The 72089-nt window shown below is 42.3% G+C and overlaps 2 protein-coding genes and 1 long non-coding RNA gene across 3 annotated transcripts; 2 read left to right on the top strand and 1 right to left on the bottom strand.

Moving 5' to 3' along the window:
- Window positions 1-23512: 23512 nt before the first annotated feature.
- LOC124652744 (protein C2-DOMAIN ABA-RELATED 11) lies at window positions 23513-26562 on the top strand. Its single transcript, XM_047191785.1, has 3 exons — window positions 23513-23674; window positions 24783-24878; window positions 26027-26562. Exons 1-3 carry the CDS (start codon window positions 23540-23542, stop codon window positions 26312-26314), a joined length of 519 nt encoding a protein of 172 aa, XP_047047741.1. The 5' UTR covers window positions 23513-23539; the 3' UTR covers window positions 26315-26562.
- Window positions 26563-41628: 15066 nt separating this feature from the next.
- LOC124652828 (acetyl-CoA acetyltransferase, cytosolic 1-like) lies at window positions 41629-47331 on the top strand. Its single transcript, XM_047191871.1, has 14 exons — window positions 41629-41730; window positions 41848-41900; window positions 42596-42694; window positions 42792-42965; window positions 43074-43179; window positions 43511-43649; window positions 44709-44786; window positions 44866-44931; window positions 45227-45312; window positions 45879-45978; window positions 46168-46278; window positions 46356-46397; window positions 46565-46651; window positions 47024-47331. Exons 2-14 carry the CDS (start codon window positions 41873-41875, stop codon window positions 47111-47113), a joined length of 1206 nt encoding a protein of 401 aa, XP_047047827.1. The 5' UTR covers window positions 41629-41730; window positions 41848-41872; the 3' UTR covers window positions 47114-47331.
- An 11657-nt stretch (window positions 47332-58988) lies between these two features.
- On the bottom strand, window positions 58989-60155 carry LOC124651787. Its single transcript, XR_006987503.1, has 3 exons — window positions 60071-60155; window positions 59304-59480; window positions 58989-59197 (listed from the first exon to the last, which is right to left on the bottom strand). It is a non-coding gene; the product is annotated as an uncharacterized LOC124651787 (long non-coding RNA).
- Window positions 60156-72089: the final 11934 nt, after the last annotated feature.

The following is a 72089-nucleotide window of genomic DNA, read 5'->3' as shown; positions in this document are numbered from 1 at the left end:
TATTGCAATGATCCGGTAGTCCAAGCTAATTAGGACAAGGTGCGGGCACTATTAGTATACTATGCATGAGGCTTGCAACTTGTAAGATATAATTTACATAACTCATATGCTTTATTACTACCGTTGACAAAATTGTTTCATGTTTTCAAAATAAAAGCTCTAGCACAAATATAGCAATCGATGCTTTCCTCTTTGAAGGACCATTCTTTTTACTTTTATGTTGAGTCAGTTCACCTATCTCTCTCCACCTCAAGAAGCAAACACTTGTGTGAACTGTGCATTGATTCCTACATACTTGCATATTGCACTTGTTATATTACTCTATGTTGACAATTATCCATGAGATACACATGTTATAAGTTGAAAGCAACCGCTGAAACTTAATCTTCCTTTGCTTCAATACCTTTACTTTGATTTATTGCTTTATGAGTTAACTCTTATGCAAGACTTATTGATGCTAGTCTTGAAGTACTATTCATGAAAAGTCTTTGCTTTATGATTCACTTGTTTACTCATGTCATTACCATTGTTTTGATCGCTGCATTCATTACATATGTTTACAAATAGTATGATCAAGGTTATGATGGCATGTCACTTCAGAAATTATCTTTGTTATCGTTTGACCCGCTCGGGACGAGCAGAACTAAGCTTGGGGATGCTGATACGTCTCCGACGTATCGATAATTTCTGATGTTCCATGCCACATTATTGATGATATCTACATGTTTTATGCACACTTTATGTCATATTCGTGCATTTTCCGGAACTAACCTATTAACAAGATGCCGAAGAGCCGGTTGTTGTTTTCTCGCTGTTTTTGGTTTCGAAATCCTAGTAACGAAATATTCTCGGAATTGGACGAAATCAACGCCCGGGGTCCTATTTTGCCACGAAGCTTCCGAAGACCGAGGGAGAGTCGAAGTGGGGCCACGAGGTGGCGACACACCAGTGGCGGCGCGGCCCGGGCTCCGGCCGCGCCGGCCTGTGGTGTGGGCCCCTCGTGCCGCCTCTTTACCTGCCCTTCCGCCTACTTAAAGCCTCCGTCGCGAAACCCCCGCATCGAGAGCCACGATACGGAAAACCTATGCGAGACGCCGCCGCCGCCAATCCCATCTCGGGGATTACGGAGATCTCCTCCGGCCCCCTGCCGGAGAGGGGATTCATCTCCCGGAGGACTCTTCACCGCCATGGTCGCCTCCGGAGTGATGAGTGAGTAGTTCACCCCTGGACTATGGGTCCATAGCAGTAGCTAGATGGTTGTCTTCTCCTCATTGTGCTTCATTGTTGGATCTTGTGAGCTGCCTAACATGATCAAGATCATCTATCCGTAATGCTATATGTTGTGTTTGTCGGGATCCGATGGATAGAGAATACTATGTTATGTTAATTATCAAGTTATTACCTATGTGTTGTTTAAGATCTTGCATGCTCTCCGTTATTAGTAGAGGCTCTGGCCAAGTTTTCTTTATTAACTCCAAGAGGGAGTATTTATGCTCGATAGTGGGTTCATGTCTCCGTGAATCTGGGGGAGTGACAGAAACCCCTAAGGTTATGGATGTGCTGTTGCCACTAGGGATAAAACATTGATGCTATGTCCGAGGATGTAGTTATTGATTACATTACGCACCATACTTAATGCAATTGTCCGTTGTTTTGCAACTTAATACCTGGAAGGGGTTCGGACGATAACTCGAAGGTGGACTTTTTAGGCATAGATGCATGCTGGATAGCGGTCTATGTACTTTGTCGTAATGACCAATTAAATCTCACTATATTTATCATGACATGTATATGCATTGTTATGCCCTCTCTATTTGTCAATTGCCCGACTGTAATTTGTTCACCCAACATGCTTTTATCTTATGGGAGAGACACCTCTAGTGAACTGTGGACCCCGATCTATTCTTTTATACTGAAATACAAATCTGCTGCAATACTTGTTCTTTACTGTTCTTGCAAACAATCATCTTCCACACAATACGGTTAACCCTTTGTTACAGCAAGCCGGTGAGATTGACAACCTCACTGTTTCGTTGGGGCAAAGTACTTTGGTTGTGTTGTGCAGGTTCCACGTTGGCGCCGGAATCTCTGGTGTTGGGCCGCACTACATCCCGCCGCCATCAACCTTCAACGTGCTTCTTGACTCCTACTGGTTCGATTAAACCTTGGTTTCTTACTGAGGGAAACTTGCCGCTGTGCGCATCACACCTTCCTCTTGGGGTTCCCAACGGACGTGTCAACTACACGCATCAGTGCACCAAAAGATGAAGATTCCTATTGAAGCCAAATGGATCAAGATGCAACAGGGTGTTTAGCGGGCATCCGTACGGGCGGGGCCGTACCATGTACCCGTACTGTGCGCCGCCGCCTTCCCAATATCAATACAAGCTCTTTTCGTAAAGACAACAACAAGAAAAAAACATAGACGCAGCCACCGTTCGCACTAGAACATAGGAGATCAGGTCTGAAGAAGGAGAAGACCATCATCAACTCTCGCAAAGATTTGCCCCCTCTAGATCATCCACTCATCCATCACATCCCACTTGTACTAAGAGAGAGAGATTTATACTTGTAAGATTAGGGATTAAAACATCTATACCATCTCGGTTTATATTTGATTTGATCTTCAACTATTGTGGCTTGCTACGGTAATAAGATTAGGGATTAAAACATCTATACCATCTCGGTTTATATTTGATTTGATCTTCAACAATTGTGGCTTGATACGGTAATATCGAGATGAAGTCCATTTACATTGTGATGATATCATTGTGCTTTTCTCCTCTCATGTGTGAGTAAACCTCATAGGCGTGGGAGATGTAGGGGATTGGTGAGATGTGTTGTGCATACTCTATTTCATCTATTTGTGAATTATGATTAAGATGATTATATATGAGAATGAATGTCTATGTGCACTTAATGTTGTTACGTAATTTAAGGGTCCAGATAACATGATCTAAGAACTTATATACATGAACTTGTTTGCTAGTGAATCGGCGATCCCCGAGTGACACGGCCGATATCAAAGAGGATCTAGCAATACTCGAGGATAAACAATTGGAACCACAAAGGTTAAAGCTTTGATCTGGTTTAACCACTTTAATTGATACGCTGACGATGGCTTTGGTAACAGGAAAAAGGATCATTGGTGAAAGATGAAATCTACCAAGAGGAGTCTTTCTCTCTTTTGGGTTGCTTGCCTACTCAAATATAAATAGAAAGAATCATATCCACTTATCACATTTATTTCACCAGGCACATTCACTATCACCATGAACTAAATCTACCCACGCCTCTATTTATATTTCCCAATGGTTGTTTACTTTTATGCATTTTTATTTTGTTACGCTTTCAATACTCAAAACTCATATATTCACATTCACCTTTTTCCATTTCATCCTTGCAGCCAATTCACCTAAGACTTGTGATATCTTGGGTGTGACAGAAAGACCGTAGATAAACATCCTACTAAGCTCCTCGTTGCGATACAATATAAAAACCAAAAATAATACTTCCACAAAAACATGCATGAATGACCCCGTGTTTTTGCATGCCATCAGTAGACATAGCCTTTGGAGGAGCAGGAGGCGGCGCGTACAGAGAAGTGGAGGGGGACGGGCGGTGGTGGTAGGAGGAACATGGTGGAAGCGGACAGGTTGGGGTCGAGGCTCAGGACGGGACTGCTAAATATTGTTCCAAAAACACGTCGAGCGGATCTTATCTCTTCCTCCCTCTCGGCTCTCACTGAATGTGGGTCCTGGTGTGTTAACATTCTTAGTTTGCTGTAAAATTCTCAATCTTTAATTCTGCATTTCAAACGTCTGATTATTTTTTGTTTTAAACTTTAATGTTTTGGTAGGAACATTTTGATCACTCTATTTTGATCTAGTTGCACTAATCGGGTAGAATGGGACTCATAAGTATTCTGGTAGGCTGAGAATTGCAATTTGCAAGAGAATAACAACATTGTCGAGATTTGGCATCTCACTAAAGCAGTCGTGAAAAAAAAGAACATCTCGCTAAATCAGAATATTTCTTGGAAAAATTGTATGAAAAGAGAAAGTGAGCGTCAAAAAGAAAGCTACCTTGCCTGACCTAGTCACGACCTTAGCTGTCTCGTCCTAAGCCTCGGCTGCTTCCCCCGTGTTCCTCCTCCCACCGCCTCCCGTCCCCCCTCTGCTCTTCCGGGCGCCAAGGTACTCTCGGTCTGTTTCTCCTGTTTCTTTGTGCCTAGCGAATCGAACAACGAATTCTGCGACGAACACCGATCTGGAGCGAGATGTGGGTTACACGACGGTGTGAATGAATTCCGTAGCTATGGTCAGCAATATGAACATGTACTTGTGGAGTGTAGTTTAGGTACATGTAAATTGCTAGAACAATGGGTTATTTCACATGATTCGGTACTAATGGATCTCCCTCAATATGAAGCTAAATGTTTTGACATTTATGTACCTGTCCTGACTGCAGATGAAAACAGCTACCGATGGTTGTGTTGTGTGCTTGTGTATGATTTGAAAAGAGGAAAGTGAGCAAAAAGGACCCAGGTCAAAGGCTCCTTTGATTCATATGATAGGAAAATTATAGGAATGGAAAAATGATAAGATTAGGATGTCATGTCTAGTTGAATTCTATTAGAAGATGACTTCTCTTTGATTGTGCCAAAGAAAATTTTCATGAGATATTACCTCATGTTTTTTTTCTTATAGGATATACACTACAAGATTCATATAGGTATACTCCTACGAATTAAACAACTAGTGTAGGAAAAAATTCTATAGAATCTAAATCCTACATAATTTCTATAGGAATCCTATAAATCAAGGAGCCCTTTGATTTATAAACAACATTGTCTTTATTTCTGTTGGCAACTTGGCATGTCCAAGAAAAACATACCGTCAGGCGAGCTTGGTTTCGAGGCAAAGCACATATCGTACCTCCTTGATGTATCTTTTAACATGTCTCTATGGGAAAAGCAGGACGAAAAGAAAATGAGATCTGCACCAGCGTGGTGCTTTGTTACCAAGCAGAAACGATGATAGTGCCTACCTCTCACTGTACTCGTCTACTGACAACATTACTTTGCTGGAGGATCCACATTTGCTCCGTTTACAAAAGCTGACTGGAATATTCTTTTCTGCTTTTGAAAATCCTGCATTTCAACCATGCCATAATCGAGCAATGATTTTGTTTTTGGAGAATTCCATCGATGCATTTCAAAATTTTATCTGCAACCAGCTTCTTGAAGGAATCGAGTTTGCCTATTGAGGCACCATGTTGTCAGCACGGCCGGCAATAACTTGCGCCAAAGAACTGCCCTGACTCTGCCTCCAGCACGCTCACGCGGATCTGCACCTACTAACAACAAATTTAGCTCCTACAATGTCACATATTCACATGAAAAGTCAAGAGTTGGCAGTAAAACAAAAAATGCAAAATACACTCGCGTCCTCACAGTAGAGATCAACTAGGACGCCCTCATCGCTGATCCCAAGGCACGGCCGGTAGGACGGTGGAACAAGGTCATGCCGTGAAGTTGGTTGTGCGTGATCACTCCAACTTACGTTTTCAGATAACAAAATTGATCGTGCTGACTCCGCCAACGAGCGTAGAGACTACGGAGTACCTTGATCGCACTGACTCCGCCGTTCAGGCGTACGGATCACCTTATTTTTCTTGACAGGGACTCTCTTTGGTACAAGAGGTGTCCTGTGTTTTGTGCTGTCTTTGCGCCGGCGTTGGCGATAGGTCTGCCAAGAACCATACGGATCTCTACCAGGAAGTTAGATCAACGGTTGATAGATGTGACGGTTTCTCTAACGTGCGTAATTAAGGTGCTCGCTAAGAGCACGGTAGACCATCACTAATACTAGTATAGATTGGGTCTATTAAGGAGGCATGGAAATATCTTTCCGTGTGTTCTGTGGCCGAACACTCACGTCACAAAACATGAATCAGAAACATGAAATCGTGTGTTTGGTCTCTAGGCAAGCCCATAAGTAGGTATAAAGCACACGGAAGTTATTTTCGGACCATCAGAAAAAATTCACAAACGGCCCATTTAGAAATAAGGGTTAGTGGTCTTCATCACACACGACTATGGTTAATATTATCGTGTGTGAACATTTTACGATGAGTTTTTAATATTGCCCGTATCTTCTTCTCTGCGGCACTCAAATGGTACACTATGTAAAAGTCGTGTGTCTAGCTTTCGGTCGACGCCTAGCCTCTATGCCTTCCTCAGGCATGCCACGCATCCCCGACAAGTCGGCTTCCTCGGTCGGGCTACAGAAACACCCCGCCGCTGCAATGTTGGGCACACCCCACCATTATGGTACACGCACAATTCACTTCATCATGGTTCACAGCAAGAAGATAGCTCGCCTCTCGTGCGTCGTGCAGTACCCGTAGGCGCAGCGTCTCCGTTTAGAGCCAGGCGCCTCCGGTGGCGAAGAAGGCCCCGCTGATGGCGGAGCGGGCCCCTCAGGTGGCGGAGTGATACGTCTCCAACGTATCTATAATTTCTGATGTTCCATGCTAGTTTTATGACAATACCTACATGTTTTGCTCACACTTTATAATGTTTTTATGCATTTTTCGGAACTAACCTATTAACAAGATGCCGAAGTGCCAGTTCCTGTTTTCTGCTGTTTTTGGTTCCGAGAAAGGCTGTTCGGGCAATATTCTCGGAATTCGACGAAACAAAAGCCAAACATCTTATTTTACCGAGACGGACCAGAACACCGAAGGGGAGACGGAGTGGAGGCCCAGGGCCCCCACACCATAGGCCGGCGCGGCCAAGAGGGGGGCGCGCCGCCCTATGGGGTGGGCCCCCAGGCACCTCCTTGCGCCGCCTCTTCGCCTATTTAACCCCTCGTGACCTAAAAACTCGATACCAATTTACGAAACTCCAGAAAGACTCCAGGGACGCCACCGCCATCGCGAAACTCCGTTTCGGGGGACAGAAGTCTCTGTTCCGGCACGCCGCCGGGACGGGGAATTTCCCCCGGAGTCATCTCCATCGACACCACCGCCATCTTCATCGCCATCGCTGTCTCCCATGATGAGGAGGGAGTAGTTCTCCCCCGAGGCTGAGGGCTCTACCGTAGCTATGTGGTTCATCTCTCTCTCCCATGTGATCTTTATGTGATCATGAGCTTTGTATCACTATTAATCTATGTGCTACTCTAGTGATGTTATTAAAGTAGTCTATTCCTCCTCCATGATGTAATGTTGACAAGTGTGTGCATCATGTAGTACTTGGCGTAGGTTATGATTGTAATCTCTTGTAGATTATGAAGTTAACTATTACTATGATAGTATCGATGCGATCTATTCCCCCTTTCATAGCTATTGTTGACAGTGTGTATGCTATGTTAATACTCGGTCTAAATTGCAATGGTCTATTATGCACTCTAGAGGTTACTTAAATATGAACTCCGGATGTTGTGGAGCTTGTTTACTCCAGCTTAAGGTGTGCTTTTATAGCCCTACACAATGAATGGTGTTTGTTATCCAACAAGAGAGTGTGAGAAAGTAGCACAAGTGAAGAGAAGTTATTTATTTATGTGATCAATGTTGAGAGTGTCCACTAGTGAAAGTATGATCCCTAGGCCTTGTTTCTAAGCATCGAAACTCCGTTTATTTACTGTTCTACTGCATGTTTACTCGCTGCCATATTTATTTTAGATTGTTATTACCGCTCATATACATCCATATCACTTGCATTTTACCATCTCTTCGCCGAACTAGTGCACCTATACATCTGACAAGTGTATTAGGTGTGTTGGGGACACAAGAGACTTCTTGTATCGTAATTGCAGGGTTGCTTGAGAGGGATATCTTTGACCTCTACCTCCCCGAGTTCGATAAACCTTGGGTGATTCACTTAAGGGAAACTTGCTGCTGTTCTACAAACCTCTGCTCTTGGAGGCCCAACACTGTCTACGAGGAATAGAAGCGTGCGTAGACATCAAGCTATTTTCACGGCGCCGTTGCCGGGGAGGTAAGGTAAAAGGTATTCACATCCTCCGACTACTAAGCTATTTCCTAGCACTGTTGCCGGTGTGTGAGTGCTCGAAGCTATTTCCTTTAGATCCTGCAATTGCATCTTTTTGTTTCTTGTTTTTTATTTTCACTAGTTAGGCATAATGGAAAACAACAGTGAGCTTTTTAATCTATTTCCTGAGTTAAGACATGAATTGTTTGATGCGAAAATTAAAAAACCTATGGAACCTTATTTGCATGATAGTAGCAATGTTATTAGTATGAACGCAATTACTTGCTAATGCTATGGAGAAGTCTAAGCTTGGGGAAGCTAGTTTTTGTGATCTTTTTAGCTTCCCATCTTTAGGGGAGAAAATTTGCTCTGATAATACTTTATCTCCCATATGCAATAACTCTAATGATGCTTGTGATATTTTAAATCCACCTACTAAAAGTTTTCCTTTCAAGATACCCATGAAAATTATTGAATTGTTGTGGATAACCGCTATGAAGGGGATGGAATTGTCCATCCTGGAGATCATTTACTGTTTCTACATGAATTATGCGGGTTATTCAAGTGTGCAGGTATTTCTATGGATGAAGTTAGGAAGAAATTATTCTCTATGTCGTTGTTTGGTAAAGCGGCGCATTGGTATAAATTGCTGAAGGATGGGCATTCTCTTGATTGGAAGGATATTGTGCCTCTATTTTATTCTAAATTCTATCCTCCAAGTGAAATTCACAAAGACCGAAACCGCATATATAATTTCTGGCCTCATGATGGAGAGAGTATTGCCCAAGCATGGGAGAGGTTGAAGTCTTTAATGCTCAAATGCCCCATTCATGAGCTTCCTGGTAATATCATCATTGATAATTTCTATGCAAGACTTTCTTTTCAAGATAAAACCTTGTTGGATACTGCTTGTTCTGGATCATTCACACACAACAAAGAAGAGTTTAAATGGGACCTTCTTGATCGGATTCAGGAGAATACTGAAGGATGGGAGAACGACAAAGGTAGAGAGTCAGGTATAAATTATGCTTATGAATGCATTGAAACTTTTATGGATACTGATAAATTTCGTAATATGAGTGCTACTTATGGTATTGACTCTCAAGTTGTTGCAATTTTTTATAAAGCTTTTGCCTCTCATTTTGAATTGTCTAGGAAGAATTTTGATAAGTATCATGAACCTTTCAAAGACACTTGCATGGAAAATGAAATTGTTGTTAATAATTGCAATAAACATGCCCAAATTTCTGAAAATACTATTTCTTATAAGCATGTTAATTTTTGTGGAATGCATAGACCTTGTGGAATTAATCAAATCGAAGATGAATATTGTGTCCATCATAGGAATGAAAGACTAGAAAGTGGTTCAGGGCTCTAGATGATCTTGGTAAAAAAGTTTGTGCCCTCTATCCTTTTATTTGTGAACTTTGCCACAGAGTGGGTCATTTTAATTTTCAATGCTCCTTCAATGATAATTCGAACCCCATGAGTGCTGCAAATTTGTATTGTGATGATGAAATCCTTCCTAATCAGCATGATGAACTTACTTTATTTTTGGGGTGTGAAGAGTTATCAAGAAAAATTTCTTTGTTACATATGAGTGATCTTGATATTGATAGTGTCCTGCACGGGTGTCTTTCTTATTGCATTAATAATTGCCATACAAATACTTACATACAGAATATTTTAGAAGATGACACTTTGCCAAAATATGATAGGACCGCTGTGTGTTTTGAACTTATTAATGAAAAGGAGGAATCCTCCCAAGTTTCTTCTATTGTTTCTGGAAATAAATCAGGTTATGTGGAGAAGCCTCCCCTCAAGCCTCTTCCTCCTAAAGAAGGGAGTGAGGAGAAGGAAAAGAAGAAGAAGAAGGGAAAGAAGAAGAAGAGGGGGAATAAAAAGAAAGATGTAACGGCATATTTCCGCGTGTATGAGGTAACGATAGGTATCCGTAAGTATGTTGCTCCTAATGATTATTATGATAATGAATCTGAGTATAATGATCTTCCTATGCCCTTTACCTATATTAGTGATTATGATTTAGAAGAGCACACTACTTTTGATATTGAAAATCTCTGGGAAACTAATTCTGAAAATGAGGATATTAATAACTGCCATAGTATTAATACTATCCATGTTTCTTCCCATGACGATATAGAAATCTCTAAGATTGGGGAAGCTTGTTTTGATGAGCATGATATTTTTAGTCCCCCAAGCATGGAGGAGAAAATTTACTTTGATGATATTTTACCTCCTATATATGATGATTACAATGATGACTATCATATTTTCAGTACACCTACTATTGAGGAGAAAATTAATTATGATTACAATATGCCTCCTATATATGATGATTATGGTGATGAGAATAATAACGATAGCTATTTTATTGAATTTGCTCCCACTACAATTAATAGTAATGACTATGCTTATGTGGAGAGTAATGATACTTTTATGCATGTGAATAAGAATGTTTCATGTGATAGTTATATTGTTGAGTTTGTTCATGATGCTACTGAAAATCTTTATGAGAGAGGAAAATATGGTTGTAAAAATTTTCATGGTACTAAAACACCTCTCTACATGCTGAAATTTTTTAAGTTACTCGTGTTTTATCTTCCTATGCTTGTCACTTTGATCTTCATGAATTTACTTGTGTACAAGATTCCTATGCATAGGAAGCGGGTTAGGCTTAAATTTGTTTCACACTTGCTTTTTGATGCTATCTTTTGCTCCAACTCTCATCCTTATGTGAGCATCATTAAAATTGTTGAGCCCATCTTAATGGCTATAAAGAAAGCACTTCTTGGGAGATAACCCAAGTTTTTATTTTGCTACTGTTTTGTTGTGTCTTGGAAGTTGTTACTACTGTAGCAACCTCTCCTTATCTTTATTTTATTGCATTGCTGTGCCAAGTAAAGTCTTTGATAGTAAGGTTGATACTAGATTTGGATTACTCGCGTGAAACAGATTTCTTGCTGTCACGAATTTGAGTAGACCTCTCTGTAGGTAACTCAGAAAAATCTGCCAATTTTCGTGTGTGATCCACAGATATGTACGCAACTTTCATTAAATTTGAGCTTTTTCATCTGAGCAAGTTAAGTGCCCCTGAAAAATTCGTCTTTACGGACTGTTCTGTTTTGACAGATTCTGCCTTTTATTTCGCATTGCTTCTTTTGCTATGTTGAATGGATTTCTTTGTTCCATTAACTTTCAGTAGCTTTGTGCAATGTCCAGAAGTGTTAAGAATGATTATGTCACCTCTGAATATGTGAATTTTTGATTATGCACTAACCCTCTAATGAGTTTGTTTTGAATTTGGTGTGGAGGAAGTTTTCAAGGGTCAAGAGAGGAGGATGATACAATATGATCAAGAAGAGTGGAAAGTCTAAGCTTGGGGATGCCCCCGTGGTTCATCCCTGCATATTTCAAGAAGACTCACACATCTAAGCTTGGGGATGCCCAAGGCATCCCCTTCTTCATCAACAACTTATCAGGTCACCTCTAGTGAAACTATATTTTTATTCCGTCACATCTTATGTGCTTTACTTGGAGCGTCTGTGTGCTTTTATTTTTGTTTGTGTTTGAATAAATTCGGATCCTAGCAATCCATGTGTGGGAGAGAGACACGCTCCGCTTTTTCATTTGAACACTTGTGTTCTTCGTTTTACTTTAATATTCATGGCTAAAGTTGAAAGCCGCCTCATTGCTATTTGGTTGGAAACAGAAAATGCTTCATGTGGTAATTGGTATATGGTCATGAATAATTTGATACTTGGCAATTGTTTTGAGCTCTCAATTAGATCATGTTTAAGCTCTTGCATCATGTAGATTGAACCTATTAGTGGAGAATTACTGTAGAGCTTGTTGAAATTTGGTTTGCATGATTGGTCTCTCTAAAAGTCTAGATATTTTCTGGTGAAGTGTTTGAACAACAAGGAGATAGTGTAGAGTCTTATAATGCTTGCAATATGTTCTTATGTAAGTTTTGCTGTACCGGTTCATACTTGTGTTTGCTTCAAACAACCTTGCTAGCCAAAGCCTTGTACTGAGAGGGAATACTTCTCGTGCATCCAAATTCTTGAGCCAAAAACTATGCCATTTGTGTCCACCATACCTACCTACTATGTGGTATTTCTCTGCCATTCCAAAGTAAATTACTTGAGTGCTACCTTTAAAATTTCATTCCTTGTCTTTGCAATATATAGCTCATGGGAAAATAGCCTTAAAAACTATTGTGGTATTGAATATGTTACTTATGTATCTTATTTCTTATAAGTTGCCTGTTGAGCGGTAACCATGTTTACGGGGACGCCATCAACTATTACACCTTTGTTGAATATCATGTGAGTTGCTATGCATGTTTGTCTTGTCTGAAGTAAGGGTGATATATCATGATCAAATGGTTTGAGTATGCATATTGTTAGAGAAGAACATTGGGCCGCTAACTAAAGCCATGTATCATGATGGAAGTTTCAGTTTGGACATTAATCCTCAATCTCTTATGAGAATATTATCTGTTGTTGAATGCTTAAGCATTAAAGAGGAGTCCATTATCTGTTTTCTATGTTGTCCCGGTATGGATGTCCTTAGTTGAGATCTATCAAAAACGAGAAATCAAATGCGATCTATCTCCTTGGACCTTTGTACAGACGGCATAGAGGTACCCCTTTGTGACACTTGGTTGAAACATATGTTATGCAATGATAATCCATGTAAATCCAAGCTAATTAGGACAAGGTGCGAGCACTATTGGTATTCTATGCATGAGGCTTGCAACTTATAGGATGTCTTATGCATAACACATATGAATTATTACTACCGTTGACAAAATTGTTTCTATGTTTTCAAAATAAAATCTCTAGCACAAAAATAGTAATCCATGCTTCCCTCTGCGAAGGGCCTTTCTTTTACTTTATGTTGAGTCAGTTTACCTACTTCCTTCTATCTTAGAAGCAAACACTTGTGTCTACTCTGTGCATTGATTCCTACATATTTGCTATTTGCATTCATCATATTACTTTGTGTTGACAATTATCCATGAGATATACATGTTGAAGTTGAAAGCAACTGCTGAAACTTATATCTTCCTTTGTGTTGCTTCAAAACCTTCTACTAAGAATTTATTGCTTTATGAGTTAACTCTTATGCAAGTCTTATTGATGCTTGTCTTGAAAGTACTATTCATGAAAAGTCTTTGCTATATGATTCAGTTGTTTAGTCATTATCTTTACCATTGCTTTGAATCACTTCATTCATCTCATATGCTTTACAATAGTATGATCAAGATTATGTTAGTAGCATGTCACTTCAGAAATTATTCTTGTTATCGTTTACCTACTCGAGGGCGAGTAGGAACTAAGCTTGGGGATGCTTGATACGTCTCCAACGTATCTATAATTTCTGATGTTCCATGCTAGTTTTATGACAATACCTACATGTTTTGCTCACACTTTATAATGTTTTTATGCATTTTCCGGAACTAACCTATTAACAAGATGCCGAAGTGCCAGTTCTCGTTTTACTGCTGTTTTTGGTTCCAGAAAGGCTGTTCGGGCAATATTCTTGGAATTCGACGAAACAAAAGCCAAACATCTTATTTTACCGAGACGGACCAGAACACCGAAGGGGAGACGGAGTGGAGGCCCAGGGCCCCCACACCATAGGCCGGCGCGGCCAAGAGGGGGGGGGGCGCCGCCCTATGGGGTGGGCCCCCCAGGCACCTCCTTGTGCCGCCTCTTCGCCTATTTAACCCCTCGTGACCTAAAAATTCGATACCAATTGACGAAACTCCAGAAAGACTCCAGGGACGCCGCTGCCATCGCGAAACTCCGTTTCGGGGGACAGAAGTCTCTGTTCCGGCACGCCGCCGGGACGGGGAATTGCCCCCGGAGTCATCTCCATCGACACCACCGCCATCTTCATCGCCATCGCTGTCTCCCATGATGAGGAGGGAGTAGCTCTCCCCCGAGGCTGAGGGCTCTACCGTAGCTATGTGGTTCATCTCTCTCTCCCATGTGATCTTTATGTGATCATGAGCTTTGTATCACTATTAATCTATGTGCTACTCTAGTGATGTTATCAAAGTAGTCTATTCCTCCTCCATGATGTAATGCTGACAGTGTGTGCATCATGTAGTACTTGGCGTAGGTTATGATTGTAATCTCTTGTAGATTATGAAGTTAACTATTACTATGATAGTATCGATGCGATCTATTCCCCCTTTCATAGCTATTGTTGACAGTGTGTATGCTATGTTAGTACTCGGTCTAAATTGCAATGGTCTATTATGCACTCTAGAGGTTACTTAAATATGAACTCCGGATGTTGTGGAGCTTGTTTACTCCGGCTTGAGGTGTGCTTTTATAGCCCTACACAATGAATGGTGTTTGTTATCCAACAAGAGAGTGTGAGAAAGTAGCACAAGTGAAGAGAAGTTATTTATTTATGTGATCAATGTTGAGAGTGTCCACTAGTGAAAGTATGATCCCTAGGCCTTGTTTCTAAGCATCGAAACTCCGTTTATTTACTGTTCTACTGCATGTTTACTCGCTGCCATATTTATTTCAGATTGTTATTACCGCTCATATACATCCATATCACTTGCATTTTACCATCTCTTCGCCGAACTAGTGCACCTATACATCTGACAAGTGTATTAGGTGTGTTGGGAACACAAGAGACTTCTTGTATCGTAATTGCAGGGTTGCTTGAGAGGGATATCTTTTACCTCTACCTCCCTGAGTTCGATAAACCTTGGGTGATTCACTTAAGGGAAACTTGCTGCTGTTATACAAACCTCTGCTCTTGGAGGCCCAACACTGTATACAGGAATAGAAGCGTGCGTAGACATCACGGAGCAGGCACCTCCGGTGGCCGATGAGGAGCAGGAGAAGTCCGTCCAACTGACTAACAACCAAGACAACGAAGAAGGCGAAACAAATTTGTAGGACATGGAAGAGTGCACGGAGATGGGCCGCAATGCTGCGGCTTCCAAATACGTGCACGACGGAATATCACAAACGGTTTGTTCAAAGAGAATCGTATGCGGATGAAGGTATCGCAAACGGTGTCAGCTATGATGTGCAAACGGATTTTGTCTGCGAAATATTTTGCGAATATTTTGGTCGTGAAATGTTCCTCCAAGTTCACCGATTTCATTCGAAATGTGAAATCAAAATCTTCGCGCAGTTTACCTCCTCGCCTAAAAAATGCATCGCTCACTCTTCCCTCCGATGGCCTACCCACTATGCACCACGCCTCCCTTCCAATCCACTCTAGGTTTGCATCGACCTTGCGTCGTTAGATGCGGAGGAGGAGCATTCCTCATAGCACAATGGTGCTGGGGGAAGCATCATCGAGCTCACGGGCTCTGACTCGGAGGAGGAGCACGCTCCAGAGCAAGAGGAGCCCACTGCAGAGTAGGATGATCTGGTCAGGATGGAGGAGGACTTGGAGGATAAAATGGTGTTGGAGCAGTCCATCGAGTCGGCGCAGCGGGAGGAAGAAGTTGTGCATCGCGTGGTGGAGGACTCCTTTGAGACTCTCCACGAGGACCGGATGCATGCCAAGAAGAAAGGTAAGAAGGCCGGCCGCGCAACGCGTGTTCCGCAATTTCCCGCCGACGAGCTTGCTGATCTGTGGATGACGACACTAGCAAAGCGCAGGGCCGCCTTTGAAGCAGAAGCATCAGGCACTAGCGGCGAGTGCGCCGATGATGCCAAGGCATCAAGCTCCGGAGAGGGCATAGCCATCAACGATGGAGATTCATCAGACACCGACGTCGTCTACGTCTCCTTATGTGACGAGGATGACAATTTGAACATGACATAGTTATTAGAAACTTTATTAGGCCCTATATATGTATGTAATTTGAAGCTAACGGCGGTCTTTTTGTAACAGGAAGGGCAATCATATTTGATTGGTGCTCTTCCGACATATGCCCAAATATTACTGATGGTCTTTTGTAAAAGAAAGGAAAACCATGTTTCATTAATTGGTCTCCCTCCGGTCTAAGCCTAAATATATTATGAACTCTTCTTAAAAGATCTTAAAAGATGAATTGTGTGTGATCTAAACTTAATTATGTAGGTGCAAACCTAGAGTAAACAACTCATTTTAAATAAATCATGTGTGAAGCATGTGAAGCTGCAGGTGTAAAGAAATCAGGTGCGAAGAACGCATATGACTTTGTGTAACATGGCTGTGTGCGAAGGTACATAGCGCACACGGCTTTCCTTGAGCAAACTGTGTGCGATTAGGGGCACATTTGGGCTCATCTAACACAACTCTAACATCTTTTTGATATATGTAAGGACCACCAGGGTCACCGTCCGGACTCACTCCACGACAGCTGCCAATCCAGATTTTGGAAAACGCAGGTTACCTTGCTCCCCTTGAGCATCTGATCTTGTGGCAAAAGCTGCTACCTAGTTTCTGCATTCCTGCCTCAGCGGAATGGATTTGACGTCGTCGGGGGCTTCTTCATCGATCACGCTGGCCGAACCTCGCTATCGATGTTCGATCCTGCTAGTCAAGATGTCTTGTCCTCGCCAGTTTCACCGTCTCCCAGAGGTATAGGTTCTTTCTCATGCTTTTTCTGTTTAAGTTGACCACATATCTGATGCGTAACACAGTTAGCAAGACCGAATCCATTAGAATATTATGTTAGGATCGGTGAATTTGGGTTTTTAATCACTACCACAGTTAGCAAGGTCGGTTTCATTAGAATATTGTTAAGCTTGGATGTTGTGTCATCTGATGAGTAAGGTACCATGTTCTATATGTTATGTTGTATGCAGTGCCGGATCTACTCTTAGCTTAGGGATGCACCATGTTCTAACTGGATTAAAATAGTTTATTAAATAGTAGCATTTTTTACCACTTATGTCATCGTGTATTGTTTGATCTATATGTTCGTGTGTATTGCATAGCTTCACCGGATCCATTGTGTAAGCACAATTAATTTCATGTGTTAGATCTAGACATTACTGTTTTTTCAATATGTTTCCTATAGCAGGGATTGTATTTTGGTGACACTACATAAAAAATGATTGGCTGATTAGGACCATTGGTGTCTCATGTTTCACTCCGAATCACTCAGATCCCAAATTATTTCTCCTTAACCAGTTTAAATCTAGCTATATGTGTTTGGTATGTTCATATTCTAACTGCAAAGATTTGTTTGTGGAATTTGTTTCGACTGAGATACCGACATCTTGTTATAAGGATTTGCAAACCGTCGCTATTGCGGTGTTTTGGTGCACTGCATAAGACACTTTTTAAATTGAGAGTGCCTTATGCAGTGTTGCCAGAATAACACAAAGGTGACGAGAAGATCACTGAAGGTTCTCAGTGAAGGTTGACCATTCGCAACATAACTTTCTATTGCATGACGACAACGACGTAACCAAGAACTATTATTGTAGAACTCTCGTTTCTATAACTAGCAGTTAATCTGTATCAAAATACATGTGTACACCTTGTGTGGTGTATAAAATGTACAATCAAGTATAAATGAGTTTTATTACTTTGCTGTGAATGCAATATTGAGTTATGGGCTTCTGGGGATAGTTGAGCATTGCTTGTTGCATATATGAAACATCAATGATGTTGGCGGAAACTAAATGGCTGGTTAACAAAAATTTGTGCCATATTTGTGGATGGATATGCCTAAATTAACAATAACGTTTGCGATCTTTCAGTCTGCTTACGGTAAAAAAGGGAGCACCGTGTGTGACGGAACAGCCTAGCGCACATGATTTCACGTAATAAACCGTGTGCGACATTGGATCCCACCGCACATAGTTTTGGTAACCGTGTGCTTTGTTTTGGCGTATCGCCCACCCTCCCCTTGCGACTGTTAGGTTTACCGTGTGCGACGGGTCATTTCAGTCCTCTGTGAAGGCCCGATCTGTACTAGTGCATATTGACGCTTCTGTTTCGTCTAGAGGGTGTCTTGGGGTATGCGATATTTCTGGTTTCTAGTTGATGGATGATTCGCGTCTTAAGTTCAGAAAGCCATATTGATATGATCTTCACTTATTGTTGGGTTTGTAGATGTTGCGTGATAATTTCAGATTTTCTAATATAAGATCTTTGCTAGACCTTTACTCCCTTCATTCCAATAAATAAGGCGTCCTCGTTTTTCGCATTTTTTCTTTGACCAAAAAATACGACAAATATATAAAGATTGATGATATAAAATTACCACCATTAGAAAGTATGCTTTAATACAAATCTAATAATACTAATTACGTACGTATAATATAATCAAGATTTTATTGCTCAATTTTTACGGTTAAAGTTCATCTTGAAATGTGTGTGCGTCTTATTCATTAAAACAAAGGTAGTATTAAATAATATAATAAAGAAACTGTCTATATGGATCGATGCAGATGATGGAGCATAGTCCTTTTCTAAAAAATAATGAAGTCCTCTCTTATTGACAGAGTTGGCTGTGCGGGATTCGCAGTAATTAACTTAGTTCTGTCGTAATGCCTAAACTAAATCTCTCTTCCGTTTCTAGAAAACAAAATCGTGCTGACACCGCGGCTGAACCTGTACACTCTACCGTACCTTTTTCTTTTTCTTTTTCTTGACAGAGACGCTTTGTGAAGGATTTGACTAATCTGGTTCCTCGATCATATCCCATCGTCCACGTACATAGTCACCATCACCACACCTTGTCACATAGTCCACGTTTCTTAACTATAGGCTGAACCCTTTCCCAAACTCCTCTTGGCCGGCATGGCGTCTCCCAAACCTCCTCCTAATTATCCCATCTGATCGGAAACTATAAAAGCATCGATCCATGCCTCGATTGAGCATCCCCGCTTACCAGGACATCACACTATCAAGCCATAAACCTCACTGACCGTACTAGCTAGTAGCTACGCAGCACAGAAATCCAGCAACAATGGCTCTAGCTGCTGCCTGGAGAAGGAAGAACATCACGATCGAAGCCGCTGTCCAGAGCGGCCGGTACTTCGTCCTCGCCGGAACTGGCGACGGCGGGAGGACCCCAAAGGGGTACGTTCCGATAGTGCTGGTCGGCGACGGCGACGGCGAGGTGGGACGCGTCGGCGAGGAGGAGAGGGTCCTGGTGCACGTCGCGACGCTCAAGGAGCCCTGCATGGAGGGGCTGCTGGAGATGGCCGCGCAGCAGTTCGGGTACGGCCAGCAGGGCGTGCTCAGGATCCCCTGCGACGCACGGCAGTTCCACCAGATGATGGTTAGCGTACACAGCAAATCCAGATAAACTTTGATCTGCTTAGTTGCACTTGCATCAGAAATTTGGAACGTTTCTCTCGGTTTCCTGGTTTTGTGTCCGGTGATATATATAGATAGATATGAATATATGTATGTGACTACTGGCTAGCCACTTCTGCTCCGGTGCTCCTCCCCTGGCAAAATTATATATGCGTCAACCACAACAACGGTGGAGATATTTTCATACCTGTTCATAAGTGGGGGCACGATCGTAATTTTAGTGTAGATCTACCGTCCCTACAGCCCTGTATAGGCCCGTATGGCCTGCATCGTGTTGTATCTCGTCTTTGTACGTATCTACGGTCACGTGCGTTTGCCGAAATAAAAATGTCCTATAAAAATCTTGCTCACGCGATCTCATTATTTTTTCTTACGCGACGTACATATATCTATTAATACAGACGGGCATACCTAGACTGGATATGGGTTTCAGAGAACCCAACACAGAAAAAAAAACCTATTCCAACTTATTTAGGGGGGCCCAGCTCAATTCGTTGGTGAAAATGAGTACTGAATGTTAAGGATTTACCCTTTGTGAGATATGAAAGCCTAGATGTTGTCGCTACAAGTGCTGGAACTCAGATTGACAAGTCGAACAATCTTTATTGATGATTGGTCTAGGTTTATCTACACTGTGAATGAATGCCTCCAAATAATGTTTGTGGAAGGGACGCTGCCGGGCAAGCCGCCGCTGCGACAATTCCACGTCGTTGGTTTGCCCGTGCAGGAAGTGCCTGGATCCAGAAACTCAATTCGACTCCCGGATGCGTATGATTTCTCTACCATAAAAATATATTTTGAAGTGTCAAAAAAATTTGAAATTTTTTTTTACATGTAAATCTCCATAATATATGTATGTTCGTTAAGTTTCACGAAAAACGATATTTTTTGTAGTCTATATGAAAAAGAGAAAATTTATCTTGTGATAAGCCTTTGTTTTAGCACCGAAATTTGTCTTTTTTACACACGTCACAAGAAAAGTCGATTTTTCATGAAATGACTTTGTGAGCGTGTAGCACATGAAGATGTACGTGCAAAAGTTTTGTTTCAATTTTTTTAACATTTCAAAATACGTCTAACATATATTTCAAAATAAAGGGAGCATACACTCTCACATGTGCCAAAACATCACTCCCTTGGATTATCCCCTAATTAACGTTATGTTAGTTATTCTTAACATTTCTTGGAGCCACCGTTTCATTTTATAAGGATCCATCATCTTCATAAGTCTCCCCCAAAAATCCATGTAGGAAAGACTGCGAGGACTATTGTAGAATATGATGTTAGAGCGGAAATTTAATTCGGCTCCCGGATGCATATGCTCCCTCTACCAAAAAATTATATTTAAAAATGTCAAAAAATTTTGACAAAAAATTCTGCATGTACATCTCCATAATATATGTGTGTTCGTCAAGTTTCACGGAAAACCATTATTTTTTATGGTCTATGTAAAAGAGAGAAAATTTATCTTGTGGAAAGCATTATTTTCTAGCACTGAATTTTGTCTTTTTTACACACGTCACATGACAAGTTGATTTTTTATGAAATGACTTTGTAAGCGCATAGCACATGAATATGTACATACGCATTTTTTGTTTCTAATTTTTTAACATTTTAAAATATGTCTAAGCTGCATTTTAAAATAAAGGGAGCATATAGTCCCATATGCCAAAACATGTTAAAGCTCCTTTAAACTTAGTGAGAAAATAAGAAGAAAATGATATACTACCTCTGATCACAATTAGTTGACGCGGAACTATAATTGTTGTTTCTTCTTTTTGTGCGCCAATTAAATATGATCAGAGGAAGTAACATATGATAATTATTGCCTCTATCAACTCAATATGAGGTAAATATGGGAATTGCTAAGTTTCAGCTAGGTGATACGTAGCTTATGTCTCAGTCACGTGCTTCATCGTTGGATTTTGTTTATGCTTGAAGATTCATGTTTGCTGCTCGTACTTTGTTTAACCCCGCATCGAAACACGCTGATATAATTCAACTGAGACATAAGTTAAGTCTAAGTCGACTAAGCATTAGACACACCGGGTAAATATATAGGTTAATAAATATGTCGTGTATATTTTCCTAAATACCCCGGCGGGAAAGGGATAATATAACATACTACCCCGTATGAGAATATAACGCCTTTCACAATAGGAAGTTTCTTAGCACATTTTCATAGATGCAATTCAACTTAAGAGAAACTACTTCTACCAGTCCAGTGTATCTGAAGTGTTGTTTCTTAGGAATGTTACATTAGCTAATTTTAGGCGTATCCATACATGCACTGTTCAAAAAATCGGCCGAGATACCGATTAATCGGCCGATTTATCGTGAATCGGGTGGTAACCGATAAGATTTCGGCATCTCGGCTAATTTATCGCTGCACCGATATTTCAGCCGATTTTCAGTCCGATGACCGATATTTTGGCCGACTTTCAGTGAAATTTTACTGAAATTCGGTCTGAAAGTTGATATTTTCGTTCTATAGTCTTGTAGAACCATGCATTAGCTCAAACAATTTCATTTTTGTTGATTCAAATGCAAGGAATCAAGTTAATGCTTCTATTCAATGTTTCAATATTATCTATACATAGCATATTATAGAAAATTTAGTGCCAAAAACTAAAATTTACAAAAAAAAAGCCGATAAATGGCCGACCGATATAATCGATTAATCGTCCGATAAGCGATTAATCTCCATTTTGAGGCGGACCGATAAGTTAGCGATTCACGATTTCTTGAACATTGCATACATGTGATTGGACTACCTAATTTGTTTGCAGATGACCGCGTGCAAGTGTTGTCTCTGAAATGCATGTTGTTTCATCTCTCAAAATGTCCCCTAGTTTCTCTCTCCCTCCTCACATGCATGTGGATTTTTTTGGTACATGCAAGAATTGACCTCCTTGGCCTTAGAAAATTAGTTCATTGGACTTATAATCCCATACAAAGGGAGTATAATCTTATATTGATATGAATTACCTCATTAAAATCCTTAATAAGAACCTGAAAAGTAAAGTCTTTTTTTATCTCCACTAGTTATACTCTTAGTCGACGAGACTAGCTACTTTGCTAACCATGCCATATCTTTAGAAAATTGCTCCACAACCATGGGATCTGGCCAAATCAGTGCATCTTTTGACCCCGCTTCAGTTCTAGCCATTGGATTTGGTCATTTTTTTCTCAGTTCGCTGCTGGATGAATCACTCCATGACGATTGGGACCAAGGACCATGTGTATGAGCCAGCGAGTCCTGCTCCTCCTCTACGTCACATGTTTTGGTGTGGGTGAAACCCTAGCAGTGAGATGGGTGAAAAGAATCCACGTCGTCTCTAGACTTCCTCTGCCTCCTCTCCTCTCCCTTCTGTCACCGCCTCCCTGCACCGAGTCGACATGATTCCCTCGTCTTTCTCTCCTTTGCTTGGCCATGTCGAGGAGGGCAATGATACATTCAATGGTTGTTGCCAGATGTCGGAGAATTTGTGCAGCTGAGGGTTTAGCTCCGCCTGGCGCAAACTCTCCTAGCTACAGGTCAGTCGAAGTAGAGGTGGCGTCGATCTTGGATGATTGTACGGCATCTAGGGGGAGGGGGTGGGGGTGTAGAATGGCAAGTCGATGATGTTCTTGCGGTATAGGTTTTGCTTCGTGTTGACTGTGATTTTTTTTGTAGGCTTAGGAACACGTTACTATAATTGCTAAGTTTTAGAAAGTAGATATCGATTCAAAAATCGTCTGCGCGTATCCGTAAACAAAGACCTTTGAATCATGGCGAGGTTGGGTATTGGAGGTGCAGGACTGGAGGAGAGAGCGTGGGCGCCGTTGCTCCCGATGGACTGGGTCTTGGGCCTGACCGGTGGTCGACCAGCCCCGCGGATTTGACCGGCTCTACGCTGGGCGAGACGACACACAATGACACAAGGCCGAAGGAGGGAGCCCGCCACGTACGTGAAACGGACGGGAGACCGACCCAGTCACTCCTACTCATACCCATTCCGCGCGGGCTCCACTTAAAATCCCCTTCCCTTCTCCCACAGGCACGCACAGGAGCATCGTCCTCGCTCGCCCACCCCACCTCACCTCACCACTCTCCTCCAAAGCACAAGCACAGAGACCACCGCCGAAGCAAGACAGAGTCGACACACAGAGCAACCAGACTCTCCAACCAAGGTAAGCTCTCTCTCTCCCTGGTGCTACCGGTTGCTGTAGAGGCAAAGCTGACCGATTTCCAGTGATTCAGCCAAAGATCTAGCTACCCGGAAGATGGAGGACGGGGCGCAGGGGAGGGGGATGACGAGGCTCGGCGTGCTCAAGGTGGTGGTCGCCAGCGGGACCAACCTCGCCATCAGGGACTTCACCTCCAGCGACCCCTACGTCGTCGTCCGCCTCGCAGACAAGGTCAGTAATTCCCTTGCGGACTTGCCCATCCACTACTCATTTGCTTGCGTCGAGTGCCTGTTACCACACCACACCCTGTCGGTTGCGTCGAGTGCCTGCTCTCTTCGATTCCGGTGGCTGCCTGCTGCTTGCTTGGTTCTGCTCTTTCACCAATAGGAAAGCCATGGTTTAGTTCAGGCACGTGGTTTGGTCCAACTTTTTGAACGTTAGCTTGGCCTGTAGCTCTAGGCATGTACTCTCATCAACTTAAAATTGTGCTAAACGATTCCAGATGTATCTTAAGCTCTTGGAAAACAATGGACCAATATTGTGCTCTCCTTCTTCCGTCACCCTAAGCTTAATTTAAACTTACACAGAAGGAGAAGCAAGTGCTCACCTACCTGAACATTCCGTCAACACAAGAAAGGAAGAGCAGGAATAATGGGGTTAACAACTTATTTCCCCCCTTTTTCACCAGCCAATTCAGCTTTTGGGTTTCTTCAAACTTGGTTGCCAATCCACCACCCGCCGCATTTGTTAATCATGACAGTCACGCGCGTGCTTCTTTGTCTTTGTGGCTGGCCGGTGGGAGCGCCTTTGGATTGTCTAATCCTTCCTGGAGGCGATTTTTCTTCATCCTTTCATCCATGATCAGTTGTTTATTCCTTCATCTCCAAAGCAATTTGACTTCAACTTGGGTCACTTTTTCTTTTTTACTTGCAAAATACATTTGTTTTGACCGAAGCTACATATATCGTATTTTCTAAGAAAAAGCAGAGTTCAGCAGGAAGAGCGTGGCATTGTAATTACGAAACTCATACTTCTGGCATTGCATACTCAATGATGTCATGAAACAAGAAAAGTTCTCGATTGCATCAGCCTAATCAAACGATCTTATCTGTGTGCTAGTACAACTAGTATTAACCGCTGCTGGTTGTGAAAGCTGACATCTCTAGATAGTACACTCGACAGTGTTATATGTATGTTAAATAAAAGTCTCACTTTGACCTAGTAATTTAGTTCTTTTACTTATGAGAACTGCCAAGCAATTGCGCATTTATTTATGGGTGGAGAAGTTCCTTGCGTGACATTGAACTCCGTTCGTCATTTGTTATTTTTGATCCCACAGCACGCAAAGACAAAAGTCATCAACAGTTGCCTCAACCCGGTTTGGAACGAAGAGATGGTCTTCTCCATCGAGGAACCTGTAGGGATCATCAAATTTGTAAGTTACCGTGTTTCTTGGAGCAACCGATTTCTTTCTTGAATAAAAGAACATGACAGTTTAATATGATTGTGTTTGACATGCCATCAGTTTTCTTGAAATATTCATCATCTTTGAATAAGGCTTACACTTTTCGGGATATTTTTGACAGCAATTAAAGATCATATGGATTTTCTTGTCTGTTAATAAGTCTTCATCTTTTGTGGGTATCTTCATAAAGACAAAAAGGTCTTGAAAAAAAAGACAAAAGGTCTACTATATATTGTTTGTATAAGACATGTCTCACATGAAGTGTGAACGGACCAGTGCTTATCAGTAGCTAGTCCACCACCACCAGATGCAGAATGGCGCTAGTCCCATAAGTTAGTCCAGTATGGCCTTAAGAAAATTGGAGCTCCAGTCAAACAATATATACGGAGTAGCATCTGGCCTTGTGCCCAGTTCCACTTGTAACTTGTAAGTGAGACTTTACGGACATACGTTTTGACCCTAGTTTTGAGCTATGAAGTTTTTCTTTGCCCTTGTACCTATTACAGTAAAATTGGTTGAACTGCATGTGTTTTTGTCAAATGCCACAAGATTAAAGTTGGAAGAAAAATTAAACTATGCAGTCTTGTCCAGACCTATCGCAAAACTATGGTTGACGTATTCCTAGTATATTAATCCTAACCAACTGGGTGCACCTAGAGGTGAAATGTGGTAATTTCTGCCCTTACGCATATGCGATGCAGCGCAATTTCCAAAGAGACAGGCAAGTAAAACCCTGTTGTACTGATAATGTACCTCCCAGGTTAACTGAAAGCCGCGTTGTCTTTGATACTGTAGGAACGAGGGTGACCAAAGGCCATGGGCACCTTCAGAATGTCTGCATGTAGGAGGAAGTTGGATCAACCGGTCACCGAGTTTTTATCAGCATCTGCTACTCCGCATTAGTTGTGTCCTTCCAAAAATATCGTTTCGGGTAGTGCCATTCCAGTCTCATCAGGCAATCCCTGCGGAATAAAAACATAGGACAATTTACAGTGAAATTTACTCGGAATTACTTACCTAACCAGGTCCTTACTTTTACTACTCAGCAAGGTGTGCCTTTCTTTGGCCTGATCAACTGAACAACCCTGCCTGATTTGCGTTGCTATTGCCATTGCCAGGAGGTGTTCGACCGGGACCGGTTCAAATCTGACGACAAGATGGGCCATGCCTTCCTCGACCTGCAGCCGGTGGCTGGGGCGGCGAAGCTGCGGCGCGCGCTCAAGCTCACGGCGGGGGAGACCAAGCTCCGGAAGGTGGCCCCCAGCGCCGACAACTGTCTGCTCTCCGACAGCTTCGTCACATACGCCGACGGGGAGATCGTGCTAGACTCCCGGCTGCGGCTGCGCGACGTCGAGTCTGGGGAGCTGTTTGTGATCATCAAGTGGATCGAAGCTGACGCCAAATGATGCGGTTCTTGCAGAGTCAGGTAGATGATATAACCATGGTGTATTGGTGTAGGGAGCTGTTGCATGTGTGAGCGTGTACTTGTGACTGTCTGTCTGTCTGATATGTATCTAAAGCTTTCAGGCAGCTCTTAACAGAACAAATAGTGTATGCAATGTCATTGATGCTTTGTGGCTTTTTGGTTTTGTTCGGTAATTATGGGAAACCCCGGTGCTGTAAATGTCATTCCTCGCTCCTTTTCTTTTTGTCATCCGGTGCTGTAAGCATGTGTGTGAGTGGCTTTTGTGGGCAAACTGGTACCCTTTAGATTGCAGAGGACGACACCCGTACAAATCCTCAAGTCAGCCAGAATGTTTTTTTACATGAAAGTCATGGTTTTACTAATTTAAACTGTCAAGATCTATGCCTTTTATCTAAAAAACTCTAGGTTTTAAATTCGGCTATACAGTTGCCCGTATGTATAGCACAATTTAGGTGCGAGTGGATTTTTTAGCCTGAGCAACATGTAGCTCGTTAAAAAAACAATTCAAAAACGGCAGCTTGAAGTTAAAAAAAAATCTGTTTTTTTTTTCTTTTACCAACATGCAAAACTTGAACTCGATATACATTGTATGAGGTTTTCAATTTTTACACTGTTCACTATTAAAGATGTGAGATTTTGCCATGTTTACAACAGTATCTACCTCTAGATTTAATTTCAGATCTTTTTGAAACTTTAAAATGTTGTTTCAAAATTTTCAAAAACTGAGCTGGGCTACATTTGTGGTTTCCACGGTTAGGTCCGCTATTCTGTTATGTTACGTGTAAGGAAACTTGATTTTTTGCCATACATGAACTACTAAGTATATATGGAGATGCAATAACAAGAGTATCTAGATTTGACTCACGAGCTAGCAGAAGATCGATGACGACTCTGATTCAGGCGATCTCCACAACTAGGAATATCACTCTCGGCCGCGAGGATATCCCTACCCCCTGCTCCTTAAGATCAAACAGACGATCTCTCCACCGGTGTCCATGCGTCCAGCTAAGCAATCGACGGGTCTTCGCCATCCAGGACGTAGAAATGTCAGTGAAAGTAGTTCATCCTTTCGGTGTAAGAATGTGGAGAGAACCCATACACTGGCCATCCAGGATGTAGAAAAGTCAGTGAAAGTAGTCCATCATTTCGGTGTAAAAATGTGGAGAGAACCCATACACAGTGGAGAGAGAGAGAGGAGAGCCAACAAGGGCAATTATACCCCCCCCCCAACAATAAACAAGATAATAAAACCTTACAATGGAATAAAACCCGCACCAATGTAACTCCTGACGATGGACTCCTTATTAACTCCAAATTTTAGAAACATTTGCTTTATCACAAGACATGATTTATTTAAGTGCGTACATGTAATCCAATGCCAAGATTACTATATATCTCATATATCTATTGATATCTTACTTTGCTCGTCACAATACAAAAAAAAAGTCGTTATCCCAGACAGATTTGTCTGGCAGATGGTGACCCATCTACCAAGTTTTGCGTTGGTTTCGTGGTAGATCGTAAAAATTTTGTTTTATCGTTTTGGAGGCCCTCTACCACCATGGATATGGAAAAAACATGGTACATGCTCGGGCTGGTAGATGTCTTTTTTTCAATTGAGCATGCAAAGTCAACTCATATTTAATCATGGGGTTGCGATATCATTTTCTGTAGAAGAACTTTTTTTCGGTCACACCCTCTATTTAGAGCTAGTTGACGTTGCTCGATATAGCAGTTTATGGTTCTGGCTTGATGGGTCCCCAAAGTCAGCCTATGTGGATAAGAAATATGTTTGCTATCTTGGATTAGTTTTACCAGTGATTGTGGGCTACTTGAATTTATTTTTGAACCCGAGCATTAAGTTTTCCTTTTTAACATTAAGGGACCCTGCAGGCTGATGGGTCCCCGCTGCAGCCTCTCTCTAGAAGAAACGTTTTTTATCTTGCATTATTTTTGACATGTGATTGTAGACTAACTAATTGACTTTTATACCCGCACAAGGTCGTTAAATTTACCGTTTTAACTGATGGGTTCCCTAGGTCGCTGTACAAGAAATGGTTGCAATCTTGGATTAGTGGTTACCCTGATTGTGCTATTTACTATTATTTTTGAACTCTACTATTAAATTTTACCTTTTTAACGTCAAGGCACCCTGTAGGTTGATGGCTCTCGGATCCAGCCTCTCTGTCTAAGAAATGTGTTCTATCTTTAGTAGTTTTAACCCATGATTGTAGGCTACTTGACTATTATTTTTTAGCCCGGCTGTTATATCTTTACTATTAAATTGCAGTTGGGGATGGTTTGCACTTTGACATCAAACATTCGGAACATCCTAGCCGTCAATCATCTTAAAATCGCCCATCAAACATTTGCCCCTTCCAGCATTAATCACATCCGCATCAAACAATGAAACACATGTAAGGAAGCACATTTATTGCAAATAAAATTCAAATTGCTTTCACAATGAAATGAGTAAACACACACGTAAGGAAACATGTCCAGCGTCAATCACGTCCAAATTTATTTCACAAGGAAACAATCACCTCCAGCATCAAGAAAAAAATCTGGAGCGTTCAATCTTACAGTGGATTAGATCTCCTGAATGATGGTACACCAAAATTGCTACGTCTCGCCCGACAATCAATTACAATCAAGGTAATTAATACACGGTAATTACCTTCCCATGCAAAAAAGACGCATGTCGCCTCACCTTCTTTCTTTGTTGCGGCTAATCAAGATATACAAATTAAATAAGAAATCTTTTCGTGTGTATCACCGCCGAAAAACAATCATGATACCTAATTGAAATTTATCCTTCCTTAAACTCCCAACCCTTCCTATATGATCCATGGACCTCCAGGGTAAGCTGGCCAGACCTCGCGCTGACACCTCCCCTTTCTCGTCTTCTATGTTTTTAAACATAACTACATAAGTTCTTAGCCCAGCTCGAAGGGCTGACTGCACCATGGTTTTGCATTCGCGTACCCTGAGATCCCTGCCAGATTCGCTCCCACTGCAGCCAAGATGGATTCGGGCTTCTCCATTATGCGGAGGTCTCTCGATAAGCAGCGGCGACGAGTTGGAGCAGGGGGGCTGAACAAGGGGGCGGCAGAGGTTCAGGTTCACCATTTTTAAATCCTTGTCCATTCTTGCCGTCGGATTTTTCCCTTTCTACTATATACTTGTGCCGTTGCTTCTCTATTTTAATGAATGCGTTTATTCTTGGCCTAGATGATGCACAAGATTGCGCCTGGATGATTTGTTGCGGAGGCTCTTATGTCTGGTGAGCAGTCTTTCTCTCGCTCATCTTACTTCCACATAATTTTGTTAGTTATTTTGATATTTGATCAGTAGTCACTAACTCCTGAAAGATTTGCAATTATGGTCTTCTTTCGCTGCAGGTAACCAATGTCACTAATCTTACACTAATCTTAAATAACACTACGCATCTTCACGGGAGGGAAATGGAGACAAGGGATCGGATGAAGACTCAAGACATCACACGACATACTTCAGGGAAAGAACTCGTTGCAATAGGCCAACTTAAATCTTTTCTCATCTATCTTGATTCAGTTTTACCATTGCTTCATGTTAACCACCCGTTTATGTGAAGTAAAATATTATTTTATAGAATGTTACTATAACTTCGTTTTCAGTTAGATGATGTCATCAAAATTTAGTTGCAACTCATGAGTAGCACAAATCACGATACAAGTCGAATGGTGTGAGACTTGATTGAGCTCGAAGTTAATTCTCAGCTAGCTGATAACTAGCAAATCTCTATTGTATAACACCAGCATCGTATTCATCCTGGCACATTTTCTGGCGTTTATGTGAAGTAAAATGTTAACCACCCTTTTATGTGGAGGTTTCCCGCGTTCCTGGAGCTCGTGCGTGGAGCTTGCCCACTTCCTGGCTCTCGCCCGTGTTGTCCTCCTGCCAGGGGCATGCCCCCGAGAAGGAGGGGTGGCCTCCATGGTGGCCGTGACAGAGGTGGGGAGGAGGGGAGGTGTAGTTGCGGCCGGAATCAGACATGGTGACGGTGGATTTGAGGTGCTTCCGTGAGGAACGCCTTAGAAGGAAGAAGATGTAGAAGACTTCCACATTGGGACACTTTGTGTGAGGAGTTAAATTAGAGAGATCGGCTATAGTCGGCCACCGTTAGAGGAGTAAAAGTTCACTCTAAATTTACTAGGACGTTTGCTCCTCTAAAATAGAGGAGTTATGTTAGAGATGCTTTTATAGTTTTTCATTCCCTTTTTGTGACTACAAAGGAGAAATGGGTGCTGAAAATGAGTAGTCTCGCATATGAATTTCTGATAAATGTTTATTCCTGAAGTCCATAACCGTTGGACCAAAGTATTGATCAGTTTGTCTCTTTTTCCCCATTCTCTGATTTGTGCAAGTAGTAACTCGACTCACTGTACCGTTCCCGCTTTTGCCAGTTTGACTAAAATAGGTACAGTATCTTCTTTGTTGCTGGACCATCAGATCAACAAGGACTTACTTCCTCCGGTCCAGTTTATAAGGCGTGCACGTCGTTTAAGAAAAACTTTGACCATATATTTTGTTAAAAAAATATGAGATATATACCACAAATGTTATACCGTTGGATTCATATTCAAGAGAAGTTTCTAATGGTATAATTTTTGTGACATATAATTCATAATTTGCTGACTAAATTAATGGTCAAATTTTTTCTTAATCTACGGAACCGAAGGGAGTACTAATAGTTACTATATTCTGATGTAAGCTCTCTATCTGAAAGCAGAATATTAGTAGCAATATATACATATAGGAGTAGTTAGACTGTTGTTTCCAAGTTAGATTGTCATATTTTGAATCAAGAAGATTGTAAGCTGTGTACTCCAGATAGTTTTCACTGCTTCTTGCTTATTTCAGTAAGTGAATCACGTAGTGTAAAATGTTTATCTTATTTTAAAGATGAAGCAGATGTTAACCCTGATGATCAAGCCAATGTTATTGAACATTTGGATAAAGTTGTGAGTCTCAAGTTACTCATGTATGTTTAGAACTTCAAATACTTTTCATTTAATTAAAACTTGAAGGCACGTCCATATGCTGGTGTGAATTTGGTCCAATAATTCATCATTATACCTGAATGAATTTTTATGGCTTATGTAAGATTGCAGACTCACAAGATATTCTCATTTTGTCAAAAACGACGAAGAAGCTCCCTACTACATGATGTATATCGTTATGTTCGAGAAAACAGTGCATCTGATATCTAATTAATGAAAATATTTGCTAATTTGATTCCTTAATCATGTCTTTGCATATTGTAGAAAATGTTTTTGAATCTGAGAAGCTTTGTCCCAAGGAACTAAACCAAAAAACTATTTGCGTACATGCTTTAGTCCTTTTGAAAGTTGAGGTCTAAACCTTTTGTTTTTGTTCCGATTCTTGATGGGTTTTGAGCCCTGTGCATCCCTAAATCATCAAGGTATTTATAGTTAACTTTTGGAATGTACTGTCTATTGAAGGAGACACGGTGTTTATTAAACGAAGGTTAAAACACAACACATATTATGACTACTATTTTTTGTTATCCGTAGCAACGCACGGGCATTCAACTAGTTTTACCTTGTAACGTTGAGGGACGTTGTAGGCTGATGCGTCTCGGATGCCAGCCTCTCCAGACAAAAAAGGTGTGCTATGTTGGATTATTTGTTACCCGTGATTGCTAGCTAGTTTGAATTTTATTTTCACGCGTATATATGTGGATATAATCGCAACATACTTTGGGGAGGTAAAGACCAATTTTGAGGAGTTTGGGTTGATTCCCCTCATGGAATTTAACCATAAGTATGATAGTGACATCATTGCTTAGATTTTCTCCACTACCAACTTTGACAAAAATAAAGATAAGACTATCGCTTGAAAATGTCGGCACCTTGGAAGGAGTTCACCATTGTGCTTGGCTATATGAGGGCAATGGTCTCTCTAAACCAAGTAGTTTCGGGATTCATGGGAAAGCCAAGTGCATCCAAAAGAGGTTTTGAGTGATCCCTACATTGTAGGAATGAGAGTTTTTGGGAAGTCCAAGCACCTTCTTCTAGTTTATGACATCATGCACCACATTTATCAGAAGTTCTCAATCCCAAGGTTAGCAACTTTTGATGAAATTCAGAGTATCTTGTTAATCTCAATTTCCAAACCCACCTAAGGCATGGAAAGAAACAAAAGCTTGATGTGGGTGACTATGTGTCGAATGATATATCACTGCCGTGATGAGTAGGGAGTGCCCCCTTTTCCTCCTTATGTGATGAAACGGCTCAAGTGGGAAGAGCTCAAGATGGGTGAGGGTCTTTACAATAGTGCACACTTGATTTTCCATGAGTCAAAGGAGCTCTGCATCAAGAAACATGTGAAACCACTTTGTGGGAATGTTGCAGCTGAAGAAGACATCGATGGCACAAGTGGTTCAAATTATGAGTTGCCTCATGCTAAGAAAGATGTTTGGTTTGCAAGGATTGAGACTAAGGTAAAGAAATCATTTTTTGCTTCAAGGTTGATTTGGAAATCCACATGTATCAAGCCTATGTTCAAGAAAAGCATGTGTAGGCGCCAAAAGGAAATAATGAAGCATATGGCGCAACCTCCTTATATAATTTTCAACCTCCCATAACCCTAGACCGCATGACCTCCTTATATAGGCAGGGAACTAATCGGTTGGACAGGCCTAAACTGGACACATACAAAAAACCCGAAGTGGCCCATAACATGGTCATGCTTACAAAAACATAGACACAAAGAAAGTTGCAACCGATCCAAGTACCTACATGGTTTGGTCACCCCGCTCCTTGTTATTGTCCATTTGTCCTCTCCTTGGAAAGATTTTCTCCTCAACGCTAGAAGGTCTTCTCTACCATCTACTTTCAAATCAAAAACCAAGTACCTACATGGTTTGGTCACCCCGCTCCTTGTTATCGTCCTCTCCTTGGAAAGATTTCGTCCTCAACGCTGGAAGGTCTTCTCTAGCATAAAAAACATCGCTCCTTCTTGAAGCCTTGCCAGCCGGCCACACCTCATCATCCCTCTCGCCTAGCTTGACTTGCTTTTGACGCTCCTGGAGTTTTTTTGTGTCACCAACTTGATCGAGGCACATATTGTTGAATATATAAGCAAATTACCATATTAATTAATCTGAACTAATACTTGACAAATCATGAGTACATGAAGAGCAGATGAACTAATCATGCATATCAACAGAGTAGATGAACAAATAGCATCTAGACAAGATAAACTTATCGCATCTACTCCAAACAGCAGTACTAAAAACTCTAGCAAGATCTGAAAGGAGAAGGACAAATATATGTGCCGTCCAGCGTTGGCCGCCGCAGCAGCATCAACGATGTTGGCGGCAGCAGCAACAACATCCTGGTTGTTGTCGCCCATGTTGAGGTTGCCGAAGAGGTTGTCGATGCCCGGGAAGAAGTCGTCGTTCGGGAACTCGTCGTCAGACGATGTCATGTTGCAAGTAGTCGCACATAAGCGCTCCCCAAAAACCCGATTGCCCCTCACCCGTACAGGTCTATGAGAGGCACGGTTCCGGGGGCCTATTGTCCCGCCGCTCGGTGCACGCCGAAGGACGGGATGAGGAAGACGAAGGAGGCGGAACAATGTACTGGAAAGAGGCAGTGGTCGCATATAGTGTCTCGTACATGCTAGGGTTTGCGTCCGCGCTTATATAGTGCGGTTTGGGAAGGTCGTGGGGTGCAGCCCACATTCGAGTCCACGATCCAGAAAAACCGGAACGAAATGGCTGCGTTAACGCGTTTGTTAATGACTCGTAATTAATCACACAATTAATTTCCTGAACAACAAAAAGATAAGCTTGGCTCGTGTGACATCCTAGCTAAGGCTTAATAGGATTGATAGGATGCTCATACCAACAAGTTGTAACTTGTTTTCCGGAAGTTCATCCCCAAAGAACTCCGAGGTTAAGCGTGCTTGGCCTGGAGCAATTTGAGGATGGGTGACCGATCGGGAAGTCCTTCCCGGGTGCGCACGAGTGAGGAAAAAGTGCGTAGAAAAGACATGTGTTGGTTTGTGGGGCTAGTCTAGAGATCCTAAAGAGCCGCCCGAGTGACATGCCTGACCAGGGGTGGTCGGGGCGTTACAGCTCGGCGAGATTCCCGCATACCGTGGCGTGGCGTATCGGGACGTGCGTGCGTGACGAGGCGAGGCGGCCGGCGGAGGAGTGCGTGAGGGTTCTCTTTTCTCACTCACTTACAAGAACTAGAACAATCCACCTTATATACTACTCTAACTCTCTCTCAACTACCAACGTGAGACTAAACTTTAGTCTCACCCCTTGCCATTTCCACATAGACCAAGAGAATTTCAGAATTTGTATTAAAACATGGGCTAAGTCCTAAGAGCATCTCCAACAGACGCTGCAAAAGCCGCGCTCGGCAAAAAAACCCGCTAGTTTGGCGCGCGCGGGTGCCCGCGCGAAGCTCCAGCGAACGCAGAAAAAAGGCGCGCGCTAAAAACTTTACCCCGCGCGCGTTTGCGCTATTCCGCGTGGGAAAGTTACCACGTGCGCTGCCGCGCGCGCTATAAACATGACACGCGCGAACGCGCCAGCCGCCTGAACATTCCACGCGCCGCTCCGTCTCTCTCTCCCCACCGACGCTCCACCTCTCTCTCCCTCCCGCCGACGCTCCGCCTCCGCGCCTCCGTCTGAAGATGCCTCCGCGCCGCCTCCGGCTACCACGGCGTTCGGGCGCGGCCGAGCGGCCGCTTCGACGCGGAAATCCGCTCCGGCGACGAGCGGATCCGCCTCGGTACGTTCGATACGGCGCACGAGGCGGCGCGGGCGTACGACGCCGTCGCCTGGCCCCTCGGCCGCTCCCGCCGGACGATGAACTTTCACGACGTCTGGAAGCGGGAGCAGACGGAGTAGCTGGCGCCCCCGTCGCTGGTCATCACGCGCGAGCAGCAGCGCCGTCAACGGGAGCTGGAGCAGCGCCTCCTCATCGCCGAGCGCTAAAAACTTTACCCCGCGCGCGTTTGCGCTATTCCGCGTGGGAAAGTTGCCACGTGCGCTGCCGCACGCGCTATAAACATGACACGCGCGAACGCGCCAGCCGCCTGAACATTCCACGCGCCGCTCCGTCTCTCTCTCCCCACCGACGCTCCACCTCTCTCTCCCTCCCGCCGACGCTCCGCCTCCGCGCCTCCGTCTGAAGATGCCTCCGCGCCGCCTCCGGCTACCACGGCGTTCGGGCGCGGCCGAGCGGCCGCTTCGACGCGGAAATCCACTCCGGCGACGAGCGGATCCGCCTCGGTACGTTCGATACGGCGCACGAGGCGGCGCGGGCGTACGACGCCGTCGCCTGGCGCCTCGGCCGCTCCCGCCGGACGATGAACTTTCACGACGTCTGGAAGCGAGTAGCTGGCCCCCCCGTCGCTGGTCATCACGCGCGAGCAGCAGCGCCGTCAACGGGAGCTGGAGCAGCGCCTCCTCATCGCCGAGCGCGACGAGGCCCTCCGCCTCGAGTGGGCGCGCTAATTCCCTGAAGACGTCACCGCCACGGAAGCCTTCTACGCGGAGAAGGAGTCGGCGATGGCGGCGGCGAAAAAGAAGAAGAAGGCGAGCCGCGACAAGCGCCGAGCGGAGTCCGCGGCGAGGAAGGAGGAGGAGAAGAAAAACGGCGCAGGGCCGTCCACCATCGTCCTCTCCTCCTTCGAGTGGACTTCGACGCCGGTATCGGAGACGACTCCGAGCACCCACTCCTCGGACTTCGACTGGGACTCGAAGTAGACTTCGAGTGTAGTTTAAATAAAATGTCGCTAATGTCGAACTTTCAATATATTTCGTAATTTTTCGTGTTTTATTTGATTTATATTTCGAATGAAAACGATCCAACTAGCCGTTCGCGCCGTGCCGCGCGCTGCGTAATGACGCGCCCGGCGGAGGAGCACTTTTCCCGCTCGAGCACGCGCGGTAAAATGGCGCTTCCGGTGGGGCAACTTTCACGCGAACGTGCGATATCTATTTACAGCGCGGTGCAAACTAGATATAGCGCACCGATTTTTGGAGCGTCTGTTGAAGATGCTCTAAGGCCAAATTCCAGCATATATATAGCCTCCTCTGAATGCAATCTTAAAGCACATGTGCAGATCACCCAAAACAAACAAAGAACCAACGAAACTTCCACGATATGGGAACCACCAATCCAGACTACCACAGAAAACTGCACCGTGAGCAACGAGATGATAAAAGAATACCTGTCAGGCTGGATCTGCGCGTTGGTTCCCATCAGGTTGTTCCGGAAAAGGATTTTGAGATTTTCAATCTAATCCGGGCGAGTTATTTGGCGGTGGTTTTGCCTGCAATTTCGGCCAAGAAGATGTCAGATGAAGTCTCGTCCAGGAGTTGAAGGATGCGCGTTTCTTGGAGATCCATCGGATCTGCAACGATTTGTTTACTTTCCATGTGGAGTTGACTTGCCTAGACTCAGATCGACTCAGATACGTATACGTGTACAGCTAGGGCTGGTGGGTAGGGCGTGTTGGAACACTACTTCACTTCGTTTTTACTATTTCGTAGGCTGGGATCGCAGAGTGGTTGCGGTTGCAGCGATTTCTGTTTGCTACTATAAAAAAGGGGAAGATAATCAAACTAAGCTGATTGCGTTACCAGATCGGCAGAAAAGAAAAAGGAAAGAATCATTCAGATCGGATTTTCCGGGAGTTTCCATTCAGATCGGTTTCATACAGAACTTTTGCGCGACGGACTGAAAGGAAAAAAAAGCAAGAGAACTGATGCTACAGTAACACGAGGGGGAATATTCAGAGATGGCTTCAAAATGCTGATTTGCAGGATGTTGATATTGTGTACTTTCGTCTAGCGACGTCTACCGTGGTTTTCTTGACATAAAGAACCATGTGCGTTGGGATCATAGTAATAAACTAACAGTGAAAGCTCCTGCACACTTGAACATCGGCGGAGCATAAGGGCAGCGCCGCGACGAAAGCGACCGTTTTCGTCCGCGTGATCGGAAATGCGTCTGAGGCCTGTTTCAGCGGGGCGACGCAAAGTGATTGGGCCGTCCGCGGAGACGCAAACCTGACCCAAATATGCGTCTCGGATGCGTCTCTGCGGACGTCCGGAAACGTCCGCTCGCGTCTGGCGGACGTTTGGGCGGGCCCGCCTGGCAGCGACCCTGCGTCGATGCATCTTCTCAAACGCGCCAGCGACTGCAAAGCTGCGTCGCTTCGGCACTCTGCGCCACGTTAATGGCGACGATGCCTCGGCTGCCGAGCGGCCGCCCACCTCCGCCAACCACGTTAATGGCGACGACACGCGTCCCGCGGCCACCGCATGCCGCCGGCCTATATAAAGGGGACACGCGTTCTTCTTCCTCATCCACTCCTCCAAAGAAACCCTAGCCGCCACAAAGCTCGAGCGTAGCGCCGCCTAGGTGTTCCTGCGGCGCAGCCAAGCCCGCGAGGAAGTCCATGGCCGGTCCTGGTGGCCGGCGAGGCGGTCGAGGCCGCGGCCTCGGGCGCCCCGTGGCCGGGCGAGGGCCGCCGTGGTGGAGCAGCTACGGCCCCACGCTCGCCGTCGCTCGCGCCCTCCTCGTCCTCGCAGGAGGAGCGCTGCTTCGAGTTCCTCCTCCGCATCGACGACGACCCACTCGCCATCAAGCGGCTACCGGACAAGTTCGCCGAGTTCGTCGACGGCGTCGAGCCGGCGCACTTGCAGCTACGGGAGGCCACGTGGAGGTCCTGTTCGACGGGCAGGGCAAGATGTACCTGCACACGGGTGGGACAAATTCGCCTGTGACCTCGACCTCGAGCCCGGCTGCCAGCTCACCTTCCTCTACGAGGGGGACGGCGAGATGATCGTCAAGGTGTTCAACGACACAGCCTGCCGCAGGCACTACCACACCGACGACTCCGGCTCCGACACCGATAGTTAGAACGTTGAGTGTTCTTTCTTTGCAGCGAATCTGGCTACCGGCCAGACGAAGCCAGTAGTCGAGGTTTCTAGATGTTCGCTTCATCGGTAGAACCAACAAGGGCACCATCTCCTCCCGCTGGATTTTCCAGTTTGGGTGACTGGGTGCCCTTGAATGTTCTTTCTTGGCAGCGAACATACGGAAATCAACACAACTGGTTTCTTTTTTTTTAAAATTTTATATTTGTGTCAACCATGGTTCAAACTATGTGTTAGTTTGTGCAAACCATGTTCCAATCTATGTGTTAGTTTGTGTAAAATCATGTTTTAAAATGTTATATTTGAAACTATGTTTAAATGGAGAAGAGGGAAAAAAGGAAAAAAAAATTAAATGCGTCGCCCCGCTGGAGCAGACCCTAGACGCAAACGGACGCGCGGACAAAAATGATCATTTTTGCGTCTGCAGCGCGACGCAAACGGACGCTCGCGGACATTAAAATGCGTCGCGCCGCTGAAGATGCCCTAAGCTATCCAAATATACGATAAAGCGTGGTTTTGCTCTATGTAATCTCAAGCTTGCGGACACTATGAATTACACATTTGTAATAAGAGCATCTCCAGCGGGGGCAGTATCCGAAAAAATAACTAGTTTAGCGCGAGAGATCCAAATTGATGCTCCAACAGATGCTGCAACCGGTGCTGTAAATTGGAGCGGGCTGCAAAAACGCTATCCTGTGCGCTATATCTACCGCGCCGGAAAGAGCGCGCGGTATAAATCCCGCGCAGAAACAAGTACCCAGTTTTACCTGTTGGAGGAAAATATGGTCTCACGCGCGAAACACTGCAAAGTAGTTTTACAGCACCAAAATTTGGCACGTCTGTTGGAGATGCTCTAACGCGTGTGGATGCACGAATATACATGTCTCAGGGTGTGGAAAGGTGTGCGGAGCGCATCCTAAGAGTAGTTCGTTGAGAAGATTATATGAAGTTTTTACATGCTAAACTTTTGGCACAAGCCGAGGTGAAGATGCACAAGTATTCCAAAGGTGCAAGAAAATTATATGGTTCAGGAAAGAGATGGCACGCCATTGAGTGATATGAGTCTACAACTTCATAAGTTGTGTTCCTTCTAGTGGAGAACAGAGTTAGCCTTTGTGGTGTTGTTGGATTTTGTGTCGCGACTAGGGATACAACATCGTTCTCCATTGCAGTTATTTCTATTTTTTACTTGTGTCGTTATTTATTTGCTTCTTGGTTTCTTGGTATATAGAAAATTTCACGTAGTTACATAATTACAAAATTTATCTTTATGTCAAGCTTTAATTTGAAAAAAAACTAAAATTTGTTAGCGCCTATTCATCTACCTGCACCGCAATAAATTTGTCACTGATCCTCTCCACATGTTTATGTCCATTGACCCCAAAGGTAAAACAAAGACTCACACCCCGATCGGAGTGATATTGAACTTGTAATCCTCCATCGTCTTACTTGGGTCAAACTCCTCAAAAACCAAAAACTCATTCTCAAACCACTACGAACGATCCCCTACCTCTATCCCAATGCCTGCTTAAAAGTGAAAAAAAACTACCCTCATGTCTAGCTCCTTAAGGCCCTTCGATAGGTCAACAAAAGCTCCACAGCGTCGGACCAACTACATATGCATGCATCAACTTCTCCATGAAAAGTTTGACCACTGTCTAAGGATCCTTCAACATCATTTTCCCTCTCCCATATCCTTCATTACCATGTCTTTCTGCCTCTGACATCCTCATCTCCTACACTTGGGCCTCCAAATTCTTCATCAGCCTCACTGTCTAGACACGAACGATCTATGGTTTCAGTGGTTTTATGATCACACTTGTAGAACACACAAGAGGAATCCGATGGTGGATGTGAAAGCTAGGGAATAGGTTAACTAACAACATGGGAGCACATGAAAGAAACAAAGACCTAGCAATCAACCGAAGAGACAGACACTAGACATCGTTCATCAGGACTATGACATCGACCAAAATCTCTAATCGCCCATATATCGCCATTCCGAACACGTACAACCATCTAGAGGACCAGAGACGTAAACTTATGGGATAATTTCGGCACTCAATTCTCATGTAGATCCATTATACAGAATATATACTCGATTTAAAGAAATTCTAAATATAAGGATATCCAATTTTAAGCTAACCCATATATGGTACGTCAAATAGCATCCGGACATAGATTATTCAATAAAAATAATTAGGATTTGCTCTTAGGCCCACACATCGCACGAACAAAACAAGCGCAAGGAACTCCCACCATGCACACATCAAGTGAGTGGGACTAAAGATCTAATTACCCTCACTGATTTCCAGCTAAGGCATGTACAATAAGGTGACATCAGTCTTTCTTTACGGTTGCCATATCGAATGTGTTTTGCTTAGTTGAAGAAAATAAAATAAAAAAAGAGAAGGTTGCAATCCCTACATTAAAGAATATAAGAGAAATCTATTTTCTCCATTGTAGCATGTGTCTTCCGTCAGCAACATACTCTATTAAAAATAATTAATTTGTGTTAAATGCAAGGGATGACATTAAAACATAATGCATTTTACCACTTTTATTTCTCATCTTATTTAGATAATATGGATTCTAAAAGAAAGCCATACATTCTTTACCATTGTACATGTCCTAGTAGTGGCGGATCCACCCTAAGCTCGAGCGGTGCACAACGGTTAGGGAAAATATTCTTTGTAAAATTGCATCTTTTGTCCATATATGCATCCCTAAAATTAACTCCGCCACGGTGTCCTAGCTCCCCAACCTAAACCGCACATTCATTGTGTTTTTAAGAAGACCAACCTGTTAAGCTTCATGCACTAGCCACTTGAACCAAAAGTCCGAACTGATTGAAATGGAAAGACAATCTACTTATACACTTCACAACACCCCCACTCGCGTATGACGGGAGAAGAGAAAGTCAACACGTGAAAGAAGAAGATCACACCGAAACAGGGCATCAGCGGTGGCTAAAGAGGAGGACAACAGCAATTTTTAGGCTTAATTGCGAAAACCATGAACAACAGCAATTTTTAGACTTAATTGCGAAAACCATGTGAAAGCCAGGATTTGAACTCGAGACCTAGGGCTCTGATACCATATTAAGCTTCGTGCACTAGCAACTTGAACCAAAAATCCGAACTGATGGAAAGGGAAAGGCAATCTACTTATACACTTCACAACGCAACCAAATTAACCCTCGTATCTTTCCGTTATTACAGCGATCTATCTGAAACCCCCAAGGGCCCAAACCAACCAACCATACGGTCCGTCCCCTACATAATAGCAGAACGGAAGCAGGCAGTCCAGTCCACCTCCGTGCCACCGCCTACCTCGTCTTCTTGTCCGTTTCGTTCCATCCCCGCGATCTTGACTTCTCCCAGAAACCCGCCTCTACGCCTCGTGCACTCCGCCGCCGCCAGGTCCAGTTAGAGCCGTGATCTCCCTCGTTCTCTCTTCTCTTGTCATCTGCGGAATCGAATTGAATCCTGACGCCCTCATTCACCCGCTGGTGCTGGGTTCCTTGTCTGATTTTGCAGGTTGGGGCTGGACTCTCGAGCGGCCATGGGTTCAGACGTCGTCGGACCGAGAGGTACTCTTTTCTTGCTGTCCCATATCGCACCTTGCTGTTTTCTGAACCAGCCATACATTACGGTATGAGCTTGTCTAAATTTTAAAAGTTGGCAATGAGCTGCTCACTGAATTACTTTCAGACTCAACTTTCTTGTAACTACTTTAACAACTTCTGTCCAAAGGATTGTGACTTTGACTCGGTTCAGCAAAATCTTATATGACCTGTTGATGGGTACCTGTTGGTTTTTGTTTGTTTATTTCTTATACTGGCCTGTGATCTTGAAATTAATGTTTTTTTGTTTCTTCATCCTTGTGACACATTTGAATTATGGTATGGGGTTGCTTTGTTTTACGGAGTTGATTGGCCTAGTATCATCGTGGTGGTAACATCCATCATCGGTTGGATCTAGCAGCTTCATTCTTCTTGGGTGTTGGTGCATTACCACTGAAAACAGATGATTCTCTATAAGTTTCATATGATGTCAGATAACGTATTGTTTATATTTTTTCTGTTTAAATTTTGAAACCAAGAAAGGGCATCAGATACGGAGGAATCTGGCATCTGGCGGTTGACTTCTCTGTTCTTGATTTTTTGGTCATGCTTTCAGAGTATAACTGTGCTCTGTATAGTTAATCATCACAACTGTACTAGGGACTCTGTCTAGATGGTTTTGTAGATGCTTCAGGTAGTAACTTTTGCTTCCTTACTGACAGATGTATGTGTTGTTGGGGTTGCACGCACCCCTATGGGTAGTTTCCTTGGCGGTTTGTCTTCCTTGCCTGCAACGAAACTTGGCGCTATAGCAATTGAAGGTGATATCAATATTCAATATATTCTTCCTATGTATCATTGAAGGTATATTTCGTTGGATTTGTTGAAGTGTACTAAAATAATTACTGGGGTGATCAGCTGCTCTGAAGAGGGCAAATGTGGATCCATCGGCTGTGCAGGAGGTCTTCTTTGGCAATGTCTTGAGTGCTAACTTGGGGCAAGCTCCTGCGAGACAAGCTGCTTTAGGTGCAGGGATACCAAATACGGTTGTTTGCACAACAGTCAACAAAGTTTGCGCATCTGGCATGAAAGGTTCGAAATCATGTGATGTTACCATGTTTCTATAATCTGTGTACTCTGTTTCCAGAACTGAACCATTTTTTTCTGGCCATGGTCCTGTTTTTCCTTTCCTCTCTACAGCGACGATGTTTGCTGCACAGTCAATTCAACTGGGCATCAATGATATTGTTGTGGCAGGTGGCATGGAAAGCATGTCGAATGCTCCGAAATACATTGCTGAAGCTAGGTCAGCAATGTGTTTTTTAACTGTATCTTTGTGTAGTTCATAACTGAAGTGAAATCTGCTTACTGAATAAACTAAGCATACTAGGAACAGAAAAAATGCCAAAGTATCAATTAGATTTATTTATTTTTTATGAGAATTGAAGTGTAGATTTATATTTATGTACTTCCATATTGGTTCATTCATACAGCTTTGCTAAGGTAAATGAACAATGTAGCCAGTGTAATGCTTAAATTATATTGTGTTCCTGCTTAAATGAATTTAAAACCTTATTGTTAATATATGGCTGTTTATGTATTGGTGGCAACTAACTGATTTGTATAACCAAATGCAGAAAAGGATCTCGTTTCGGACACGACAGCCTTGTTGATGGTATGCTTAAGGATGGCCTTTGGGATGTATACGGTGATTGTGCCATGGGAGTGTGTGCTGAGCTTTGTGCTGACAATCATGCCCTGACGAGGGAAGACCAGGTAATTTTCTGCAAATGAAATAACAACCTTCTGATATAGTTATATTTCATATATTTGTCTAGCACCGGAACAGCATGTATTGTCTTAGTTATGTATGGTGAAATCATTATCAAATGCAGAAATGCACATACTATTGATGTTTCCAGAGTGAACTGATCACTTTCATTATCAGCAGTTTCATATAGGTTTATTGTTTTATATCTTGTGTCTCCATCTTATGCATAATCATGTATGGTTTGGACTAATGTCTGCAGTTTTTCATTACTGCCGGTGTCTATTTTGCCTTAGTAGTTTATACTACCAGCTAGTGCCTTCGAAGGCTTCAACTTTCTAGTGGGGATGCTCCACATTGAATTTCTATGGCAGGTTGAGTAGACGAGCCTTCTATTTTTTGCGAAAATGCAAAAGCCTTGCGTTTCGATGCATTGACAGAAAAAGAGAGTTGAAATGTTGAATACACCAGCCTTCTATTGTTTGCTTCGAACATAATTTCTCAGATTTCGCTTCACTGCTTGATTGAGAGCTGTAGATATCAGTTTCATGATTATCTTATCTGATCTCGAATACAGAACAATATGTTTTTACACCTTAATCATTAGCAATTATTACTTTCTTTTTCTAAAAAAACGCATCAAAATGCATGCCATTTTTTATTAGAAAGAAAGCGTCAAGGAGACGCCAAGTACCGAACCAGAGGCCAAGCTGCCGAACAGAACCAGAAGCCAAAAGGAGTGCAAGAAAGCCTAGAAAAATATCTAGAAGCCTAACAAATAAAAAAACCAATAAAATCTCGAGAAACTTGTGTCCTGGAGGTCCTGAACTTCGAATTAGCCTCCTTGCTAAAAAATAGTAGAAATTCCCTTCCCTATAATGCATGGGACATTTAGACATCCAGTACGCTGTTTTGCCTTTAATTTTTTTCCTAGAGGAATTTGATATAGCAGCATTAAACCTGTCAGATGTCTCCAAAATCTTCTAAGATTCACTGTTTTGTTCTTCTACACTGCAATCCATGTATTCATTGTTCATGACATCTGAAATTTATGTATTCTTATGTAGGATGCATTTGCTATTCAAAGTAATGAGCGTGGAATCGCTGCTCGTGACAGTGGTGCTTTTGCATGGGAGATTGTTCCGGTGGTTTTCTTATCTCTTTGACAAAGTTAGTTACTGTTCCTTTATTTGTTTTCCTAATGCTTTATGTCATATCATCCAGATTGAAGTTCCTGTTGGTAGAGGGAAACCTCCAGTTCTTGTTGACAAAGATGAAAGCCTAGACAAGGTAAATTCTTTCAAATAGAGAAGATGATACAAGTACGCTATACTCCATGTCGTTTAATTAGGAGTACATGTATATCCTTAAAAAAAAATCTTTTGAGCAGCTTGTGTCTTTCTCTGATCCTAATTTAGTGCCTTATTGTACTAGGCTAAAGAAATGTTAATAGGCAGTGATGAAGATGCTGTAGGCTGATAGTTTATCTTCATCACATAGTTAATTGCAACAAGAAAATATGTAGTTTTGCATTTATCTTATGTGATAGTTCTACTGTTTGATGTGGGTATTCCATGTTTCATAGTTTGACCCAGTGAAACTGAAGAAGCTTCGACCAAGTTTCAAGGAGAATGCTGGTACTGTTACTGCTGGAAATGCTTCTAGTATAAGGTACCTCCTCGTCATCTATTTTGTTTACCATCCTTGTGAAGTACTTCTGTTGGATATAGTTTTCGGACCACTAAATGGATTCTGAAAGATTTTTTTTTTCTGTCTGTTTTGACATTGAAATTTTCTCTACACTATGCATTTCTTGCGGTCTTCTGTAGTGTCATATTCAATGTATTTTCAGAATGCTCGAACTTCAGTCCAAGAAATGATAATTTTAGTTCACATTTCTAACTGAAATTTTAGTTCACAATATTTTTGTGGATTGAACTTTTCAAGAAAATGCAAATCTAGTGTCTCGATGCATTGATAGTTTAGAAATATTTGTCGACAAGCCTATAGAGAGTCCAACCAGGGGACAGGAAGCTTACTAGCTTAACAATGTTTATGTATAATTCAGTGATGAAAATAAGCTGATCTTGACTCTTCTCATAGAAAATATTACCTGTTTACTTTGTCCATGGACTGGCATTATCCAATGCACTGTCCCCAGTTTCCTGGTGTTTTGTTTATGCAGTTGAAGGTGATGCTTCTGGCTGAATAACATCTCTATCTTTTGTGTGGAACAGTGATGGTGCTGCTGCGTTAGTATTGGTGAGTGGGAAGAAGGCTCAAGAACTTGGATTGCATGTCCTTGCAAGGATTAATGGTTTTGCCGATGCAGCACAAGTAAGCTGTAGTGCTTTTTTTCTATCTTAGTTCGGGGTTATCGACAAGTGCGGAAAATTATGTAGGTCCTGGAGGGTTATAGGAGTCTATTCCCTGGAATAGTTCTATGTAATTGTAATCAGTGAAGCTTAGTTGCTACCAAAATCTGAATCCTGTAATGATATTTTCAACTACCATGTTGTTATGCAGGCCCCTGAACTATTTACCACTACACCAGCACTTGCTATACCGAAGGCTCTCGCGAATGCTGGCCTAGAGTCTTCTCGTGTTGATTTTTATGAAATTAATGAAGCATTTGCAGTATGTCTTGATCATTTTGTTTACTACTTACACATTGCATTATTTATAGTGATACATATTTTTACTTCTCAATACAGGCTGTTGCACTTGCAAATCAAAAGCTTCTCGGCATTCCTTCAGTAAGTGCTGCCTTGGCTCAACCAAAATGCTTTTTGCACCTAGAAATAACTTAATACTCTTGTCAGAAAATAAATCTCGACTTATTTCTATTAACCAGCAATGTTTATTGATCTGATCTTCCTATGGTAATTACTACTTCATGCGCTGACAATATCTGTGCTTGCAGGAAAAGATTAATGTACATGGAGGAGCCGTGTCTTTAGGACACCCGCTTGGATGCAGTGGTGCTCGCATTTTGGTCACCCTCCTTGGCGTAAGTTCTTTCTTGAGGTGTCAGTATTGTGTGCAGATCATCTGTATCAGATGTTGTTTAAGCATGGAACTTATTTTCTAGCAGAAGCTTTTCGTGAGTAAAAAATTAAAATCAAACCGAGTAATAATTAAAAGTTGTAAAGGGGTAAGACAAGTTCACTACTCCTATTTGGGTATCTGCAAGGAGTTAAATCTGCAACCCATACAAATTTTCACATCGATGCTTGTGGGATATGAGGAGTTTATATTCCATGATTTCCTTTACCATCTTTTGAGTATCTGTATCATGTTTCCTTTGCCCACTTCTTCAGATACTGCCACCATCTTCATAGTTCTTGTAAAATTAAACTAAGAAATACTTTATGCTTGTTAGGTTCTCCGGGAGAAGGGTGGCAAAATTGGGGTTGCTGGTGTGTGCAACGGCGGGGGCGGAGCATCCGCACTTGTTTTAGAGCTTGCGTAGGAGTTTAAACTCAAGGTCGACCCTGTAACACCAAAGATGGAACCCGGATGCGTTCAGTGCACGATGAACCTGGATGCATTCGGTACTGTCAACATGTAAAATTCTATTCTACCGCAGCTGTATCACGTATTCTACGTTTTCACTTTGGGCTGTAACTGTTTGGATATTCTCAGTTTAATAATAATATTAATTGCAATAAAGCATGCTTGTGCTGCCAATGTACTCCTACCGCTTGTGAATCTATTCCTTCCGTTAAAATTACAAAAGGTGTTGTTGGGGTTTCAGAAAATTGAGTGGGGTCTGGCCCCCGTTCAGCTCAACATGGGCCCGCTTCTTATGCATGTATGCATTCATGCCGTTGTGGCACCGGCGATATACCAGAAAGCGAGAGACAAGCCAAGACCAAAAAACAAAAAAAAAACGTGCACGTACTAGCTAGCAAACGTGGCTGGAGAAGGTTCAGGTAAAAACGTGTACCACCTGCACTACAACTCTTAACTTGCAGGTTCCTGGATGAAAGACTGAAAGCAGTGCACATATGTCGGTTAACTGGTTTGAGAGGCGTGATCTCTTAGTAAGCTAGATAGGATATTTTCTCTTAATCACACTATTTTTAGTTTAACATTACCGATATAATAATTTTAGAAGAAATACAAGCATTAGCTGTTGGAGATAGTATTAAGAGATAACTTATTGTATAATATGAAGGTCTCATGAATGCAACCACTCCACAAGCCTAAGAAGATCTGATCATCGTGGAGCACGGTCCATATATATAGTCCATATTGTTGAATATAATTGCCTAGTTCTCCTCCATTAGATTGGTCTTATGGTTGAACTGGCTAGAGCTGCAATTCCACACATACTAGTTTTAGTCATATGCATCTTCCATTTAGCCCGTATTGTGTCTTGTTTGTAAAATACTGGTAGTGGAATTTTAAAAGCACACATCGCCTGCGTCCATTTAGCACGTCTTGTGTCCTGTTTGTAAGATATTGGTAGTGGAATTTTAGACACACATCGTCTACGAGATTAGGTGTCCATGGTAATTTTTGCAAGATAGTTAGAGATGGATTTTCATACCATTGTCGGTTGCCTGAGAAATTTTAGTGTATCCTTCCATAAATGGCCACGGGGCAGGGCTAGGTAAGGAAGTGTACAACTATTTTTTTTATTCAACTGAACTTTATAGTACTCCCTCCATTCAAATTTAGTTATCATAGCTTTAATTTAGATACATATGTGTCTAGACACGTAAAAGTTGGATGGAGGGAGTAGTATTTACTATTGACATTCTGTCTGTGGGCTATGGACTTTATGTTTCTTGTATGTGGCTTGATTGACTTTTTGGGCTCGTATGAACTTATGTCCAAAAGATATTTCATGATGTGTGTGAGAAAATTTTACATTTTCTGCAATGATATTTTTTTTCATTGTCTCAAATCTACGGAAACTTATCTTTACTTTCCTACGGTGGTGCGGTACAAACAAACTTAACCCTGTAAAATTCAAGTGGAAACTTCTGCATTTTTTTTAAAATATCACTATGTTTGTTGTAGTAGTATAATTTTGCTGTGCGTGGGTTGAATCTTTATTTGCTTTTCCGGTGTCTATCGAGTAGTATTTCCCAACTTTGCTGTCCTGGTTTCGTCGACCAAAAGCGTGGTGAACGGTGAGCCGTACCAAGGATTCTCAGTTGAGCTTTAGGATGTGCTACTACCTTTTTCCATGCATGTCATGTATGTATATTATGTTCACCGTCAAAAACACAGATGTATTGAACTGAATTCAACAAAAACATAAATGTATTGAATTCAAGAAAAGTGAACTTAAGTTGGCTTGCGCCCCACCCCACCCAGTCGGCTAGTAAACCATGCACGAACACGAAACGCTTTCTGGAAGGGAAGAGGAAATTAACACATTTTACTAGTGGGTGAATTCTGGATTCTGGTAGCTAGCACGCCGCACGTCGTCAGGAAGTTCCACTCCACCACGGTCCACGAAGCTGCCAGGCAGCAGGACACAACACAGGCGGCAGTCTGCGTCAGGGGTCGCCGTCGCCCAACCGGAAAGGGAGCTCCGTCGGTCGGTTTCGGCGGAGTCGAGTGAGCGAGTTCAGCTGTGACGTACGGGCTGAGTGCGTGCTGCCTCAACTGGCTGGGCATGGATCGCGACGGCGACGGCGACGGCGATACGGCGGTCGGTCATGGCCAGGGATGCTAGCGAGCTATAGCTCGGCAAACGCGACACTACTTGCTCTCGGTAACTGATCTGACCGGGTGTTCTGCCCGCAACATCCGTGGGTTCAGTTCAGTTTAGTTTATGGCTACCAACCCAAGGCAGCCAGCGCTGAATATGTATCGAGGATACCCCCGACAACCTTTGTGACTCCAACATCAATGCTAGTACAAAACATATACAGCCTTTTTTTCAAAATATAAACCTTTAAATCATCTCTAGCAGATCCCGTCATTATCAAACCGTAAAATCGGTAATACAGGCACTGAAAACACGAGTACAGGCACTGCAAATCGGTGGTGTGCTGCCCACCCGACCATCTCTCTCCAGCCCACCACTGGTCCCTACTCCCCGCCGCCGCCCACCCGCCCGTTGCATGGCGCCCTGCCCCGCGTGCTGCCATAACGGCGCCCCACCTGCCCCTGCCTGGTCACGCCACCCGGCTCTCCCCTGCCTAGCCGCGCTGCCCACCCATCCTTGCTTGGCCATGCCGCTCGCCCACCCATACCTGGTCGCACCAAAGCTCGGTCGAGGAGCTCCACGGCCATGGCGGATGCGCTCGGAAGAGGATGGGGTACTATGAGAAATGCGAGCTGAGCTCACCAGAAGCAGTTGGCCCAGCTAAACGGCGTCTCCATGCCTATAATTTGGCTGGACTCCGACGAGTGTATGGACGGAAGCAGTTGGCCGAGCTAAAATATTCGTCCCGCCAAAACGTGGGGGGGGGGGGGAGAGTAGAGGCCACACACGCTTTATAACCTTGCAACATGTGTATAGTCAAGTCCGGTGGGGATTTTCTCTATGCCCTGTAAACTTTTTTAAAGGTCGCACTTGTTTACGGGATCTGTATCAATTTTTTGCCGAAAACTGAAAAACAATAATTACAAAGGCTTATACTTCGAAACGGAGGCAATTCGTTTTAGGACAAACAAATTATACTCACAAGTCGCAAGACATCCACAAATGCACGTGGATAGAGCAAACAGAGATTTCGCCGTTTCGGCATCGGACAGACCGGCCGGGCGACAGCGAGCCGTGCGTGTACGGTAAATGAGCTCAAGGACCACCGCGGGGGTGAGCGCGTGGTTCACGTGCCGGTGCGCATCGCTGGACGTACAGTGGAGGTGAAGGAGGAGCCTCGTACTCGTACATGTGACTATGCGAGTGAGCCGCCCCAAACAAGATGCGATCTGCCTAAAGTGTGCTGTCCATCCAACCAAATCCTATGTAAATATGGATCCAGCGAGTTTCCTTCTTCGATTGGGCGACGATGACGATTAGGGACGCCACTTTTAGAGAAACTGTAATTCAGGTGTTGTCTTATTGGTGAATATATTGTTGCTGCTATGGCTGGAATATCATAGCTGGTCTTTTATTTTCTTAGCTTTTTTTGTGTGTACATACGTATTGCCATTAAGGTATTGCGTTGTTGCAGAAACTACGTGTATTTTATATCTTTGATATTAATATATTTTCGTTATCGAAAAATGGATCCGGTAAGTAAGAAACGTTCGGTAGGTGGCCGAACGATTCACCATTCACTCACCCTGTTTTGTTCACCCTTGCATAACTTGTCGTTGCGCGCTTTGCGATGGTAGCCCTTATTCGTACCGTTTCCTACCGCTGGCGCGGGTTTATGGGGTACGCACCCCCACATGTGGACCTAGCGTTTTACACTAGGTCTCATGTGAAATTTGATTGTTTGGATAATAGATACCGTACCCGTGTGCGAGAGGCTGTGTGCTTGGCCTAGACCTTGAAGTATCCCTCCCTCGGTTAGACACCATGATTTGGATGTTCAGCGAGTCATGTTCCTTCCAGCATAATGAGAGCTTTGGTGATGCATGATACGTCTCAAACGTATCTATAATTTTTTATGTTCCATGCTACTTCTATGATGATACTCACATGTTTTATACACACTTTATGTCATTATTATGCATTTTTCGGCACTAACATATTGACGATATGCCAAAGAGTCAGTTGCTGTTTTCTGCTGTTTTTTGGTTTCAGAAATCCTACAAAGGAAATATTCTCGGAATTGGACGAAATCAACGCCCAGAGTCTTATTTTTCCACGAAGCTTCCAGAAGACCGAAAGGGTTACGAAGTGGGGCGACGAGGCGCCCGGACCACGGGCCGCGCGGCCAAGGGTGGGGCCGCACCGCCCTATGGTGTGGGGCCCTCGTGCCTCCACCGACCCTCGCCCTTCCGCCTACTTAAAGCCTTCGTCGCGAAAACCCCGATGCCGAGAGCCACGATACGGAAAACCTTCCGGAGACGCCGCCGCCGCCAATCCCATCTCGGGGGATTCGAGAGATCGCCTCCGGCACCCTGCCGGAGAGGGGAATCATCTCCCGGAGGTCTCTTCATCACCATGATCGCCTCCGGATCGATGTGTGAGTAGTTCACCCCTGAACTATGGGTCCATAGCAGTAGCTAGATGGTTGTCTTCTCCTCATTGTGCTATCATGTTAGATCTTGTGAGTTGCCTATCATGATCAAGATCATCTATTTGTAATGCTACATGTTGTGTTTGTTGGGATCCGATGAATATGGAATACTATGTCATGTTGATTATCAATCTATCATATATGTTGTTTATGTTCTTGCATGCTCTCCGTTGCTAGTAGAGGCTCTGGCCAAGTTGATACTTGTAATGAAGGAGATATGCCCTAGAGGCAATAATAAAGTGGTTATTATTTATATCTTTATGTTTATGATAAATGTTTATATATCATGCTATAATTGTATTAACCGAAACATTAGTACATGTGTGATATGTAGACAAACAAAGAGTCCCTAGTATGCCTCTTAACTAGCTTGTTGATTAATGGATGATTAGTTTCATAATCATGAACATTGGATGTTATTAATAACAAGGTTATATCATTGTATGAATGATGTAATGGACACACCCAATTAAGCATAGCATAAGATCTCGTCATTAAGTTATTTGCTATAAGCTTTCGATACATAGTTACCTAGTCCTTATGACCATGAGATCATGTAAATCACTTATACCGGAAAGGTACTTTGATTACATCAAACGCCACCTGCGTAAATGGGTGGTTATAAAGGTGGGATTAAGTATCCGGAAAGTATGAGTTGAGGCATATGGATCAACGAGTGGGATTTGTCCATCCCGATGACTGGATAGATATACTCTGGGCCCTCTCGGTGGAATGTCGTCTAATGTCTTGCAAGCATATGAATAAGTTCATAAGAGACCACATACCATGGTACGAGTAAAGAGTACTTGTCAGGAGACGAGGATGAACAAGGTATAGAGTGATACCGAAGATCAAACCTCGGACAAGTAAAATATCACGTGACAAAGGGAATTGGTATCGTATGTGAATGGTTCATTCGATCACTAAAGTCATCGTTGAATATGTGGGAGCCATTATGGATCTCCAGATCCCGCTATTGGTTATTGGTCGGAGTGAGTACTCAACCATGTCCGCATAGTTCACGATCCGGTGCATTTATGGCAGGTTCTAGAAGGTTCTAGAAAAGTCCGGAAGAAATCACCATGGAAAGTAGAGTCCCGGAGGGACTCCACCTTGCATGGCCAGCCAACCCTAAAGGGGAGGAGTCCAAGGTGGACTCCCCTAGGGTGGCCGGCCAACCCCCTCATGGAAAGGGGGAATCCCACCCCAAGTGGGATTCCCACCTTGGGTAGGTTTCCCTACATATGGGAGGTTTCATTGTTGGGGTCTTATTCGAAGACTTGGATACCAACACTTGGGGATTTCCACCTATATAATGAGGAGGAGAGGGAGGGGGCTGACTACTCTTGGCCGCACCACCTAGGGCTGCCCTTGGCCGGCGCCCTAGCCTCCCCTCTCTCCCCAAACCCTAGCGGTATCTCTCCTCCACCACATCCCGCACGCTTAAGCGAAGCTCCGCCGGATTTCTCCACCACCACCGACATCACGCCGTCGTGCTGTCGGATTCAAGAGGAGCTACTACTTCCGCTGCCCGCTGGAACGGGGAGGTGGACGTCGTCTTCATCAACAACCGAACGTGTGACCGAGTACGGAGGTGCTGCCCGTTCGTGGCGCCGGAACCGATCGTGATCAAGATCTTCTACGCGTTTTTGCAAGCGGCAAGTGAACGTCTACCGCAGCAACAAGAGCCTCATCTTGTAGGCTTTGGAATCTCTTCAAGGGTGAGACTCGATACCCCCTCGTTGCTACCGTCTTCTAGATTGCATCTTGGCTTGGATTGCGTGTACGCGGTAGGAAAATTTTTGTTTTCTATGCAACGTTATCCTACAGTGGTATCAGAGCCGTGTCTATGCATAGATGGTTGCACGAGTAGAACACAATGGTTTTGTGGGCGTTGATGCTCTTGTTGTTTTTAGTTTGAGTACTTTGCATCTTTGTGGCATAGTGGGATGAAGCGGCTCGGGCTAACTTTACATAACCGCGTTCATGAGACTTGCTCCTCGTTCGACATGCAACTTGTATTGCATAAGAGGCTTTGCGGGTGTCTGTCTCTCCTACGTGAAGATTCAATTTACTCTTCTATTGACAACACTAGTATCACCGTTGTGGTTCATGTTCGTAGGTAGATTAGATCTCACTCGAAAACCCTAAACCACGTAAAATATGCAAACCAAATTAGAGACGTCTAACTTGTTTTTGCAGGGTTTGGTGATGTGATATGGCCATAATGTGATGATGAATATGTATGAGATGATCATTATTGTATTGTGGCAACCGGCGGGAGCCTTATGGTTGTCTTTAAATTTCATGTTGAGTAGTATTTCAAAGTAGTTGTAATAGTTGCTACATGAGGTGAACAACCATGAAGACGGCGCCATGAACCTTGACGCTACGCCGACGATGATGGAGATCATGCCCGTTGATGATGGAGATCATGTCCGTGCTTTGGAGATGAAGATTGAAGGCGCAAAAACTAAAGGGCCATATCATATCACATATGAATTGCATGTGATGTTAATCCTTTATGCATCTTATTTTACTTAGATCGCGACGGTAGCATTATAAGATGATCCCTCACATTAATATCAAGATAATAAAGTGTTCTCCCCTCGTATGCACCGTTGTACAGATCGTCGTTTCGAAGCATCTCGTGATGATCGGATGTGATTGATTCAACGTTCACATACAACGGGTGTAAGCCATGTTGCACACGCGGAATACTTGGGTTTGCTTGACGAGCCTAGCATGTACAGACATGGCCTCGGGACAACGGAAACCGAAAGGTTGAACACGAGTCATATGGATGATATGATCAACATGTTGATGTTCACCATTGAAGCTACATCATCTCACGTGATGATCGGTTTTGGTGTAGTGGATTTGGATCGTGTACCACATAACAACTATGAGGGATGTTGTATTAAGTGGGAGTTCATTAGTAATTAGATTAAAACATGAACAAATTATCATAAACATAGTCTCGAGTAGTATTTTGAATTAATTTTGTAGTATTGGCATCCGTTTTCTACCATGCGCTAGTCTTGTAATTGAGATAGAAATACTTGTTAAGTCTGATAAGAAACTTTACGGACTGGTACCGTATTGTTAAAGAATCAAGAAATGATTAAGTCCTATTGCAAACTTTTAGTAAACCTCACATTGCTGATTCAAAGAGTTGTGGTTTCAATTAGTACCTAAAGTTATCTTGTCTCCGTAAAACTTGAAGTTCAAATCTGTTTGAAAAATAAGGAGCTGAAAATTTAGTTTTCAGAAATAATCAAGGTATGAGATATATGTGATATCTAAGACCTTATTGCAAGATGATAGAATATATTTTGGTGAGACTACATAAACTCATAAGTTTTATGGGAATGTACGAAGGTTGAAGACGCAAGGCGTCCCAATCCTCCAACTATTGGGGCACTAACGATATTCGCATATCCATGAAGTGATTGTCCTTAGTATGCACCGTTGCTAAGACTCGTCGTTTCGAAGCATCACGTGATGATCGGGTGTTATAGATTCTACGTGTGCTTACAACGGGTACAAGCCAGATTTGCACATGCGAATGCGAGGTTAAACTTTACGAGCCTAGCATGTACAGACATGGTCTCGGAAAAGTCGTCATGATATGATGGATAAAATTATGAGTGAAATTGTTCATCATATTACAAAGTTACTAATAGTGAAATCCGGAACACTTATCATATGATGATCAACTTCAAAGTAAGAACCTCAAGGTTATTGGTATTTGACCAACAAACCTAGAAGTTATTGATGTTGAAGTGTTTTTCTGAATAATGAGGAAAGCTAAAAGAGAAACTACAAAAGATTATTGGCAGAAAGAAAGAAAAAGACTAGAAAGTCTAGCTCAGGTGTATATAAATGATATACATGTTATGGTTGTATTCCTAGTTAAGTCACACTAAGAAATTCTTGGGTATTAGTACTATATTGGTTGGTATGAAGTGTTATACAAAACAACGCAATACAAGAATACAATGGCCTAAGTAGTCGACAAGGAATATGATAGGAATGCACGGCTGGAACAAAATAAAGTGTTATTATGTTCGTCGTTAGCATTCTATCTAGCCCTTAGAATTTATAATAAAGAACTTAATAATTGTTATTTTGCTCTGGTCAAATGAAAACAATAAGTTGTTCAAATTATGACATTACTCCATATACGATGGATAAGTTATTATAAATCTTAATGGTGAAACACACATACATAACACTGACGCTAAAATGCCATAAGGCAAATGATTTGAATTCCACTTATTTGTGGAACCGCCATTTAGGTCATGTTAGAAAGGAACGCACACTACTGCAGAATAGGCCTCTAGTGACAGGCACAAAAGGCATGTTAGTGACAGGCAAAGCGCCAGTCACTAATGACTAGTCACTGGTATCAGGTTACTAGTGACAGGCATGTGCCTGTCACTAGTGTGTGTATACTAATGACTGGCAAAAATAGATGCCTGTCACTAGTGCGATGGAAGGCCGCGGGCCTGAGGGGTTTTGTAGTGACTGGCTTGTTATAGTGCTCATCCTTTGGTTTCAATTTCCGTAATAAAAAAAAATCTTTTTACACGAATTTTCTATATTTCAGATTGCACAATAAGATGTGTACCAATGATACGTTCACATCACCCAATATGACATAACATGTGCACAGAAGTTACAATCTATTTCATCAAGCTAGTCTACATGCTCTACATTCTGATATCATGCTTGGAAACATATTATCGAAGCAATTATATCACTGCAATGCATCCGCTGCTATTCAAGGAAGAACTAGGATTATGAATTGTTCAATACTTTTGAACTAGTCATGTACATGCTCTACATTCTGATATCATGCTTGGAAACATATTATCGAAGCAATTATATCACTGCAATGCATCCGCTGCTATTCAAGGAAGAACTAGGATTATGAATTGTTCAATACTGTAGGACTTAGTTGAGCATGGCCTCACACTCCTCCACAAGCTGGTACAGGAGCTCAGTTTTGAAGAACTTCAACACTGAAGCAACACATTTTGAATGTAGGGGAGACGGATAAGGGCCCCAGTTGTCTTGTCATACTTCTTGAGAATCTTGACCAGTCCTATAATCAAAAAAAGGAACATAAGCATCGTAGATAATGAAAAATAAAAGAAAGTCATTGGGGCTCTGTAATAGCTTAGACAGAGTATAGCAACACATGAACACACAGGTAGCCAGAATAGTAGAAGGAACTAATCGGGGCTCCGTATATATGCAACAATGCACCTTTTTCGATAAAGTGCAGCAATGCACTTGATCAGGATATTTCTTGTAGTGCACAAGTACTACCTTTCTTTTGCAGAAGTAGCAAAAAAGGAGGCATTGATTTGGGATAAAATTAAGACGTGGAGCTGTTGTTTGTCCTGGAAATCATCCAAGGCAATATGAATACTGCCGTACAGGTTTTGGATAATAATAGAAAAATGGGACAGTCCTACTTAGTACAGACTTCTGCAAACGACTCAACATAGTGGTAGAGAAAAGGCTTACAGTTCTATTTGATAGATCTAGTCCATATAGTGAATCATTTCCAAGGTAAAATAAAGCATAAGTATCCACAAGATATGGACCCAGATAACAACTATGTGCATGGCCTGCATTGCAGAGCCAAAAAAAAGAGCCTATTAAACTAACAACTTGGTGGCAATTGGACCCTCTTTATTTATGGCCCCTACTGTTGCACTATTACATTGTAACCGGGTCCGTGCAAGGTGCATCATATAATAATCTCACGTTTGCTACTGTTTGTCATTTATCTCCATCTGTTCATAGCATAGTTTAGGAGACCAGATTATGGCACCCGTTACAAACAAAGCAACCCCACAAAAGTTTTGAAGTTACCAAACAATGCACACTTTGGCCTATAAATTCAGAGATGTGCATTTAACTAAATCTACTATGCTAAAATGACACCAAATTTGGTCATATGGTTCCGATTCAGCTCGAATTATTTACACAACGCCAAAGGGGTCTTCAGTAGATATAACTAGTATTGATTGGCACATTCCAACAGAGGCACATACATTTGCCTCTAATATGCATTTTCTCAAATCATTTGGGTAACAAAGACCAAACTGTACACGTTCGTCTAACAGCTTTTAAGAGTATTACACTGATTTTGATTAGTAACAAAGACACTTTCAGAGAAACTACAAATGTGACGTACAATAAGAGAACAATCATGTATACTATTGAGTATAAGCTCCATTTGGGTCTACTTTTTACATGTGAGCATTTAAATTTGAAGTGACAAATTTACTTGATATTTATAGTACAAACGAAAAAAACATCTGCTGAGATCCATAAAAGAGAAGAAATAATAATTCATCCTAGATCAAAAAAATATAAGTTTAAGTCTGAACCAATATAATAAGCCATATAACAGGGGAAAAGAAAGATTGCTCTCAAGATAAATAAAAGCACATCCGATTGCACAACATTATTTATTACTAACTTTAGGAAACAATTGCCGGAATGAGAGTATCTAGGCATAGAAGTTGCTCAGACGTCATGAGTCAATACATGTGTGATCTGACACTTTTATCGCTAAAAGCATAGCTGTATCTCTTTATTATTTTTTAGAATTAATCTCAGTAGGTTGAGCAAGAGAAAGGCTTTAGGAAAAAACAATAGATATTTAGCACCAGAAAGACTACAGAAAAAACAATAAATAGTTTCTATCTATACACACAATATATAGAAGCAATCTACTGCATTTTTACAGCCGCATGCCTAGTCGCTTTGTATGGCAATGATTTGTACTATTATTAATCATGAAGAACATGCATTTCAAGCTGACCACATATATGATGAATAAAATGGCCCATACCTCATCCGGTGATCATGCATGCTTGTTCAATTGGGTTGCAGCATACTTTGTGCGTGAATCATGAACCTCCGGCGAGTCATCACCGCCATAGAAAACCCCAGATTCCGAGGTAACCTCTGTGTTGATGATTCTTGCGAAAATGTCTTGGATACGTGTAAACTCTGTCTTCCGGTTAAATGGATTGGACTCCATATGAGTACCGAACAACTGAATGTCTACACCTTTGTTTAAATGCCTATATCTCCTCACAAATATTTCCATATGGTAGCAGAGATAGTAGCCATAGGACACACTATCTTGCTGCTGTGTGCAACTAACCTCTGTGTAATGCTTAAAGCGTGCAGGACCTTTATTCTTTTTTTTTACAATTCCACCTTTAAAACTATGTTCAAAGAGAGCATCATTCAGAATGTTTGACAACACTTCGTAATCCCTTTTCGGTGCATTGTTTTTAAGTGAATCCAAGTAAAAAGCCTTGCATTCGCTCACCATGAGAATAATCAGAACCCAGTGACCCCTGCACAAACATGAGGATTATGCCAAAGAAGAAAGAGCCTTTGTTTGAGCAAAGTAAAGTTGAAAACGTAGAAAATGCAGTAATGGAATACAAGAGTAGGACTTACGTTGGATTGTAGGGCACTAGTATATACTTCTTGTCCTTGTTGTTTTGCAATGCAGGAAAGATGCACTCCCTCAGAATAAGCTCTTTACCTCCATCGGAGCTTCTTCAGTTTCAGAAGCAGGAGGTGAATCAGAAACATCTGCAGATGAGTCGTAGCTGTCCGAAGATTCTTCCATTCCTACACAAAGATGCTAGCAATTCCATATTTCTGTCCAGAGTCCGGATAAGCTTACAGTGCACAGTGAAATTCAACCGATTATATAAACAAGTTCAACAGGTTATATAAACAAGTAATGCAACCATCTGAAAGTATTTTAACCTTTTCTAAGAAATGACAGAGAAACTGAGTTGGTTCCTATGATCTGTGATTCCAAGGCAATTATAATTGCTCACATTTTGTTCTTTTCATCTGTAGCTTGTCGTAGGAATTATTTATTAGCAGTTATTTCTGCACTATTGGTATGAAGAATTAGATTCGGAACAGCTTGTGCCTTTATATTGTACTGATAAATCCGTTTGAGTAGCTAGATCCCATGCTGTGTTTAGTAAGAAGAAAGACTAATAACAATGCTTTTGTTCATGCGACTAAGGCCGGACTAAGTTGAAGATTCAGATTTTTCATCTTTATCTTCAAGAACACAATAGTAGACAAAGACGTATATAACATGACCTAGCAGATTTGCATCAAAAAAAAAAGATTGGCCCATGCGAACATTTCTTCATATGTGAACAGGTATAATTTTCTCTATCACATATTTAGTACCATACCTGCGGTAGAGAAGGCTCGGGTACGCTGATCCTTGTGAAGTACCAAATACTGGAGAACAATGGCTGTCCAAGACCAGTTCCAGCTGACTGTTGCCAGTTTATTGTGGTACCATGTATTATCATAGGTCATATCGGGCGCAGCCAAGTTTGGAGGCGAAACTGAAGAATTGTCATATTTCAAGAATAGGAGAGAGATGTGTAGGGGGGCATACAGGGCGGCGTTGGGGATGCACGGCCGCGCGTCGGGCGGCGGCGTTGGAGATGCAGGGCGGCCTTGAAGATGCAGGGCCGCGCGTCGGGCGGCGGCGGCGTTGCAGTGGGCTGGCGCCGCGGTGGCGTTGCAGTCGGCTGGCGGCGCGGCGGCGGTTGGAGTCGGCTCGCGGCGGCGATGGAGGCGTTGGAGCTGCGACCAGAGAAGGGCGGCTGCGGTTGGGGATTTGAGGGCTCGGGGTAATGGGAGTACGTACGTAATGGTACTGAGATTTTTTTTTTTTTGGCTATGTCTCAGCTAGACCTTTTAGCCCTATGCAAAAAAAATGTAAATTAAAAAATCGTAACAACTATAAAACTTAGAAAAAATATAATTTCACGCACCCCCATATATAGAGTAATTCATAACAGGTTGCATCAAAATAAATTAGGTTTCGGCTTCATCATCTTCAACAATCTTTTCAACAGTAGTCTTGATTTTCTTTCGGGTATATGTTAGACCCTCGAAGTGGCTGCGTCTTTTGAAGGGACGCGTGACAGATAATGTAGTTCGATCCCTTCGGGTAGGTTCAGGGTCTTGGGTAGCTTCGGCATCTTCATCTGTATTTGGGTCATCGAACTGGTCATAATATTCTTCATCAACGACACCATCCACCCCGACGATACTTATTTTTCCTCGTCTCATGACTACATGGTTTGGCGCTTGTGGGTCGGTTATATAGAAGCACTGCGCCAAACCGGTCCAGAAATGAGAAGTAGCGGGTGGTGTTAAACTGGGCTTCCCGCTAGTTTGCTAGTGACAGGCACTTTTGCGAGCCTGTCACTAGCATATTTTCAGTTCCGGCCCGACTCTAGAAAAAATCTCAGTGACATCCTTTTTTTTACGCCTGTCACTGGTGTTTTTAACTAGTGACAGGCTTATTTATGCCTGTCACTAGTACATTTATTAGTGACAGGCATAATTTTGCATGTCACTAATTACCTGGAGGCTATAAGCGTTTCTGCAGTAGTGGCATGAAGGAACTCCATGCAAATGGATTTTTGGAGTCATTTGATTTTTGAATCATTTGGCGCTTGCAAATCTTTTCTAAAGAGAATGATTAAAATACCGTTCATAGGCCAAAAGATGAACGGGCAACTAACTTAGTGGAAAAATACATGATGATGTATGTGGTTCACTGGGCATAGTTGTGTGCGGGAGATTCTTCTACTTCATGAAAACTTTCAACAATGAATTGAGTATATATATGTGGATATATTCAATAAGGAAGAAGTTTGAAACATTTGAATGGATTCAAATAAATTTCAGTATGAAGTGGAAATCATCGTAATAGAAATCAAATATCTATGATTGGATCATGGTGGAAATATTTGAATTACGAGTTTTAGCGAACATCTAAGAGAGTTATGAAATTGTTCTACAACTTACGTTTCTTGGAGTATCATAGTGATGATGAAGTATCCAAGAGATATATCCAAACTTTGTTGGATCAATGATGAGATAAAATATTGATGCCGTTATATTTTTGTGGATTATGCTTTAGTGACTACCGCTTTTACACTGAATAGAGCATCATCATGATCCGTTGAAATGACACCATACAAGTTATGGCATGGGTATAAACCCTAATAGTCAACCAAAATCGGATGAATGTCTTTGTTGGTTATCCCAGAGATTTAATTGGGAATTCTTCCCACGAGACAAAGACAAAAGTGTTTGTCAATGTTTCTTATTTCCGAGAAATTGTTTCGAGTTAAGTATTTGAGTGGGAGAACAATATAATTTGATAAGGTTTATGAACCTGAGCATAATGATCAGAGTAGCGCAGCATCGGAATTGGTTTCGGAAGCGGCCACGACGATCATGGCTCTCATGACTACAAAGTATTTTAGCCATGGAGATCGAAGTACATATTGAACCTTGTAGGTATGGTTTACTTTGTGATCAAATAAATGATTTGTGGACAAAGGATTGATTTTGAACAATGATAAACCAACTACAAAACAAAGAAGTTATGATGGGCCACGACTCCGTTAAAATGGCCATGCGCCATGAAATCCAAGATAGATGAATACTTTATGAAAGTAAATGGATCTATGAAATTGATAGACTTGGATGAAATATCCTTTAAGAAAGCTTGACTTATCGAAAAATTGTTTACGACAAAGTTCAAAGAGTTGAATACGATAAGATTAGATCTTCCGTAGCAATTCTTATAGTCTATGTGGATTATTCTAGTAATCACTACATATTTCTTTTATGAGATATGCTAGTAGGATGGCAAAATACACTACTTAACAGAAGTATGTATACAAGATACAACCAAGAGTTTTGCTGGTCCGTGGAATACTAGATAGGTATACAAGCTTCAATTGGATGAAGTAAGTATCACGGAGTTGGAATCTTCACCAGATGAAATAGTCAAAGAGTTTTTGTTTTCATCAGAGACGATGAAGAGGCTTGCATTTGCAAGAAATTAAGTGGGAGCGCTAAGACACATTTATAATATTTTATGTAGGTGACATATAGTTGGTTATAAATGATGTAATTATATAATTGATTAAAAAGGTTTCATTGAGAATTAACTTCAATGAAAGGATATGGACTGAAACAAATTTAGTGTCAAGATCTATGAAGATAGATTGAAACACATAAATAAGTTTAAGTCAAAGTACATATGATGGATATTGAAGTAGTTCAATATAGAAATATTAAGAAAATGTTCTTGTCATGTGAAGTTTTAACAAGACTTGAGTGTATCTGACACTCAATGAGTAAAAAACACATGAGTGATTATAGATCACGAATAATATGTACACAATCAGATATCATGTGCTATAAAGTGTTATGAGCATATACCAGAATGATTCATATGATGATCATTGGACGACAGTAAGAATATCCTTGAGTACTTTAGAAGAACTAAGGATATATATATATATATTTTTGTATGAAGAAATGACAAACAAATCGTTGTAAGGTGTTACACCGATATTGGTTTTGTCACATATAAAATATAATTTCAATCTCAAATTAGACTAAGTGTTGTTTAAAAGGTAGCACAATGAGCTAGAAGTTGTCTATGCTAGATTTAGAAGAGTTCTAAATATTGTGACGAATTCTACAAAAGAAGGCAGAGTATGTCATTATTTTGACAATGACAAAGGATGTTAAGTCAAGAGGTTCTTTGAGAACTTGGTGCGTTTCCGACGAGTCGAGAACTTTGAAGCTATATTGTGTGTGACAATATTAGTGACATATTTCGGACAGCGGAATTAAGGTTCCACCGGAAGATCAAACATATTTAATGCCGACTCATTTGGAAATGAGTGATGCGTTGAGACGCAAATGAATTACAAAATACATACGTTTCTGAGCGTGTCAGATCCGTTGACTAAAAACCTCTCCCGTGAGCAATACATGATAAAGCACCATAAGGCCAAGGTGTTATATCTTTACAAATGTAAACTAGATTATTGACTCTAGTGCAAGTGGGAGAGCTGAAGGAGATATGCCCTAGAGGCAATAATAAAGTGGTTATTATTTATATCTTTATGTTTATGATAAATGTTTATATATCATGCTATAATTGTATTAACCGAAACATTAGTACATGTGTGATATGTAGACAAACAAAGAGTCCCTAGTATGCCTCTTAACTAGCTTGTTGATTAATGGATGATTAGTTTCATAATCATGAACATTGGATGTTATTAATAACAAGGTTATATCATTGTATGAATGATGTAATGGACACACCCAATTAAGCGTAGCATAAGATCTCGTCATTAAGTTATTTGCTATAAGCTTTCGATACATAGTTACCTAGAACTTATGACCATGAGATCATGTAAATCACTTATACCGGAAAGGTACTTTGATTACATCAAACGCCACTGCGTAAATGGGTGGTTATAAAGGTGGGATTAAGTATCCGGAAAGTATGAGTTGAGGCATATGGATCAACGGTGGGATTTGTCCATCCCGATGACGGATAGATATACTCTGGGCCCTCTCGGTGGAATGTCGTCTAATGTCTTGCAAGCATATGAATAAGTTCATAAGAGACCACATACCATGGTACGAGTAAAGAGTACTTGTCAGGAGACGAGGATGAACAAGGTATAGAGTGATACCGAAGATCAAACCTCGGACAAGTAAAATATCACGTGGCAAAGGGAATTGGTATCGTATGTGAATGGTTCATTCGATCACTAAAGTCATCGTTGAATATGTGGGAGCCATTATGGATCTCCAGATCCCGCTATTGGTTATTGGTCGGAGTGAGTACTCAACCATGTCCGCATAGTTCACGAACCGTAGGGTGACACACTTAAAGTTGGATGTTGAAATGGTAGAACTTGAATATGGAATGGAGTTCGAATATTTGTTCGGAGTCCCGGATGAGATCCCGGACATCACGAGGAGTTCCGGAATGGTCCGGAGAATAAGATTCATATATAGGAAGTCATATTCCAAGTTTGGAAATGATCCGGTGCATTTATGGCAGGTTCTAGAAGGTTCTAGAAAAGTCCGGAAGAAATCACCATGGAAAGTAGAGTCCCGGAGGGACTCCACCTTGCATGGCCAGCCAACCCTAAAGGGGAGGAGTCCAAGGTGGACTCCCCTAGGGTGGCCGGCCAACCCCCTCATGGAAAGGGGGAATCCCACCCCAAGTGGGATTCCCACCTTGGGTAGGTTTCCCTACATATGGGAGGTTTCATTGTTGGGGTCTTATTCGAAGACTTGGATACCAACACTTGGGGATTTCCACCTATATAATGAGGAGGAGAGGGAGGGGGCTGACTACTCTTGGCCGCACCACCTAGGGCTGCCCTTGGCCGGCGCCCTAGCCTCCCCCTCTCTCCCCAAACCCTAGCGGTATCTCTCCTCCACCACATCCCGCACGCTTAAGCGAAGCTCCGCCGGATTTCTCCACCACCACCGACATCACGCCGTCGTGCTGTCGGATTCAAGAGGAGCTACTACTTCCGCTGCCCGCTGGAACGGGGAGGTGGACGGTCGTCTTCATCAACAACCGAACGTGTGACCGAGTACGGAGGTGCTGCCCGTTCGTGGCGCCGGAACCGATCGTGATCAAGATATTCTACGCGTTTTTGCAAGCGGCAAGTGAACGTCTACCGCAGCAACAAGAGCCTCATCTTGTAGGCTTTGGAATCTCTTCAAGGGTGAGACTCGATACCCCCTCGTTGCTACCGTCTTCTAGATTGCATCTTGGCTTGGATTGCGTGTTCGCGGTAGGAAAATTTTTGTTTTCTATGCAACGTTATCCTACATGTAACTCCAAGAGGGAGTATTTATGCTCGATAGTGGGTTCATGCCTCCATTGAATCTGGGACAGTGACAGAAAGTTCTAAGGTTGTGGATGTGTTGTTGCCACTAGGGATAAAACATCAATGCTTTGTCTAAGGATATTTATGTTGATTACATTACGCACCATACTTAATGCAATTGTCCATTGTTTGCAACTTAATGCTGGAAGGGGTTCGGATGATAACCTTGAAGGTGGACTTTTTAGGCATAGATGCATGCTTTGGATAGCGGTCTATGTACTTTGTCGTAATGCCACGATTAAATCTCATAGTACTCATCGTGATATACGTATGTGCATTGTTATGCCTTCTTTATTTGTCAATTGCCCAACTTGTAATTTGTTCACCCAACATGCTATTTATCTTATGGGAGAGACACCACTAGTGAACTGTGGACCCCGGTCCATTCTTTACATCTGAAATACAATCTACTGCAATACTTGTTTTTTACTGTTCTTTGCAAACAAACATCATCTTCCACACTATACATCTAATCCTTTGTTTTCAGCAAGCCGGTGAGATTGACAACCTCACTGTTACGTTGGGGCAAAGTAATTTGATTGTATTGTGCAGGTTCCACGTTGGCGCCGGAATCGCTGGTGTTGCGCCGCACTACACTCCGCCACCAACAACCTTCACGTGTTCCTTGACTCCTACTGGTTCGATAACATTGGTTTCTTACTGAGGGAAAACTTGTCGCTGTACGCATCACACCTTCCTCTTGGGGTTCCAACGGACGTGTGTCTTACACGCCATCAAGACAGTTTTCTGGCGCCGTTGCCGGGGAGATCAAGACACGCTGCAAGGGGAGTCTCCCACATCCAATCTCTTTACTTTGTTTTTGTCTTGCTTTACTTTATTTTATTTACTGCTTTGTTTGCTCTTATATCAAAAATACAAAAAAAATTAGTTGCTAGTTTACTTTATTTACTATCTTGTTTGCTCTCTATATCAAAAACACAAAAAAATTAGTTACTTGCGTTTACTTTATTTACCTTTTGTTTATTTCATCATGTTTCCTCCTAAATACACTCTGAAAGATATGCCGGTAGGACGAGGGTCTATCATTGGAAGAGATAATATAGAAGCATTTTTCACTCATGTTAGTATGGTTGAAGATTTTGAAGATAGATCCTTGGTAAAAGTTGTTCCTACTTATGAAAGCGCTACTGCCTCTTTAGTACGCATGTTGGAAATTAGATTCGTTAATCTTAATCCTATAATTTAACATATGTTTCTTACACTCTCTGATATGGAAAGGGGAGAAAAGAGAGATTTTGTTTTAGATGTCCTTCTTAGAGAATTTGGTGATATAGCTAAAGAAGCTAGAAAAGTTTTTATTAAGCATAAGAGGCTTGGCTTTTATACCGACTTTGCAAGAACACTTGAAAATATGGACATGGATAGAATAAATTACACTAATAATGTTAATGACGGAGGGGAGATTAAAGTACCGATACCTAGTAAGCTCCTAGGAATGCATGAAGCTCTAGAAAATAACTATGGTTGGCTTGTTCCTGAAAATTTGTTTGATGAGAATAGCAAGCCTAACAGTAATGAAAGAGGAGCCTCTGAAACTTACATCGATAAGATACAATGCAAAGTTGAGAAAACTCCAAACCCCTCTGTTTATACTTCGTCTCTTGATAATACTTGATTCAAACTTTCTGCGCCTAGCTGAAAGGCGTTTAAGAAAAGCGCTTATGGGAGACAACCCATTATTTTACTTCTGCAATTTTGTTTTATATTTGAGTCTTGGAAGCTGTTACTACTGTAGCAACCTCTCCTTATCTTTATTTTATTGCATTGTTGTGCCAAGTAAAGTCTTTGATAGTAAAGTCAATACTAGATTTGGATTACTGCGCAGAAACAGATTTCTTACTGTCACGAAATTAAGCAGCCCCTTCTGTAGGAAATTCATAAAAATCTGCCAATTTACGTGCGTGATCCTCAGATATGTACGCAACTTTCATTCAATTTGAGCATTTTCATCTGAGCAAGTTAAGTGCCCCAGAAAAATTCGTCTTTACGGACTGTTCTGTTTTGACAGATTCTGCCTTTTATTTCGCATTGCCTGTTTTGCTATGTTTGATGGATTTCTTTGTTCCATTAACTTTCAGTAGCTTTGTGCAATATCCAGAAGTGTTAAGAATGATTATGTCACCCTGAATATATGAATTTTCAATTATTCACTAACCCTCTAATGAGTTTGTTTTGAGTTTGGTGTGGAGGAAGTTTTCAAGGGTCAAGAGAAGTCTAAGCTTGGGGATGCCCCCGTGGTTCATCCCTGCATATTTTAAGAAGACTCAAGCATCTAAGCTTGGGGATGCCCAAGGCATCCCATCTTCATCGACAACTTATCAGGTCACCTCTAGTGAAACTATATTTTTATTCCGTCACATCTTATGTGCTTTACTTGGAGCGTCTGTATGTTTTTATTTTTGTTTTTGTTTGAATAAAATCGGATCCTAGCATTCCTTGTTTGGGAGAGAGACACGCTCCGCTATTTCGTATGAACACATATGTTCTTAGCTTTACTTTTAATGTTCATGGCGAAGGTTGAAACTGCTTCGTTCATTGTTATATGGTTGGAAACGAGAAAATGCTGCATGTGGTAAATGGTATAATGTCTTGAATAATTTGATACTTGGCAATTGTTGTGCTCATATAGATCATGTTTAAGCTCTTGCATCATGTACTTTGCACCCATTAATGAAGAACCACATATAGCTTGTTAAAATTTGGTTTGCATGATTGGTCTCTAGAGTCTAGATATTTTCTGGTTAAGGTGTTTGAACAACAAGGAGACGATGTAAAGTCTTATAATGCTTGCAATATGTTCATATGTAAGCTTTGCTGCACCGTTTTATACTTGAGTTTGCTTCAAACAACCTTGCTAGCCTAGCCTTGTATTGAGAGGAATTATTCTCGTGCATTCAAATCCTTCAGCCAAAAACTATGTCATTTGTGTCCACCATACCTACCTACTACATGGTATTTCTCTGCCATTCCAAAGTAAATTACTTGAGTGCTACCTTTAAAATTCTATTCTTTGTCTTTGCAATATATAGCTCATGGGAAAAATAGCTTAAAAACTATTGTGGTATTGAATATGTACTTATGTATCTTATTTCTTAATAAGTTGCTTGCTGAGCGGTAACCATGTTTCTGGGGACGCCATCAACTATTACACCTTTGTTGAATATCATGTTAGTTGCTATGCATGTTCGTCTTATCTGAAGTAAGGGCGATTTTCATGATCAAATGGTTTGAGTATGCATATTGTTAGAGAAGAACATTGGGCCGCTAACTAAAGCCATGAATCATGGTGGAAGTTTTAGTTTGGACAATTAATCCTCAATATCTTATGAGAATTTTATCTGTTGTTGAATGCTTATGCATTAAAGAGGAGTCCATTATCTGTTGTCTATGTTGTCCCGGTATGGATGTCTAAGTTGAGAATAATCAAAAACGAGAAATCAAATGCGATCTTTCTCCTTAGACCTTTGTACAGGCGGCATAGAGGTACCCCTTTGTAACACTTGGTTGAAACATATGTTATGCAATAATAATCCATGTTAATCCAAGCTAATTAGGACAAGGTGCGAGCACTATTGGTAATCTATGCATGAGGCTTGCAACTTATAGGATATCTTATACATAACACATATGATTTATTACTACCGTTGACAAAATTGTTTCTATGTTTTCAAAATGAAAAGCTCTAGCACAAAAATAGTAATCCATGCTTCCTTCTGCGAAGGGCCTATCTTCTACTTTATTGTTGAGTCAGTTTACCTATTCTTTCTATCTTAGAAGCAAAACTTGTATCAACTGTGTGCATTGATTCTTACATGTTTACCTATTGCACTTGTTATATTACTTTGTGTTGACAATTATCCATGAGATAAACATGTTGAAGTTGAAAGCAACTGCTGAAACTTATATCTTCCTTTGTGTTGCTTCAAAGCTTTCTACTAAGAATTTATTGCTTTATGAGTTAACTCTTATGCAAGTCTTATTGATGCTTGTGTTGAAAGTATTATTCATGACAAGTCTTTGCTATATGATTCAGTTGTTTACTCATTGTCTTCACCATTGCTTCGAATCGCTGCATTCATCTCATATGCTTTACAATAGTATTGATCAAAATTATGATAGCATGTCACTTCAGAAATTATCCTTGTTATCGTTTACCTACTCGAGGGCGAGTAGGAACTAAGCTTGGGGATGCTTGATACGTCTCAAACGTATCTATAATTTCTTATGTTCCATGCTACTTCTATGATGATACTCACATGTTTTATACACACTTTATGTTATTATTATGCATTTTCCGGCACTAACCTATTGACGAGATGCCGAAGAGCCGATTGCTTGTTTTCTGCTGTTTTTGGTTTCAGAAATCCTACAAAGGAAATATTCTCGGAATTGGACGAAATCAACGCCCAGGGTCTTATTTTTCCACGAAGCTTCCAGAAGACCGAAAGGGTTACGAAGTGGGGCGACGAGGCGCCCAGACCACATGGCCGCGCGGCCAAGGGTGGGGTCGCGCCGCCCTATGGTGTGGCGCCCTCGTGCCTCCACAGACCCTGCCCTTCCGCCTACTTAAAGCCTTCATCGTGAAAACCCCAGTACCGAGAGCCACGATACGGAAAACCTTCCAGAGACGCCGCCGCCGTCAATCCCATCTCGGGGGATTCAGGAGATCGCCTCCGGCACCCTGCCGGAGAGGGGAATCATCTCCCGGAGGTCTCTTCATCACCATGATCGCCTCCGGATCGATGTGTGAGTAGTTCACCCCTGGACTATGGGTCCATAGCGATAGCTAGATGGTTGTCTTCTCCTCATTGTGCTATCATGTTAGATCTTGTGAGCTGCCTATCATGATCAAGATCATCTATTTGTAATGATACATGTTGTGTTTGTTGGGATCCGATGAATATGGAATACTATGTCAAGTTGATTATCAATCTATCATATATGTTGTCTATGTTCTTGCATGCTCTCCGTTGCTAGTAGAGGCTCACGGCCAAGTTGATACTTGTAACTCCAAGATTGAGTATTTATGCTCGATAGTGGGTTCATGCCTCCATTGAATCTGGGACAGTGACAGAAAGTTTTAAGGTTGTGGATGTGTTGTTGCCACTAGGGATAAAACATCAATGCTTTGTCTAAGGATATTTGTGTTGATTACATTACGCACCATACTTAATGCAATTGTCTGTTGTTTGCAACTTAATACTGGAAGGGGTTCGGATGATAACCTCGAAGGTGGACTTTTTAGGCATAGATGCATGCCTGGATAGCGGTCTATGTACTTTGTCGTAATGCCCTGATTAAATCTCATAGTACTCATCGTGATATATGTATGTGCATTGTTATGCCTTCTTTATTTGTCAATTGCCCAACTGTAATTTGTTCATCCAACATGCTATTTATCTTATGGGAGAGACACCACTAGTGAACTGTGGACCCCGGTCCATTCTTTACATCTGAAATACAATCTACTGCAATACTTGTTCTTTACTGTTCTTTGCAAACAAACATCATCTTCCACACTATACATCTAATCCTTTGTTTTCAGCAAGCCGGTGAGATTGACAACCTCACTGTTACGTTGGGGCAAAGTACTTTGATTGTGTTGTGCAGGTTCCACGTTGGCGCCGGAATCCCTGGTGTTGCGCCGCACTACACTCCGCCACCAACAACCTTCATGTGTCCTTGACTTCTACTGGTTCGATAACATTGGTTTCTTACTGAGGGAAAACTTGTCGCTGTACGCATCACACCTTCCTCTTGGGGTTCCCAACGGACGTGTGTCTTACACGCCATCAATGCACACGTAGACCGGGGAGAGCGGGAGCAATAGAGGTATCGTTCGCCAAATTCGAATCTAGGCCTAAACCCTAAACCCTCTCGTTCTCACTAAGCACTATCTCCACCGTTTCCTATTTATCGAATTATCACCAACTAGAAGCATTTACTCGCACCAATTGACAAGTAAGCAAGCGGTGGCATCCTCTATGACAGGCGATGGCGGTCGGTGGAAAGCGGTCGATCGTCTTCCTCTTCCGGGAGCCGTACTTGGCTGATCTGTGTCATTCTTGTAAGCAAGCCCAAATACCCTAGCATCGTTAATTAGCTCGGATATTATGCACGTGCTAGGCTTAATCTGTGTCATGCTACGAAGGTACCAGGCAGGGCCACGAAAACACGACTTGCCATGCGTCACCGGACAAGAAAAAGGTAGTAACTCGATTTCGGCGGACTCGACTGAGCGAGCGCAGCTGACGGACCAATTCAGTAATTCAGTGCGTGCTCAGCAGGGCATGGACTGCGACCTCTTTGTCGCGACGATCTCTGGACTATAGGCGAACACGACACTTGCTCTTGGTAGCTGATTTGACCGGGTGTTTGTTGGTGAGATTTTTCTGACAAGGTAGTTTATCTTACAGCCGCAAAATACAGTCCA

This window comes from Lolium rigidum, chromosome 5 (genome assembly GCF_022539505.1).
Source record: "Lolium rigidum isolate FL_2022 chromosome 5, APGP_CSIRO_Lrig_0.1, whole genome shotgun sequence".
In the NCBI taxonomy this organism is placed as follows: Eukaryota; Viridiplantae; Streptophyta; class Magnoliopsida; order Poales; family Poaceae; genus Lolium; species Lolium rigidum.
This window is presented reverse-complemented; position numbering and strand designations above follow the sequence as displayed.

Coding starts and splice junctions, on each gene's coding strand:
- LOC124652828 (XM_047191871.1), top strand. CDS start 41,873: ATGGGTTCAGACGTCGTCGGACCGAGAG. Junction 43,180..43,510: donor AAATACATTGCTGAAGCTAG/GTCAGCAATGTG, acceptor AACCAAATGCAG/AAAAGGATCTCGTTTCGGAC. Junction 44,932..45,226: donor AAGATGAAAGCCTAGACAAG/GTAAATTCTTTC, acceptor CATGTTTCATAG/TTTGACCCAGTGAAACTGAA.
- LOC124652744 (XM_047191785.1), top strand. CDS start 23,540: ATGGAGGACGGGGCGCAGGGGAGGGGGATGACGAGGCTCGGCGTGCTC. Junction 23,675..24,782: donor TCGTCCGCCTCGCAGACAAG/GTCAGTAATTCC, acceptor TTGATCCCACAG/CACGCAAAGACAAAAGTCAT. Junction 24,879..26,026: donor CTGTAGGGATCATCAAATTT/GTAAGTTACCGT, acceptor TGCCATTGCCAG/GAGGTGTTCGACCGGGACCG.